At 39.6% G+C, this 68061-nt stretch overlaps 2 protein-coding genes across 2 annotated transcripts in view; one reads left to right on the forward strand and one right to left on the reverse strand.

Annotated features, from left to right (window-relative positions):
* Positions 1-5088: 5088 nt before the first annotated feature.
* TXK (TXK tyrosine kinase) lies at positions 5089-51762 on the forward strand. The gene is made up of 14 exons (XM_060012598.1): positions 5089-5173; positions 6215-6317; positions 7025-7230; positions 9795-9860; positions 14501-14555; positions 23531-23610; positions 24550-24677; positions 29232-29306; positions 32020-32191; positions 42190-42406; positions 44891-44955; positions 47014-47132; positions 48832-48989; positions 51694-51762. Exons 1-14 carry the CDS (start codon positions 5109-5111, stop codon positions 51760-51762), a joined length of 1578 nt encoding a protein of 525 aa, XP_059868581.1. The 5' UTR covers positions 5089-5108.
* Positions 51763-63641: 11879 nt separating this feature from the next.
* The window catches only part of NIPAL1 (NIPA like domain containing 1), a 23129-nt gene continuing 18709 nt past the window's right edge, over positions 63642-68061 (reverse strand). The window contains exons 5-6 of the mRNA XM_060012599.1: positions 67699-67859; positions 63642-67174 (exon numbers count right to left, since the gene is read on the reverse strand). Coding sequence (XP_059868582.1) covers positions 66555-67174; positions 67699-67859 — 781 coding nt within the window. The 3' untranslated portion in view covers positions 63642-66554. The remainder of the gene's footprint in view (positions 67175-67698; positions 67860-68061) is intronic.

The following is a 68061-nucleotide window of genomic DNA, read 5'->3' on the forward strand; positions in this document are numbered from 1 at the left end:
TGCCTTTGGCTATGCAAGTCTGAAATTCATGGGAACTGGGGTAGAGGTGTACATTTGGGTGTCATCAGCAGATAGATGGCTTTTAAGACACAGGAAGGAATGAGATAATCAAGCGAGTGAATAAGGCAGAGTAAAGAAGAAATCAAAAGCTTTGGGGCAGCCTAGCATTAGATCCAGTCTAAGAAGTTAGCAGGGAGGAGAAGAAAGCAGTAAAGGAGAGTGAGAAGAAGGAAGACCAGTAGGACATAGTGTCAAATGCTGCTGAGAGCACAGGTAAGATGAGGCCTTAGAATTGACCATTGTTTATAGCAGTGCATAGGACCCTGGTGACCCTAACAAGAGCGGTTTGGGGAAGTAGTAGGATCAAAAGCTTGACTGGGATGGGTTAAGAGAAAGCGGGAGGGAAAGAATTGGAGGCAGCAAATAAAGACTGCTAATTACTATAAATGGGGAGCAAAGCTGATGGAAGAAATAAGATCAAGGGTAATTTGTTGTTTTGTTTTTAAGGGGTGAAGTAGCCGTATACTTCTATGCTATTGGGAAGGATCCAGTAGAGAGGGGGAAAATGGTGATGTAGAAGAGGGAAGGAGTATTTAAAAATTTTTGAATTTAAATACCTCTACATGGGACTTTGACACAGCATTTTGCCACAGTCCATACCATACTCTGCTTGCTTCTCTCACTTGTATAACCTACACTGGACTTCACATTTCTTGGCCTGGATGGATGCATATCTGTACGGGGCTCTAAGGCAACACTGGAATAAATCGGTAAGGATGCAAATTAGAACCACTCCTGCCAAGGTAGACAGAGCCCCCAAGTGCTAACGTACCCTGTTTGGGGGGCGTGTTTTTGGCAATTGGCTCATGCAGAGGCCACCAGATGAAAACTGACAGTCAGAAGCAGTTGAGATCCAAAAGCCTAATAATACACCATGTAGTGAAGGTTTGCGGAACTCTGTTTTGGTCCCTGGAAATCAAATTTGTGTTTCTTGGTGCAGGCTAAGGAAGAAAGTTATTAAATCAGGGGTGAGTGATCTCACAGCAGTGGGAGCAAAAGTGAATCTTTGCCTGGGCTTGGACTGGAATTGTATCTCCAGAGTAGAAATGAGATGTTTACCCCTGGACACCACCAGTGTGTCTGTAGCCCAAACATTGAATAACGGCAGTATCCAAACCGGAGAAAGGCAAGGAACTAATGCATGACTCTAGGTTTTGAAGGTGAAAGGCAAAGGAACCAGTATATATTGATTACTATGTTGGATATCTTTATTCTTATCCACCCTATTCTACCCTGGAAGGATGACCTGTGGGGATTAAACGTGGAAGCCAGCCTCCATCGTGGCTCAGTGAGCCCGGCCTCTTGGTATTCATTCTTCTCCACCTTGCACTCTATCCTGGAAAAGGAATCTGTAGGGCTGTTCGGCATGCTTCTGAGCTCTCTGGCTTCTGCTTACACTACACCCATGGGGAGCCCTGGAAGGAAGCTGTGGTGAGGTTACCTTGCACTGGCTGTGTCCCTCTACAGCAGATCATTGCTCCTGTAAAATGGTCTCTGCTCTACTTAACTCTCTCACTTTCCTGGGCCTTTTGGACATGGGGATGGTGACAGTTCCACTATTGCTGGACCCAGGCGTCTGCACATTCTTTATCGTTACCTTACCCCCTTCTGCACCTTTGTAATTAGTCTCTTTGTAAATAAACCCTTCTAAAAGTATTCTAATTTAAGTATGTCTTGTTTTATATTATAGGCCTGATTGATACCATAATTGGCATCATAAGTGGCTCTAGGAAACAGAGTCAAAATTGGATCTGGGATTTATTTGGTCATATAGTTAGAGGTCCAGGCATAGCCTTATTGCTGGGAGAAATAACTCAATTTTCCATTACTCCAGTTATCATTGGTGGTAGCCTGGGATGAAGGGCAAAATGTTGGCTATATGGAGCCTCTGAAAGTCCCATTATGAGAATCACAGCACAAACCCTCAGAAACTGGGAGTAATGACTTGACCCTGTGCTGATAACTATTTTTGATTTTTTTTTTTTTTTTTTTTTTTGGCCGCACTGCGTGACACGCGGGATCTTAGTTCCCCAACCAGGGATCAAACCTGTGCCCCCTGCAGTGGAAGTGAGGAGACTTAACCACTGGACCGCCAGGGAAGTCCCCACTATTTTTGATTTGAAAAGTAGCTCCTGGCTTCCTTCTGGTGAAGACTGAATGCTCCAACCATGCCATGAAATGCTTATGCGATCCAAACTGAGTGAGCCTGTCATGAGCTGAGTGTTATCTGACTCACTGAACCAAGAAATTGGGCATGTGTAGGAGTAATCCATAATAACATGGAAATGGTATATGTGAAAGTGGGCCCCCGTAGATCCAGAAGGCTCAAGAAACCTTCATGAGCAGGTGACATTCACATAGTACCTGTTCTTTCTGCTTCTCCTTCACCTCACACCCAAGACCTCAAGAGGAATTTCCCATCAGGCCTGATTTACAGATAGATCTGCATCCCAAACCCACATGAGCAGGAAATGAACAGCCATCATGCTACAGCCCTATTCAGAGGTAGCCTGAAAGATGGTGTTGAAATAACATTCTCCTTGAACTTCAAGAAGTACATCAGTTTATTCACTTCATTAGGGACAGTTAGTCTGAGGCATCGATCTACATTGACTCATATGCAACGGCAAAAAAGTTGCCCTGCTAGTTCAGGAACGTGGAAAGAACAAGATTGGGAGGTTGGTGAAAGATCTGGGGAGGAATGTGTTTGAAACTCTTGGAATGGGGACAAAATGAGAAGATGTAACCAGAGGTCTACAAGATGATACATTTTGTGGAGTCAGCCTTTTCTTAGTTTCATTGGTGCTGGTACAGTGGTTCTCTGAATACTCTTACCATGTGTCCCGTAATTCAGAAGCAGCTGGCTTAATAGTACAGAGGAATGGCCTGCTAAAGGCTCAATTGCTATGACACCTGGGAGACAGCATCTTGCAAAGTTGGAGTGGTGTCCTATCATATACAGTAAATGCCTTAAGCCAACAGCAAATGTGGTGTTGTTTCCGTATAGCCAGGATGTCTGAGTCTGGGAACTAAGGAGTAGAGATTGGAGTGGCCCCTATCACCACCTAATAACCCACTGGATATTGTTATTCTCTTTCCCTGTGACTTTGGGTTTGGTGAGTTTGGAGATTCTAGTGCCCGAGAGAAGAATCCTTTTGTTAGGGAACATTGGAAGTTGAGATTGCCCTCTAACCATTTTGGGATTCCTTGTATCAGCGAACTGATAGGCACAGGAAAGTGTCAGAGTAGCTGGGATGAATATCCTGATTACCAGGAATTGGTTCATTCTTCACAATGAGTACAATGAGGACTTTGAAACTCAGGGAATTCACTAGCTTCATTTCTTAAAATTCATAATAGTCCTGGTCAGTAGAAAACTGTAACAACCCCATTAAGACAATACCAACTAAGGACCCAAATCCCACAGGAACGAACATTTGGGCAATTCCATTAGATAAAGTACCTCCTTTGGCCAAAGTGTCGGCAGAGGCAAGGGGGCACAAGGAATGAATGGTGACAGAAGGTATCTGTGATCAGCTTAGGACTCAGGACAGCTTAAGAGGTGGGAATTGTAGCAGCTATGTCCTATGTTACTCTTCTTTTCTCCTCGTTTCCTTCTCTACCTGACTTAAGAATCCTAATGGTGGTTAATGTACTAGGTTTCCGGTAGGAATATGATCAAATTGACATCACCTGGCGATAATATGTTAGCTCTATTTCATCCCTGGTTCTGGAGGCATAGAGTGGATGCTGAGGGGTAGATTGCTCGTACCGGGTGTTTTCTGCTTGTACCCCTCTTCCGTGTTCCAGGACTTTAGAGAAAATATCTAATTTAATCTCAACAACCCTATAATGATAATAGGTCTTCTTGATTACCCTCTTACTATTGATATATACCTGGCATTGTTCTGCATGCTTTATATGAATTCATTCAATTAATCCTCATAGTAGCCTTACATGCCTAGTGTCCTATTATTCCCATTTTACAGATGAGGAAACTTAAGCACAGAACAGTTAAGTAACTTGCCCAAATCCACAAAGTTGGAGATTAACCTCTGCCCCCTAAGGCTTCTCAAAGCAGGTAGGTATGATTATCTTGTTTTCACAGATAGGAAAATAAAGAGATAGAGAAGTAAAGGGACTTATCCCAGATATAGTCAGCGCCCTCCCCCCTCCCCCCCCCCAGCTAGAATTCATCGTTAGGTCTTTCTAACCTCAAAGGTAATGCTCATGTCTAATGTACTCTGCTGCCTTAACAGTGCTTCATTTTCAGGGGTCAGTATGAGAAAAGTGCAGCTGTGAAATGCAGATTCTATGAACATAAAACAGCTTTTGATAAATTCAAAATTTATGGTTTGAAAAAGGCAAATGGTCTAACTTAAATAAAGATTAAACTTGACAGTAGAAGTGTAAGCATGACCCAGATTTACTAGATAGCTAGTGCTTTCTTTAAATATTCAGTTTATGTTTGGACCTAATCCATAGAAAATTTGAGAGCCAAAAAGGTATAAATGTATTTTGATACATAATATATGAAAATAAAATAAATACGTTAAATTACATTATTATATAATATATTATATTAAATATATTTATATTACTTTATGTAAATATATAAAATATATATTAAAATATTTTTGAAGAAATGCGATGGACCTAATTCAAAATCCCTGCTAACAGATTTCCTAGGAGAACATTGTTTCTGGAATCATATTCTTGTGTATACTTGTCAACTGACATTAGCCCTGATCAAGGTAAAGAGGAATACAGTGGTCATTTATCATTCACAGACTGAGGAAATGCATGAAACCAGACCCAGGAACAAGAGCCTGAGAAGGGAAACCACAGTGGCCGGGGTGCCAGTAACTTCTTTTTGTGTTAGTGACAGTTTTTCATCTTCTACTAGTGAAGAAGGGCACGGTCGAGACTTTGCATATGCTTTGCAATACTTTCTGTCACCCGTACCCTCAGGGATTTCCTCCTTTGGACCAGCACCAGCAGCCTCCTCTATCCAATATCACGGACTCACGGCTTTCTAACAGTTGAGAATGATCTGCTTTTCAGATAATACCGTCCAGTCGATTTTCTGCTGTTGCTGTTCCGTGCAGAAGCGGTAAGTCTTCTTCCGAGGGCAACTTCTCGGAAATTAATTCATTCCTTTTCTCTATTGCCTGTCGAGTCTCCACATCTCTTTGTATCTGCTGTTGCCTCTGCCTGGGAAACCCTACTCCCCATTTTCTTCCTGTTGAATGGCCATTCATTTAAAGCTAGCTGTAGGTCAGGTGTCAGGTCTGTGATGCTTCCTTGATCCTCCTGGATTTAATTGCTCCTTCCATTGTGTTCCCAGAGCACGCGGCTTGGTTCTTTATTTAATACTTATTTCATGTATGCTATTTATATGTCTGTGTTTCACTCTGTAATTTTTACCTTTTAAGGGTAAGAATCCTGTCTTGTTTATTTGAGTATCTCCCCCAAACTATCAGTGCGTTTTACACTTTGGTGCCCAGCAAATGACGTATAAGGATAAAATCCAGCGCATCATGATAATAATAAGAGCCAACATTTAATGGGAGTGTTCTATATGTCAGACTGTGCTAAGAAGTTTGCATATTTTAGCTCAAGTGACTCTCAAAACCACCCATTTTTTTTTACAATCTCCATTATACAGATGAGGAAATTGAGGCTTAGAGAGGTTACATTGCTTACCCAAGGCCACACTATGAAAATGGTAGACCTGGGATCTGAACTCATGTTCTTATCGCTACACCATGTCTACTTATAACAATAGATACCATCGAATCAGGTGATGCATGTAAAATGATAAACACTGTGCCTGACACAGAGTAAGGTCTTCATTATCATGATTATAATTGTACACCCTTAATATGCACCAGACTCTGTATTGGGCACATGAGATGTTTTCTCAATTTTATTTCATAACAACTCTATACGCTCTTAGCACCTCTAGTTTCCAGATTAAAAAAAATGAAGTTCTGAGAGGTAGTACCTTGTTCAAGGAAATGGAGTTTGGAAGTCTTCTAAAAAAAAAAACAATAGGAAGGAGATTTTTCTACTAGTTCGTGATAATCTAGTAGATTCATAGATAACTTGAGTACAAATAATCATTTGTAACATGATTATTTTTCAATGTCAGACAAGTGAGGACACAAATAAGCCTTAGCAAAGATGAAGAACTTTCAGAAAAATACACGCAGCGTCGCAGACCATGGTTCAGTGAATTGCCAAGTAAGAAGCAAGTGAGTATCGTTTTGATGGGGGTGAAGGGGTAGAGGACGGTGGCATTTTTAGGGTCTGGGCCTCATGAGGTACCGTTTGCTGCCATGCCCAGAACCTAGTATCATGGTTGGCACATAATGAGTTCTCAGTAAACATTTAGTGAATCGATGTCCTAGAAGAAAGTGAAAGACAGAAACCAACCAACCAACCAACCAACAAAAACAGTTAAAATAGACTACTCTGCTATATTTTGGCAGAACTTGAAATTGGGAAAAAATGTATCCTGGCTACTGCCATTTTGAGGCCAGGATTAATTTTCAGTTCAGTGGCGGAGAATCAGTTTTCTTGGGAAGTGTGTTAAACCCAAACACAAGCTTACAGCACGCGAAAGGGAAGAGCTGTTTTTCTTTTTCCAAGAGAGAAAAATCCTTGAAGTGAAACTATTAAGGAGGAAATAAAATTTTAAGAATTGTGACATGAGAACAATTCAGTGCAATGCTGGCAAGAGAATTGGTGATCTTGAGAATTTACAAAATGATGAGTGTGTTGCTGGATCTGGAAGTTGTTCTATAGTTAGTCATTTCCTACCTTTATCCCACCTGGGCTTCTGCTTTGGTGCAGCTGGCTGGGAGAAGTGAGGGGGCAGGCAAATAGGCTCTATCCCGATTCTTTTTTAGTACAGATCACTAAAACAATAGCACAACGACTCACTCTTTAGTTTTTACAGTCCAACAGGGGCCGAGTGCAGCCATCAAAACGCAAGCCGCTGCCTCCCCTCCCACCCTCTGAGTTTGCTGAAGAGAAGATCCAAGTCAAAGCACTGTATGATTTCCTGCCCAGAGAGCCCTGTGACTTAGCCTTAAAGAGAGCAGAGGAATACCTGATCTTGGAGAAGTGTAATCCTCACTGGTGGAAGGCAAGAGACCGCTTGGGGTAAGACTGATGGCTTAGTCTTTACCAAATCTCTCATCTCTCATTCTCTGAAGACTTCTGAAGCATGACATAGACTCCGTGTAGTGGCTCATTTAATCCAGGTTTATAACTCTTCCTCGTAAATGAAACAGAAGCTGTTCCCACACCTCCCCATCTGTATGAAAGAGCATTATAGCACCGTGATTTCAGGCAGACTCTCCAAACTAGGTACACGTGGCTTTATATCCTGATGCTGCCTCGTACTGTTGTGTGTCCTTGGGCAAGTCACTTACCCTCTCTGTTTCCCTCCCTCCCTCCCTCCTTCCCTCCTTTCCTTCCTTTCTCTCTTCCTTCTCAGTTATAATTGACATATAACATTATATTAGTTTTAAGTATACAACATAATGATTCAATATTTATATATATTGTCAAATACTCACTACAAGTCTAGTTAACATTCATCACCATACATAGTTACAAGTTTTTTTTCTTGTGACGGGAACTTTTACGAACTTTTATTTATTCTCTTAGCAACTTTCAAGCATGTGATACGGTACTATTAACTGCAGTTACCATTCTATACATTATATCCCCAAGACATATTTATTCTGTAGCGGGAGTTTTATACCTTCTGATCCCCTTCACCCACTTCAGCCCCATCCACCCCTGCTTCTGGCAACCGCCAATCTGTTCTTTCTATCTATGAGCTTGTTTGTTTGTTTCTTCAATTTTTCATTTTTTAAAAGATTTCACAGGTAAGTGAGACCATATAGTATTTGTCTTTGTCTGACTTACTTCACTTAATATAGTGCTCTCCAGGTCCATCTATGTTGCTGTAAAGGAAAAGATGTTCTTCTTTTTATGGCTGAATAATATTCCATTGTAGAGATATATACCACATTTTCTTTATCCACTCATCCGTCAGTGGATACTTAGGTTGTTTCCACGTCTTGGCTATTGTAAATAGCGCTGCAATGAACATGGGGGTGCATATATCTTTTTGAGTTAGTGTTTTCATTTTCTTCAGATAAATACCTAGAAGCAGAATTGCTGGATCATATGGTAGTTCTATTTTTAATGAATTTTTGTTTCTTTAGTTGTAAAATGGGAATGATCGTTCCTACCATACAAGTTCTTATTCTAATTTATGCTTTCTTTGGCAATTTGAATTTTTTTCCTGTTAAGCTCTGAGATAGAAACAGAAACAGTATCTTATTCATTTTCATATTTCTACAATGACTAGTTTTAGAAGTAAACATTGCAATAGTTTCTGAATTAAATTGGAAAGAAAAAAGACCCTGGGATGCAATAAGACTTCTTTGTGTCCGTTGCAATAGATTGCTAATGCCAGACTGGAGTCCTGGGTAGAGAAGAATTCTGAGGAGTAGGTGAGCTTTCTGGGAAAGAATGCTGGCATTGATTTCTGATCCTTGTCAGGATTTGGAGATTGTAAGTGTCTAAGCATCAGAAGTACATACATACCTGTTTATTTATATTTTCCTGATGATTTGGCTGTGTTACCAGTTTTTGATTGAGTCTCAACATGTGATGGAGACTTTTCAGTGGGAAAAGAGGTATGATGTCCCAGTGATCACAGTAAGTTAGTAGGTTCAGGGCTGTGTAATTAGCTACTGCTGCAGGTGGCCTATTGGCATGACTCAGACTTAAAGAGAAACAACAGCAATTTTTAACTTCAAAGTTAGTAACTGAATATAGTTTTTTTTTTTTTTTGGATTCAAACATGATAAATAGTACCCAAATTCTGCTTTGCCACACCTCCAAACCCAGTCTCTTTCCCAAAAGGAAGCACCATTATTCATTTAGTGAGTACTTGTCCAGATCATTCTCAATGCACTCATTGAAACATATGGTATTGTTTGCAGATATAATTTAGCTAAGTCTGACCATACTTTATGCATTGCTCTGCAACTTGCTTGTATTCCTCAATAAAATGTCTTGGAGATCTTTCCATCATTTTAAATTTCAGATTTCATTGGCGAAGGTATAGGAAAAGAGAAACCCCTCCCCTGCTGATGAGTGTATAAATTGGTACATTTCCCTTCAACAGCAATTTACTGTATCTACTGAAAGATGTACATACTCCGTGACCCAGCAGTCTCCCTGCTTGGTATCTGTCTTAGAGAAGTACTTTTACTTGTACACAAGAAGACATGTTCAAGTATTTCTTTCCAGCTTTGCTGTAATAGGGGTGTGGCTAAACTAGAATATCTATTCTGTGGAATACTCTGTGGCAATTAAAAAGAATTAAGTCAATATCTTTGTAATTGGTATGCTTTTAATCTAGTCACTATGATGTCCCAGTGATCACGTAAGTACACCTTTTCCTCTTTGCAAAGATTTTTGTCAGAAAACGTCTTAAACTATTCACATTATAAGTCAGAAACTTAGTATTTATCATGCAGAGGTTTTAGTTGAAATGAAAAAACTTTTCTTTCTTCTTTCAACAATTTAAGTAGTCAAATGAATTTGATTTTCCCCTGCATCCTTGAGGTTTTTAAAAGGATTTTTGCCACAATAATGCCACAAATGTGCCAAGCGTTTTGATTTTTGCTTTGTCTTTGTAGGAATGAAGGCTTAATTCCAAGCAACTATGTGACTGAAAACAAACCAACCAACTTAGAAATATACGAGTAAGTGTCCTCCAAAATATGTCCTACGGTTAATCTATGAAAATTATGTACATTTGGGCAGCTTATAAGTATACATAGCGGTTTTGGTCTGTAAGACCAAAGTAAGGAAAAGAAGGTAACACGGTTGGCAGCTTTAGCCTAAGAGGTCTTTGATCCTTCTAACGGTTGATTCAGAAACTTCTTTTTCTTAAAATCACTTTTGTTTTGTACGGCCAATTAAAAAAATTTTTGACAGTGACAATGTGAAACCAAACACTCATCTTGCACTTATTTTAATACATGTCCTAAATGGAAAAGTTATTATTTAAAAAATGGGGACTTCCCTGGTGGTCCAGTGGTTAAGACTCTGCACTTACACTGCAAGGGGCATGGGTTCGATCCCTGGTCAGGGTACTAAGATCCCTCATGCCATGCAGCGTGATCAAAACATTTAAAAAAATTAAAAATGGCATTAATTGTGCATAAATGAAATTAGACTTAATATATAGACACATTACTATATTTAGCTCATGTTTTGAAATCTTTTAGAAATCAATGAAGTTGAGAAGTAGGCTAATGTAGTTTGGAAGAACATTTGGTATGTTACTAGAGTTCTGCTTAGAAATACATTCTTGCTACCCTTATAGATTTAAAAGACGGAAATCTTAGCAGTCACTCTGCAGATCATTCTGCCCCTCATTCTGCAGATCAGAAACTATGGTTGAGATATTAAATTTATTTATTTTTGGCTGCATTGGGTCTTTGTTGCTGCGTGCGGGCTTTCTCCAGTAGTGGCGAGCGGGGGCTACTCTTCGTTGCAGTGCACGGGCTTCTCACTGTGGTGGCTTCTCTTGTTGTGGAGCACAGGCTCTAGGCACGCAGGCTTCAGTAGTTGTGGCTCGCGGGCTCTAGAGAGCAGGCTCACTAGCTGTGGCGCAGGGGCCCAGTTGCTCCGTGGCATGTGAGACCTTCCTGGACCAGGGCTCGAACCCGTCTTGAACTGTGAAATGAACAGGTAAGGCATTTACAGTTTGGTCCACCTTGCCTAGTATTACAGGTGTACTACATTCATAGATACTTCAGTCCTCCAGTCAATTTATTTGTTCAGTCTTTTTTATTGTGCACTTAGGATGTACCAGATGTTAGCTGTTCCAGGCCTTGGAAACACAATACGGAATACACAGAAGCAGTCCCTGCCTTCATGCAACTTACAGCTTCATGGGAAAATAGACATTAAACAACCCCAAATTCACAAATAAATATATCATTTTAAATTGTGGTATTATGAAGGAACAGTATGGGGCACAGGGAGAGGGAAGGGGATATAATTTAAATGAGCGTCTTGGGTGGGGAAGACCTTTCTGAGGAAGTGACTTGAGGGCTAAAGGGGGCAGGAGGGAGTTAGGGGCCGAGGGGGGAAGGAATGCTGTGTCCACATGGGCTTCTGACATTTCAGGGGCACCTTTATTCAGAGAAATATTTATGGCTACTTTGGTTTGAAATTAAATTATCAACATTACAACGTAAAACCCTGGTTTTCAGTAAGCCTTCAGATTTAACTTGTAAGTCTTGATATACTACGCATAAATCTAAAAAGGTTAAGAACAATCACCTTAATTCATACTCAACATACGAAATGTCTTTAAACAATCCATCCTATTTATAAGCTCAGTTAATTAAATTTCTGGAAACATCTAACTTGCATTGATAAACTGAATAAATTCAGTTTTCTTTTTAAGTATTGTACATCACATGCCTGACGGCAAATTTGCAATTGTAATAGCCCTTTGTAAGTCCTTACATGATCCTGGAAGTGTAATAAGTTAAACAGATATATGTGGTAAATCGAGTTCTCTTATCCATATGAATGTCATTTTAAAAATTGGTTCAATTCCCTCAAACTTCAAATAACAAGTTTAAGATTAATTTTAAATCAAAGACAAAAACCTGATATGCCAGATTCTCTTAAAATTATAGATATTTTAAATAGCAAACATTGATTATCCTGAGCTATGGAAATATGAGTCTGATTTATCTAATTGTCTCTACACTGAGTGCTTAACCTTCTCAGGGTTAGAAAGTCACTCAGTGAAGCAGATTAACCTTCTCAGACCTAATAGGGTTTCTAGGGCTAAAACTCAAGACCACAATACTGTTACTTATTGATCAGAAATCTAAGAATGGCACATGGGAGGCTTACATATATATAAGATGGTTGTACTCAACCACAGTTGGACGTACTGTGAGTCCAATCCTGGTGAGTTTGAGCCAGGATTTTTTTTAATATGTCAGTGGAAGGCCCACCACAATCCTGTGTATTGGGGCTTCTATTGAAATCATTCAATGTTAGTTTTTTTTTTTAATTTTTTAAACATTTATTTACTATTTATTTATTTATTTTTGGCTGCGTTGGGTCTTCGTTGCTGTGCGCGGGCTTTCTCTAGTTGCGGCGAGCCGGGGCTGCTCTTCGTTGCCGTGTGCAGGCCTCTCATTGCGGTGTTTTCTCTTGTTGCGGACCATGGGCTCTAGGTGCGTGGGCTTCAGCAGTTGTGGCTCACAGGCTGTAGAGCACAGGCTCAGTAGTTGTGGCACAGGGGCTTAGTTGCTCCACAGCATGTGGGATCTTCCCAGACCAGCGCTCAAACCCGTGTCCCCTGCATTGGCAGGTGGATTCTTAACCACTGCGCCACCAGGGAAGCCCCTCAATATTAGTTTTATAATCAGTGTTGTCTCAGTAAAGGAGTTACAGCCTTACCTATTTGAAAAAAACAAAACAGAACAAAAACTCTTCTAACTTTTACCAACTGATTTAAAGAGATGAAATTCTGAAATACCATGCTTCCACCTCCTCTAAATTGCATTCATCCTATCTTTTCCTGCCTTACATATATCATTATAATAATGCAGATGGAATTCTGCATTATTTTAAAGGGTCTTAAATTCATCATATACTTCTATCTGGCTCTTTTGTTACTACTTTGAAGTCATTCTAAGTATGACTTCCACGTGGATGGATTTTTAATTTATATTTAGTCAAAATTAATATATTTATTTTATTTATCACTATAATAAATAAGTACAAAGCAACAAAATTAACACCAACACAATAGCAGGTAAAAAACACTATTTAGAAAAAAATCAATTTATGTTAATCTCTCCCCTTTCGAGTACATTATGCAGTCTTGGCTTTTTACAGCTTCAGTTATTTCAGTGAGCTATAATCATCATTCTCCTTTTAGCACCCATATTTCAGAACTTAGCCAGTGGGGGGCCCCATTAAACTGGTTCCCTGTGTCTTTAACTCTGTCTCATTTATTTTGAAAGAATTTCTTCTTTCTACAGCAAGAGGTCTCAGACTCATCTTGAAATTCCTTTCCACAATATGAATAGTCATTAAAAAGTACTGAATGATATGCACAGTTTAACATCACAGTTACTCTTGTTTCCACTAGCAGTAAGTAGTCATATAGTCATATTACTTTGATTAGAATCATCTGTAATCATCCCCTATTCTCTGTGGTTCATCTTTTTAAAAGACTGTTTTCAATTTGAGGGCATTAGTATTTAAAGAACCTGACCATTCTAATTTAGTGGCAACTTTCTACTATTGAAGGTTAGGGGAAGTCCACATGATGAGATAGGTTCCATCCTCCAAGGCAGGTCTGAGTTTCAATCAGCCACCTTTGCGCTCCCCCCACTTGACTTACTGCATGGTTATATATGCCCTCTTCCTTCCACTGTCCACAAAAATATTATTTCTGGTAAAATTAGATTAACTCCTTTTTAAAATCTTGTTTTGAAATGAAAGCTTTTCCATTTTTCTGTCTCTCGCCTTTGTTCTACCGTTTCCTCTCTCTTTCCTGTACCACATTTGCCTACTGATTGTGTTGTTATACCAAACCATATGTTTAAATTACAGTGTTACTTAATTACGATCACTGTGTGTAGCTCTGGTATTTTAAAGTCATTGAATGATGGCTTCATGCAGAGATAACAGCAAGGTCGGAGGCAGAAAAGGGCTTCGTGAGTTTGAGCCAGGAAAGATTCCCAATGTGGCCCAAGCTTAGTAAGCGAGGGGAAAAAGAGGACCACCATGAGGCCCGTGAGGGATTGGGGTAGGGTGATTTGTATATTGGTTGTTTACGCTATCAAACCACTGACTTTACCACAAGGTAACAAACTCAGGAGAGTCAGATAAGTTGGTGTGAGTTTTAAGTTCAGAAAGATAACATAACACATATATAAGCATGTAAACAAGATGTTCCTGAGGGGAAAGAAATGGTTATTTTTTAGTTTGTTTAACCAAAGCTCTGTAAGGTGTTTATTGAAGATGATGACTTCCTAACCACGTACCTTTTATGGAATTTTCAGGAGGTTATATCATTCAAAATTATATACTAAGTGTGCGTCAGAAAGTTGAATGGAGATGTGATAGAATAAGTGAGATCTTGACTTGCAATCAATAAAACTGTATTAAACTAACGGACACATTACCTTACCTTATTGTTTATCTGAGTTAAAAATCACTCCGTTTTCTAAAATCAGTTCTGGAGAAAGTTTTTAAAAATGAAGGAAATGGAGCAGCTTGGGGTTTTTTGGTTTTTTTTTTCTGGAAAGAAATGGAACATAACATTTAAAAATTATTTTTATTACTTTTACAGGTGGTACCATAGAAATATCACCAGAAATCAGACAGAACGTCTTTTGAGACAAGAGGTAATTCAATTTATTTGTGAATAAATTTGTGAATATTTTCAAAATTTCTGGGAGAGGCACATTATAAAGACTTTACCCAACTAAAAAGTTGTATTACTCACTGGTTTTGTTTTTTTAGTTTTAAAATATTGTTACAGCTTCATCTCTACTATACATTTTTTAAGTCGTAAACTAGATATCTTTGTATCAAATCATGTTTTTCATTGATTTTCACCATAATTTCAGAAATGTCTTTCTCCTGAAATGATTCCAACTCTAACATACTAAAACTCCTTCATTCACTCTGAAGTGCATTCTGCCAGAAGGGTCTCTGTTTGGATTGCCTGTGTACCTTTGCATCAATGACAATCCAATATATAGTCTGCCCTCCTGAGCTTAGCTTAGACTCATGAAAAACACAGATATAGAAAAATACACGGGGCTGCACTTTCGTTCTTGGGAACAAAAGGAAGAGTGGAGTAGCCAAAATATCAAACTCAGATCAAAACTGCTCATCTAGGTCAAAACAAAACAAAACTGTGTATAGTTTAAATTTCCAACTGACGGTAAATATCAACTGTGGGTAAATGTACAGTCAGAACTAGAAAGTAAGTGAGAAGTATTTGTGTCATTATGACCTGGTGTCGGATGTTGAGGAAATCTAGAAATATGAGCGAGAATCAGGTCTGTATCTCAAAACTCAGTGCCAGTAATGGCTTAGGACACGGGGATGGTCCAGTTAGTAGCTGGGGGACAGGCTGAGCACGAGGGACACAGACCAGCCTCAGGTGGTGGTGGGGACAGAGGCTGGAGGTCTGGCCTGGCCTCACTGGCCGCGAGGAAATGGAGCATGGCGGCAAATGCAATATCTGCCTGGCATGGTGACATTATACATTAGTGGGTGCAGAATGGACAAAGAAGGTGTGATGACAGGCAGGCAGAAGTGGAGAAGGGAAGTCGAAAAGTAGGTCCACAGTAAGCAAGCTGGTCACAGGTAATATGGCCTGAATCTCTGGGCTGGGCAGGTCCTACGTGAGGTCCTACATCTGAGAGGAAACCAGAATGGGGCAAGTGTCTGACCTCCCTACAAAGGCTAGAATGGGGAATTTGGTAGCAAACCTTCCCATACCCACAACCCAGATATCGTAAATATCAATAGTAACATTGGGTCATAACATTCTTTAACAAAATAAGACATTACAGATACAGTTAAAGCCCACCCCCTCCCTCATCTTTCTGGTCCTCACTCACTCGGCAGAGGCAACCACAGTAGAAGGGTGTGTTCCCATTTTGTCCATGTGTTTAATTTTTTTTTTTTTTGCGGTACGCGGCCTCTCACTGTTGTGGCCTCTCCCGTTGCGGAGCACAGGCTCCGGACGCGCAGGCTCAGAGGCCATGGCTCACGGGCCCAGCCGCTCCGCGGCATGTGGGATCTTCCCGGACCGGGGCACGAACCCATGTCCCCTGCATCAGCAGGCAGACTCTCAACCACTGCGCCACCAGGGAAGCCCTAAATGTTTTAAAGATGTGCTTTTCACATTTAGATCTTTAATCTGTCTGAAGAGTGTGTATGATATTTTATTTTATTTTTTTTTCTTCGGTGCGCGGGCCTCTCACTGTTGTGGCCACTCCCGTTGCGGAGCACAGGCTCCGCACGTGCAGGCTCAGCGGCCATGGCTCACGGGCCCAGCCTCTCCGTGGCATGTGGGATCTTCCCGGACCGGGGCACGAACCCGTGTCCCCTGCATCGGCAGGCGGACTCTCAACCACTGCGCCACCAGGGAAGTCCTGTGTATGATATTTTAAATATATACATATTTTTCCTCTATATCTTAAAATATTTTTTGTAATTTACATATTTTCTAATTTTTATTTTTTAAAATATGCCTGGTTTACATCCTATTTGGTTATGAGGCATTTAAAATATATTGCTTGTTTGGGTTTCCTAATATTTTATTTAGCATTTGTCCTGTCAAGTTCAAAGTTAGCCTGGCTTCTAATTTTCTGTCTTCTTTGTCTGGTTTTAGCATAAAAGTTATACTAGCATCATAAAATGAGTTGGCATGTGGGGTTTTTATCTCTTTTTCCAATCTCTGGAATTGTTATATTAGATAGAAGTTATTTGTTTCTTGAAGGTTAGATATATCTTTTGTAAAATAGTCTGGCAAGCTGCATTTTCAAACAGATAGATATTTGATTACAATTTAATTTCCTTTTCTGTTTGTGTTTTTTTTTTTTTGTTTTTTGTTTTTTTTTGCGGTACGCGGGTCTCTCACCGCTGTGGCCTCTCCTGTTGCGGAGCACAGGCTCCGGACGCGCAGGCCCAGCGGCCATGGCCCACGGGCCCAGCCGCTCTGCGGCACATGGGATCCTCCCGGACTGGGGCACGAACCCGCATCCCCTGCATCGGCAGGCGGACCCTCAACCACTGCGCCACCAGGGAAGCCCCTGTTTGCGTTTTTTGGGGGGATTTAATTTATATTTACCTAAGGAATTGCCTATTTTATATTTATTTTCAAATTTATTGCATAAATTATTTATGGAAGTATCTTATAATTTTATTAATTTCATATTTCAATAGTCAAAAAATTTTTATACTTCAAAAATCAAAAGGAAGGACTTTGAATTTTCTTTCATCCTTGTCTCCAACCCATCAATTTCCCTCCAAACTACTATTATTAGTTTGTTTTGTGTCCTTTCACAGATATTTACTATATATGCAAGCAAGTACAATATATCAATATTTTCTTGTGTTATTTTTATGCAAATGGTAACATAATTATTATACTTTTCTGTACGTTACTTTTTTTCACTTAATAATATATTTTAGGAATCTTTCCACATCAGTATGTAAAGTGTCCTCATTCATTTTACACCTGCATAGTATTTCTTAGCATGAATGTGTCACAATTTATTTTTTTAATTAATTAATTAATTAATTATTTTTTGGCTGCGTTGGGTCTTCGTTGCGGTGCACGGGCTTCTCATTGCAGTGGCTTCTCTTGTTGCGGAGCACGGGCTCTCGGTGTGCGGGCTTCAACAGTTGTGGCTCGCGAGCTCTAGAGCCTACGCTCAGCAGTCGTGGCACTCAGGCTTAGTTACTCCGCGGCATGTGCGATCTTCCCAGACCAGGGCTCGAACCCGTGTCCCCTGCATTGGCAGGTGGATTCTTAACCACTGCGCCACCAGGGAAGTCCCTGTCACAATTTATTTAACCGATCCTTCATCATAGAAATTTAAGTAGTATATACTTCTTTACTATTAAAACAGTCCTGCCGTAGGTAACCAACACGTTTGTCTTCTTTCCATTTATGTGAGAATATTTGTAGGATAAATCACCAAAGGAGGAAATTCTGGGTCAAAGAGAATGCACATTTCCAATTTTGTTAGATATCACAATGCCCTCTATAAGAGTTGTATCAATTTATATATCTGTCTTACATTTAGACATGTAAGAGAGTGCTTATTTTCCCACAGCATCTTCAGCAAGCGTTTTAATTAAACATTTGGAACTTTGCTCTCTGACATCTCATCTCAGTGTGATTTAATTTGCTTTTCTCTTATTCTGGGAATGTTAAGTAGTTTTTTCTATATTAAAGTCTATATATTTGTATTTCCTTTTCTGTAGCTGTCCATATCCTTTGCAAGATTTTCTGTGGGTTTTTTTGATGCTTCCCTCACAATTTGTAGGACCTAGGTAGCTATATTGAGGAAATTAGCTCTTTGTGATATGTGGCAATATTTTCTCCAATTTTTGCTTTGTGTTTTTTTTCTTGCCATGAATAGTATTTGAATTTTTAAGACAAATTTTTGTAAGACTTCAGGGTTTGTGTCAGGTTAGAATTGCCTTGTCCACTCCAAGGTTATAAAAAAAAATTCCCATGTTTCTTGACTACTTTAGTGACTTTATTTTTTATGTATACATGTTTGATCCATTTATAATTTTTCCTGTTATCATGAGGTTTGGATCCAAGTTAATTTTTTTCTTTACCAAGTGTCCTTCTTGTCTGTATTGATTTGAGATGCCACTTTCATCATAAACACAAAAAACTGTGTCTGGACTTACTGCATGGTTTCATTGATCAGCCTGTCTATTCATGTTCTGCCATTATAATGTTTTAACCACTGAAGCTTTCTCTGGTGTGGCTAGCCTCCTTTCTTCTTTTTTAGAAACATTCTGGAGACACATATTTTGTCCATATGAACTTCAGAATTACTTTGCCTCATTTAAAAAACTTTCCTGTTGGTTGCATTAAATTTACAGATTAATTTAGAGAAAATTGTTCATGCATTACAGATCAGTGGGGTTTAGGGACCAATTTGTTCCAGGACCCATATATTAATTACTCATATAGAAAAAATTAAAATTAGATCCCTACATCAAGCAAAAACAGATCTTAGATGGAGTTAAGACCTAATAAGAAAAAGCAAATACTTTTGTATTTTTCAGGAGCATTTTAAGGTTTTCTTCATTTAGCCCTTGCACATGGATTTTTAAGTTTATTTTAAGGTATTTTGTCTTCTTGTTGCTATTATAAATGGGCTTATCTTGTTATTTTTTACTTTTGAAAGCTCTTGATTTCTGTGAATTAGTTTGTAACTGATGACTTAGATGAATTCAAAAAATTTTTCAGGCAGTTCTCTTGGGTTTCAGGTATGTAATCTTATCAGCAACAAACAGTGATTATTTCAACCCTCTTTTATAATTTTAAATCAGTGTTGCTAATTTCTGCCTCATTTAATTGCACTGGCTAGTATCTCAGAACAAAATTAAGTACCAGGGCTGACAGTGAGTATTTCTTTTTTCCTGGTTTTAGTTAGAATGATTTCTACATAAAACATGATGCTGGACTTGGGACTAAAGTAAATAAGGGCTATTGTGTTAAAGAAGTACACATATATTACCATTTTATAAAAAATAAGAAAATCCTGATAATATAAGTTGAAATTGTCAAATGCTTCTTCAACATCTATGGAGTTGTTGGATGAGATTTTTCTCCTCAGATCTATTAAATGATGAATCATATTAATAAAATCCCTAATATTAAATTACTCGTGCATTCTTGTATGTAATCCCTCTTGGTCATGGTGTATTATTCTTTTATTGTGCTACTGGATTCAGTTTGTTAACATTTAGTTAGGATTTTTTTTTTTTTTTTTTGCGGTACGTGGGCCTCTCACTGTTGTGGCCTCTCCCGTTGTGGAGCACAGGCTCCGGATGCGCAGGCCCAGCGGCCATGGCTCACGGGCCCAGCCGCTCTGCGGCATGTGGGATCCTCCCGGACCGGGGCACGAACCTGCGTCCCCTGCATTGGCAGGTGGACTCTCAACCACTGCGCCACCAGGGTAGCCCCTAGTTAGGAGTTTTGCATTGATATAAGTGAGGACTGGTTAGTTGTTTTCCCTTTTATACACAATCTTTGCTGTGTTGTTGGTATGGATGTTAAACCACTTTGTATAATTTAGAAGTTTTTCTTCTTTCATATGCTCTGGAATTATTTAATTGATCTATCATTTCTTTAAGATTTAGTAACATCACAATGTGTAACTATGGTGCTTTTTAATGTCGTAGCTCTTTTAAAACCTTATCCGTGTTTCAATTCAATTGGTCCAGTAAGATTTCTAGCTTTTCTGGAATCAATTTTGATAAATTTTATGTTTTGCTAGCTAATTACCCATTTTATTCAAGTTTTCAAATGTACTTTATAGAGTCAAGAAGATTCTTTAATTTTTTTCTGGATGCTTGTGACTTATTTTTTAATAGATTCACCCCATTATTTATTGATTAGGTTAAGTAGTAGTTTATCTATTTTATTTTTTTTCCCTAGGCAACCAGACTTTGAATTTAATTACTTGCTGTATTATATTTTTGTTTTTATAATTTATTATTTTCTGCTTTTGTCTTTATTTTTTTTTATAATAATGCAATTGATAAGGAAATTTAGTTATTTCTGAGATATACATTTTAAAGTAATAACTAGAATTATGACTTATATCGTTATGTCAGAACATATAAGATTTTTAGAAATTTCATGTAATGTCTGAAACATTTATATTAACATATTTCCATACAAATAACCCAAAGAAAGATTAGTATTAGTTGTTTTTTTTTTTTTTTTTTTGTACTGCAGGTTCTTATCAGTCATCAGTTTTATACACAGCAGTGTATACATGTCAATCCCAATCGCCCAATTCAGCACACCATCACTCCCACCCCACTGTGGTTTTCCCCTCTTGGTGTGTCCATACGTTTGTTCTCTACATCTGTGTCTCAACTTCTTCCCTGCAAACTGGTTCATCTGTACCATTTTTCTAGGTTCCACATACATGCGTTAATATATGATATTTGTTTTTCTCTTTCTGACTTACTTCATTCTATATGACAGTCTCTAGATCTTTTCTTCTACTTTACTTGGGTTTATTTTATAATTCTTAACCTAACTTCTTGAGTTGGATCTGTTTATTTTGTATTCCTTTCATTTATTGATATAAATAATGAGACTGTGAATTTATTTCTGAGTATTGCCTGACCGATATAACAGAGGTCCTGATATGTAGTGTTTCCTTATTAATTTCTAGATTTTTTCATTTGAATTTGAATTTCCTTTCTTAATTGAAATATGGTTGACACACAATATTGTATTAGTTTCAGGTGTACTGCATAGTGATATGATATTTGCATACATTATGAAATGATCACTGTTAAGTCACCATCTGTCCCTTTACAAAGTTATTACAGTATTATTGACCGTATTTCTTATGTTGTATATTACATCCCTGTGGCTTATTTATTTTATAACTGGAGGTTTGTAATGCAGTCCCCTTCACCTATTTCCTGCCCCCTCCCAACCCCCTCCCATCTGGCAACCACCCTTTTGTTCTCTGTATCTGAGTCTGTTTTTCTTTTGTTGGCTTGTTTGCTTTGCTTTTTAGATTCCACATATAGGTGGCATCATATGGTATTTGTCCTTCTCTGTCTGGCTTATTTCACTTAGCATAACACCCTCTAGGTCCACCCATGTCACAAATCGCAAGATCTCATTCTTTTTTTATGGCTAAGTAATATTCCATTGTATATATATGTACCACATCTTCGTTATCCATTCGTCTGTTGATGGACACTTAGGTTGCTTCCATATCTTGGCTATTGCAAATAGTGCTGCTATGAACATTGGGGTGCATATATCCTTTCAAACTAGTGCTTTCGTTTTCTTTAGGTAAATATCCAGAAGTAGAATTGCTGAATCATATGGTAGTTCTATTTTAAATTTTTTGAGGAATCTACATACTATTTTCCATAGTGGTTGCACCAATTTATAATTCCGCCAATAGTACACAAGTGTTCTCTTTTCTCCACATCCTTGCCAACTTGTTATTTGTTGTCTTTTTGATGACAGCCATTCTTACAGGTGTGAGGTGATATCTCATTGTGGTTTTGATTTGCATTTTCCTGATGATTAGTGACGTTGAGCATCTTTTCATGGGTCTGTTGTATATCTTCTGTGGAAAAATGTCTATTCAGGTCCTCTGCCCATTTTTAAATAGAATTGTTTGTTTTTTGATGTTGAGTTGTATGAGTTCTTTGTGTATTTTAGACACTAACCCCTCTTCAGATATATCTTTTGTAAACATCTACTCCCATTCAGTAGGCTGCCTTTTCATTTTGTTGATAGTTTCCTTCACTGTGCAGAAGCTTTGTAGTTTAATGTAGTCCTATTTGTTTATTTTTGCTTTTGTTCCCCTTGCCTGAGGAGACAAATCCAAAAAAATGTTGTTAAGACCGATGTCAGAGAGCATACTGCCTGTGTTTTCTTCTAGGACTTTTATGGTTTCAGGTCTTACATTTAAGTCTTTAATCCATTTTGAGTTTATTCTGGTATATGGTGTGAGAAAGTAACCCAGTTTGATTCTTTTGCATGTAGCTGTCCAGTTTTCCCATTGCAATTTATTGAAAAGGCTGTCTTTTTCCCATTGTATATTCTTGTCTTTTTTTGTCACAGACTATTTGACCATATAAGCGTGGGTTTATTTCTGGGCTCTCTATTCTTTTCTATTGGTTAAAAAATTTGACCAGAAAATGAGGCTTGTTTCTTGGTAAGCGTCTGGAAAGAGAAGGAGAAGATGTATTATGTTCATCTTGAGGAGTCGCATCATGCTGTTTGGATTGTGCAGTTCTCAAGCAACCCACTAGCACTTGATAAGTGTAAGCTTTCACGGGTCTGCCAAGATTCTGAGATATTTTCCTCTTCATGAGTGTAAGCACACTTAATAAGGGGAAAACTTTTTTTACGGTATCAAACTAAACCAAACAGTCAACTTTAAGCTTATTTGAAAGCAATTTTCAGCTTTAGTGGAGTTTCCCAAAGAATGTCCATGGGGCTCCAATTGATAATGTACCATCAAACTTACTATAATATTCTTCCCTCCTGCCATTTCTCCTTCTGCCTCTCCTGTACCCCTAGAGCAAGCAGAATGGCTGTCCTCGCTCTTCTCTCCAGACTCTCCCAAGTCTATTCTCCTTCCAACCATATCATGAGCTCTGGTCTCTCTTTCCATTCCTCATCTTCCCAGATGTATTCCTCTCTGCCTCCTTCACCCCCACTTACCATGTTGTTTCTTTTCCTCTAAAGAACAATCCTGTCAGTCTGTCTCAGAGTTCTTCTTATTCATCAGCTATTTTTATCTATTATCTTGATCAGTAGAAGAAAAATAACTAAATGGTGGGGCACAAGGCTGTCAAATGCAGAATTCTTAGAAAAATCAGGAGCAAAGTTTTAAAATACTCATGCATTGCAAATTCTTGTCCCAATTATATTTTATTTTATAGTTATGACATTTAAGTCTATAAAGGGTTTAAGAGATAACATTGTGTGTACTTGTAAAAACAGTATCATCCTTTTATAGTAAGTCAGTATAGCTTTGGTTTTCATTATTGAGATGTTTGTCTTTCTTCCTAATAAGGAATAAACTTGTACAATGAATGAATTGTTTTGCAGTCTAAAGAAGGTGCATTTATTGTCAGAGATTCAAGACATTTGGGATGCTACACCATTTCTGTGTTTATAAGAGCTGGGAGGTAAGCAGTTGTGATTTTGATCTCTCTCTAGAAATAGCAATCCCTGGGACAGTCATTGTTATGGAGATACCATCACATAGAGAATGTAAGTGAGAGCCTAACATAGAAAATTGCTGGCCTGGAACTTGGGACAACTAATTGGTTCAAATTTTATCCCCTAACGAGCTCTGCATGTGACATTGGATAAGTTACTTAAACTCTCTCATCTCCTTTTCTCAAGCATCAAGTAAGGAGATTTGATTAGTTGTAGAAGACACTGCTGGTGCGATTCTCTCCTCACCTTGGTTTACCCCTGGGTTACCCTGCAGAGAGCTCTCTTGTACTCAGAAAGCTTCCTGTTTCTTTCTGCCTGAGGATGTTCTCTGGCTGCGGGTTCTTGTGGTCCCCAGGGGTGGACTGGAAGTACCTGAGAGTTAGCTTCCTAGGTGACCCTCCAACCATGAGGAGTGGAGGATAAGCCCTTCAGCTCCTTTGCACTTTAGTGGGAAGACTCTGAGGTATGTTCCACAGACTCTCATCTCTTCCTAGAGGGATTAAGCCCCAGCTGCCCATAGGAAACCTGCTCATCAATACGCCCGATACTGGTTTTCCTCCCTCCTTTGTCTCACATCTCTCACAGTGCATTTATTCATTCATTGAACTGATACTTGATTCAATAAATGCTCATAAGTGTCCATTACGAGCTGTACATTTTTGGACACTAGACTTGTCACCTAGACAACTTTCGCTGAAGTTATGTTTGAATCTAAGACCCCAGTACCATAGCTGAGGAATTTTCCTGGGCTGGGGTTGCACCTGTTGAATTTAATCCTATCTGCTCTTCAGTGTGTAGTGTTACTAGGATATGAGTTTTAGAGGTGGAGTCCTGTTGCTTAATGATTGACTTGGTTCCATCGTGGTCTTTTGCTTGTTTATGAACTCACATTTTACTGATTGTAGAAGTATGGAGGCTACCATCAAACATTATCAGATTAAAAGGAAGGACTCAGGACAGTGGTACGTGACTGAAAGACACCTCTTTCAATCAATCCCCGAGTTGATCTGGTATCACCAGCACAACGCAGCTGGTAAGTCAGAAACTTCAGGCTGGGAGAGTCGGGGAGCCAGGCCCCAGAGAGGCAATGTATCTCTGGTCAGACACTTAACAGGACCAAATATCCCTGTAGAAATGTTTAAGAGTCGAAATACAACCTGTCTTCTGTGCAATTCTCCTCCTCATTGATGCGTTTTTGTTTTTTCTAGTCAGGTGGCAAGAGGTAGGTTGATTTTTTTTTACATTTCTGCCAGGTTAGAAAAATGATAGATGACAAGGAAGCAAAAGGCCATTTAGTCATTATGCATCTGTTCTTGAAATTTACATGGAGCTAAATGTAATAAAATTTCAAATGTCCTAAAGGCTCATTCTTCTTTCTCTTTACCCCTCTAAATTTGCTCTTAACTTTAGAAAGTTGCAATAGAAAATTACCCTTAAATGTCTCATTGTCTGTTCTTTCTTGTATGGAAAACAGAAAATGTTTTACACAGGACACAGCCTTACACAGTTACAATTTGACTTGAATATACCAGAGGCATATTTAACCCCCTTTCCCTCCCAGCTGTAATTTGCAATAATGGCTATTTTTGCAAACCTATCATCTATGGAAAGATATAGAATTCCAGAAAGTTCCACCACGATTACAACCGCAGCTCTGGTCTTCAGCCCTCGTCCAACCTGTACTGGACTACTCTGAGCCTATGGGGGGAATCTCCTTACCTCAGTGTTATAGAATTTGGAACCCACTGTAACTTCCATATTCTTTTGACTTCTTGACATGCAGTACTTTTTTTAGATTTTTCTCATGAAAAGTTGTGATGCCCAAACAAATCCCTTTTGGAAAGCGGCCACTTTTCCATTACACTGGTTCTAAATATCAGGAATAAATCCAAGGAAGTTTTTATTCTCTTATGGAGTGAGTCCACCTGGGTATTCCTGATGGTCACTGGGCGTTTGGTTAGAGAGGAAGTGGCAACATGTCTGAGTGGGGCCAGTGAGGACATATTTGTGGCTAGAGATAGAAACCCTTAGAATCAGGAGTTTTCTTCGTCACGCTCTTCTTTCCCCTTCCTTCAAAGAAAAAATTTAAGAAACAGAGTGGTGGTGGTGGTGACGTTAAAAAAAAATACCGAGGCAGATCAGGATGTGCTGACCTGAAAAGATGTTAGTGATAAGTTGCTTAGTAAAGAAAAAAAGGTGCAAAACAGTATATTTATAGTCTTACTTTTGAAAAGTAAATATATAGAAATACGTGCATACATAGAAAAATCCTGTTACAGTTTAGGTAATAATTTTTAGACTAATAAGATCATAACAGGCTACAAGCTGTTAATGTTTACCTCTGGGGAATGAGACTGGGGGTAAGGGAAACTTATTTTCTGCTTTGTAGATTATGCTAGGGTTTTAAAAAATTACAATGTATATAAATTATTCTTATAATGTGAGAAATACCACACAGATAACTTTTAAAATTAAAGCTAGATCAAACAATAAAAGAAAGAAAAACAGGGTTTGAGAACTTCTAACTACGGTGGCTGTTTATTAGGGAGAAAAGAAAGTAGAAAAGAGATAAGACAAAGAGAAAGAAGGATGATAAGAGGAAAGGCATGGGACTCAGAAATAGTTGATATTTACTGAAGACTTACTTTGGACCAGACCCTATTTTATGTATATTTATTTATTTAATCTTCAGAGAAATCCATGAGGTAGATGCTGTTGATGTCTCTATCTTACAGAAGAGGAAACTGAGGCATGAGTTGTGCTCAAGGCACACCGTTAATAAGTATTTGCACTGAGATTTGAATTCACAGAAATCTTTGAAACCATTGGAGCCGTAGAACCTACTGACTCCAGGGTCTGCGTTTAATGACTGTCATCTCCTCCAGAAAGAGGCAACTTAGATCATTGGAGGATCCAGATGAGGCTGTGAATTGAAACCCATGACTATCCCGTCTAGTTTTTGACTTCTGATCAATTTAGCTCATGACAGTCCATCTCTTTACCAGAAGTAAGGACAATGCAAAGAGAGTGACAGACTTTTTTTTTTTCTATCAGAGAGACAAACCATCACTAAACCACTGGTAGTAATTCACAGAATAAAAACATTTGGCAAACAAAAACTTTGAAGTTAGAGGAAGGTGTTAGGGTCTTAAGGAAATTCCTATTATGTTCTTTACTTTGATCATGTGTTATAGAGTCCCAACTTCATGAGGGCTCTAACCCCAACTAGGTCTTCAGAGTCACTGGTAAGCATCCTTTCCTGTTTTCTGTTCAAACTTCTACCATTCTCCTCAAGACCCCCTTTCTAGTATTATCCACTGCCCATGAGTAAATTGCCTAACCATCTACTTCATTAAGAAAATTGAAGTCTAAGGGGTACAAACTATTATGTATAAAATAAGTTACAAGGATATATTGTACAACACAGAGAATATAGCCAATATTTTATAATAACTATGAATGGAGTACAATCTTTAAAAATTACGAAACACTACACTACACCTGTAACTTACATAATATTGTACATCAACTATACTTCAGTTGCATGATTCTCCTGCCTGGTAGACACAGATACCTGCAATCCCACATGCCCTGAACTTCAATGAGGAAATGGAGCTCTTCATCTTATACTACTACTTTCCTTCCAAATTTACTCTTCCTGGTGTATCATCATCAGATAATCGTATCATCATCTTGCCAATTACAGGGGCTGGAAACATGGAAGTCAGAATAGATACATCCATTCTCCTTGCACTTCTGATTAATTATCAAGTGCGATGAATTTCATATCCTATATATGTCTCATGTAGGTCCCTGCCTCTCCCTGTGTACTGCCCTAATCATTATTCACTTAGATAATTACAGTGGCCTCTTCACTGGTCTTGTCGCCTTCAAGGTTGACTTCCCCTCATCCATCCTCTATACTGATGCCAGAAGGATGTATCAAAATGTAAATCTGACTACACCACTCCCTTATTTAGGATCTTTCAATGGCTCCCTCCCACCTGCAGGAAGATGTGATGCTCCTTTGCAAAGCATACAAGGCCTTGACCACAACCAGAATATAACCTACCTCTCATGTATAATTTCTTGCCCCTTCTACCTCTCACTCTTTGCTCAAATAGCTCTTCCTGCATCATACCTCTAAGTATCAATATCATCTTATGCTACTACCTCTGCCTACAATGTGGACTCCTTTTGTCAGATCCATCTCAGGTATCATCTCCTGACAGAAGACTTCTTTGAATCCAACAATGTCCGAGGTGCTCTTCCTCTGTGTCCCAGAGCACCTTGCGTATCTTCATCACAGAACTTACTCCTTTTACACTGAAATTGCCTCTCTCTGCCTGTCTTCCCTCACTGAGATGGAGCCCCTGTGTGTAGAGTCCTCATTTTCTTCATCTTTGATCCTCTGGAATCTTTGGGATCTACTTAGAGAAGTGTCTTACACACATTGGGCACTTAATAATGCTGCTTTCTGTTCTTATGTTGGCCAAGTTTGTTCCTGTCTTCCAGCCTTTGCACATGCTGTTCCATCTGCCTGGAATGCTGTTCCTTCTGATCCTTGTAGGATGGCTACTCATCCATGAATGTCAGCATAGCTGTCATCTTGTCAGAAAGGCCTTCTGTGGGCACTCATTCTAAAGAAGCTGTATTTCATCCACTCTACTTCATCTGCTTCATCGACTCATCATCTGCTGCTTCTTGTGTGTGCATGTACTTCTTTATTTTCTCTGTTCCCACTTGAATGTAAGCTTCATGAGAGTAGGGACCATCGCTGTCTTACTCACTGCTGTCTCCCACCATGTAGATAATGCTTGGCACAAAGCAGTCTTTCAAGAAATGTGAGTTGAAGAAATAAATAATAAATGTTTGTTGAACAAAAACTGAAATTGACTCTATGGAATACTACATGTGGACCCAATCAAAAGAAGTCTCATTACTCTACCATGCTATTAAAAAATAATAATAAACTACTCTCAAGAGGAGGATGGGGAAATGGGTACACTTAGACACTGTTGGTGGTTGAATGAATTAGTACAAACTTTCTAGACACTCTTTGATCATGAAGTCACATTTTAAGAAATTTATGCCTGAGGCAATAATTTGAGAGGTACATACAGATATATGTTCAAAAATATACAGCATATTTTACAATAGTGAAATCTTGGAAATAATATTAAGGTCTATTTATAGTCATTGACACATGTCAATTACATTTTGAGTGTAAAAATCTTGGAGCAAAACATTTACATTGCTGTGAAACATATCAGATGTTTCAAACACGCATAAGGAAATTTTTGCGAAAATGTTCACCAAAGTGATAACAGTGTATCTCTGGATACTAAGATTTTGTAAGGGACCTTTATTTCATCTTTGTGTTTTCTTGGATTCTTTAGTTTCTGTTCAATGAGCATATATTATTTTGCGAAAGGTGTTTTTCTAATGGGAAAAATAAGCAAACAGACTAACTGTAGAATGCTTTTTTGCCTGATCTATTTAAGGAATAGCACTATATTCTAGTATATTTGGCTTTTTCTTTTGTGCTAGTAACTAGGACTGAAATGCTGACTTTTTTTCTCCCCAGGGCTCATGTCCCGTCTCCGCCACCCAGTTGGGCTGATGGGCAGTTGCTTGCCGGCCACAGCTGGTTTTAGCTATGGTAAAGTATGCACATGTGCTCAAGTAAAAATCAAATCCAGTGAAGAGCCTATCCCAAGTTCCCTCTGTGTTCTTTAAATTCTCAGCTCTTTTGAGGTAGAGCCTGTCTAGCTACATTTCTCCTCAAAGTTTAAATCTCCCTTCTGAGATGTTTAAATATATGCAGCTCCTAAGGGCATTTAAACTTTGGGGGAAAATGTTTCACTTTTACTTCAAATTTCATTATACATTATTTGGAACCCTTTTGATAAATTCCAGTTCTTTTTATTTGAACGTTTGGGTTGTTGCTCTCTGGTTATGTGGGTGGCTGGGAAATGACTTCTCCCCAAGAGAACCTGCTAAAATGAGTTGCTAAAATTGTCCTTGTCACCTTTTTCGAATAGAACTTGGACCAAGTTTGATTTGAACTATTTTCTAGTGAATGTGATAGTTGCAAATCTGTGAGAATAAATAAGAGCCAAAGAATCCCGCTTTCTAATTTGTTGATACTTTATTTCCTTAAATTTATCTCATTAGGGGGACTCAGAATATACTGAAAAAAAAAGATAACACAATTATTGTGTAGCAGATAAGCAGGACTCAGGGTCGCTGTGAATTGGGCTGGAAAGGTGATTTCAGGGTGTTATGGGTGCCTAGATTATTCCTCTGCCCCATAAATACTATATGTTTAAAAAATTCTATCATTAGCCATTTATCTAAGTTAAACATGGTCGTTTTTTTTTTGTTTTTTTTTGTGGTACGCGGGCCTCTCACTGTTGTGGTCCCTCCCGCTGCGGAGCACAGGCTCCGGACGCGCAGGCTCAGCGGCCATGGCTCACGGGCCCAGCCGCTCCATGGCATGTGGGATCTTCCCGGACCGGGGCACGAACCCATGTCCCCTGCATCGGCAGGTGGACTCTCAACCACTGCGCCACCAGGGAAGCCCAAACATGGTCGTTTTTAATTAAAAAATAAACTTTTCAATTTTTCAATATCCAGAAGAGTGCACAGTTCGTAAGTCTAGAGCCTGAGTAATGTTGTCTGGTTTTGACTACCTTATATAAATGAAATTGGACACCGGGCATCCACGTCTGGCTTCTTTCTTCCATCCTTCCACATGTGAATTCACCCACCATGCTGGGTGTGGTTGGTCCACCTGCATTGCGGTGAACTGCTACGTTGCATGACTACACCGCAATGGATTTGCCCATCCTTCTTCAGATAGCCTTTTGGGTTCTAACCAGTTTTTGGCTTTTCTAAATAATATTATTAGGAACATTCTTGTATGCCTTTTGATAACGTTTAACACACACATATGCCCCGACAATGATGGATATATACTTAAAAGTAGCATTGCTGGGTCGTAGAGTATGAACATACTCAGATTTAGTCAGTTTTCTAAAGAATTTATACCAGATTATACTTTAATGAAGAGTGTATGGACGTCTCAGCTGTTCCACATCTTTGCCCTTGCCAGTATTTGGTATTCTTGTGGTTTTTGTTTGGTTTGGTTTCTGTTTTCATTTTAGCCAATCTGGTGCATGTGTAGTGGTATCTCATTTTGGTTTAAATATGCATTTCCCTGATGACTAATTATGTTGATCAACTTCTCATAGGTTCAGTGACCATTTGGACATTCTCTTTTGTGAGAGAATATACTATTCAAGTTATTTTTAACCCTTAAAGAATAGGATTATCTGCCTTTTCCTAATCGATTTATTCTTACTTTGAATAGGAATTCTTTGTTGGTTATATGTTTTAAGAAATATTTTCTCCCCGTCTGTGACTTACTTTTTCATTTTCTTAATGGGGTGTATTTGATAAATAGGATTTTTATGAAATTTAATCTATCAGTATTCTCCTTTATAGTTATATTCTGTTGAATAAGTCTATGTCAGTCCCAAGGTCATGAATATATTCTCCCATGTTATTTTAAAAACACACCTACTATTGGGAAGGGGAGTCCCTTGCAAAGCCTGGTGGTACAAGGGGTCACTGGCCATTACAATTCTTTTAAATGCATTATTTTAAAGTTCCAGCAGATGGTGGTGTTGCTGTATAAAAGTGGTTACTAAAAAGTTAAGATTTAATTCTCAGTTTTCCAAAGGGTTATTTTAAAAACAGTTCTTTTTTTCTTGATTTACTTCTGTAGAGTGAGAAATATTCAGTAATGCAAGCATCATTTCAAACGTACACTTAGATATGGGTTAGAATCTTAATATTGAAAATATTTATCAGGTGAATTGATTAGACTTTTCGCAAAGGAGAAAGGGCAGGAAAGCCCTTTAGGGGTGGAAGTGGGCAAAGAAACAATAATAGAAACTGAGATGGGGGACCCCAAATTTTATCTAATCTCACAAGTTTACTCACCAGGATAAAAACAGACTGGGGACATAAATATTTAGGCTCCAGGTCTGGTTTCGGCAGGTTTAGTTTAGAAAGGCACAGAACTGTTTCATCCTGGGTCTCTCTGGAAAGAGAAAGCATGTTTTGATATCCATAATTCCTCTCCAAGTAAGTGAGGTTTGTATTTTTATACTTGAATTCTGGAATTATACTTTTAAGCCACAATAAGAGTATTAAAAATGGTTACAGGTCCTTTCCACTCATTTATAAATTTTTTAAACCTCTCTGAAAAAGAAGAGAATAGGTCAAGAAAATTCCTAAATCTTTTCTAGCTCTAAAAATTTAACATGTTTTTCCTTATTTGTAATGTGCATGTTTTACTTTTCCAGAAAAGTGGGAGATAGATCCATCTGAGTTGGCTTTTGTAAAGGAGATTGGAAGCGGCCAGTTTGGGGTGGTCTATTTAGGCCAATGGCGAGCACATGTCCAGGTAGCTATCAAGGCCATCAATGAAGGCTCCATGTCTGAAGAGGATTTCATTGAAGAGGCTAAAGTGATGATGTAAGTACATACAATACCCAGATAAGTATCGTGCAACATCCTGGTGTCATGGAAAGAACACAGATTTTGGAGTCAGTCACATCTGGATTTGTGTCACAACTCTGCCCAAACTAGTTGTGGGACCTGGGCAAATTATTTGACCTCTGTGTGACCTGGGTGAGTTATTTCACTTTTCTAAGCCTCAATTTCCTCACCTGTAAAATGGGGATAACAATACCTCACTCACTGGATCAGTGTGTGAATTGAATGAGATAATGTATGAAAATGACAAGTAGATGTGTTCTTTTCAGCTCAATAATAGGTGCTTAATGACTACATTTTTTTTTCCTTTTCCCAGAAGCAAAAATCTTGATTTTGTCTAAATAGTAATATAAGGATATACTATTTGCTTTCAGAGAATTCAAGAATCATGAGGTCTAACAGAAGTGGCTCTTTGCAGATCATTGGACGCTGCTCTTAGCTTCTGGAATTTCCCAGATTCAGCCTTTTGCCTCAGTCGAACCTGTGGCTATGGTTTATGTCAGTAACCTGGGCTGGACCAGGATAGGCCAATAATTTGGCACAATTCAAATCAATATTCTTTAAGTACTTGTTGAACATTTACTTAGAGGAAGAGCAATGTGGTAAAAAAGGAAGACCGCAGGTGGCATTACCTAGATTCTGTTTTATTATCCAAAGCGATTTAGTTCTCTTCCAAATTTGCAGACCCCAGTTGACAAAAACAAAAGCAAACCCCCCAAAACCAGTGGTGATTAACTTGATCCATTATTTGAAGGCAGAGCAATGTGTCTCTTGGGGCTCTCAACCCATACTCCAAGTACTATCAAAATATTCTTTCCATCCACTTAGAATAAAATGAATTCTGAGAGAAGTTAATGATAAACACAACTTACCAGTGGTATCAGTTTCTCAAAGATGTTTTTGTGCCCCTTGGTTACCCTACTGGCCTTTGCTCCCTGATACTGCCTGCATAAGACCATGGTTTTCCTATATCTAAAGGATAGACAAAAATTATATTCCTGTGTATTGGATTAAATAGGTACAAGAAGAAAAGAACGAAGGGGAGACATATGATTCAGGGAAAGTTGAAGTCGTATTAGAATCCCTATCAAAAAGAAAGAATCAGAATTTAAATCCCCCTTCTGAGATGTTTAAATATATGCATCTAGGGACTTCCCTGGCAGTCCAGTGGTTAAGATTCCACACGCCCAAGGCAGGGAGCACAGGTTTGATCCCTGGTCGGGGAACTAAGATCCCGCATGCCGCGGCCAAAAATTAAAATAAATAAATAAACAAACAAATAAATAAATATATGCATCTCGTAAAGGCAATTTAAACTTTTGGGGAAAAGGTATCACTTTTACTTCAAATATCATAATACATTGTTAGGATCCCTTTTGATAAAGTACAGTTCTTTTTATTTGAATGTTTGGGTTGTTGCTCTCTGGTTACTTGAGTGTCTGAGTGGAGTGTGGAGAAGAGAAATAGTTCCTGGCAGTTTATGGAGGCAGGAATGAGGCTACATGCTTATTTTTAAGTCATTTCAGATGGACATAATGTGTTCTTGGGTTTGAACACAGTTGATTTTTTCTCCTGATTTTTTTTTTTTTTTTTTTCAGTACGCAGGCCTCTCACTGTTGTGGCGTCTCCCATTGCGGAGCACAGGCTCCAGACGCACAGGCTCAGCGGCCATGGCTCACGGGCCCAGCCGCCCTGCGGCATGTGGGATCTTCCCGGACCGGGGCACGAACCCGTGTCCCCTGCATTGGCAGGCGGACTCTCAACCACTGAGCCACCAGGGAAGCCCTTTTCCTGATTTTTTGATAGCGAGGCAGGAAAAGTCCCATTCTAATGTCCTTTTGCAAATACATTCATCTTTAAAAAGTTAAATAGCTGACATACATTGTGCTCTATCTGCCAAGAATATACAGCTTGGCATATTACCTTCCTTTTTGTAAGCATACAGCTTAAATGTCACCTCTACCAGGAGATCTCCCCTGTCTACCCTGTTTAATTGGCAGTCCCACCCCCAAATGCTTTCTGTTGTATCACCTTGTATTAGTTCCATCAAAGCACTTGTCACTACTCCCAAGCTTCACGTGTATTTGTTTTGTTTCTCCCCCAGTAGAATGTAAGCTCCATGATAATGGGACCTTATTTATCTCTCTTCTACAACCGGGTGAGTGCTTAAAATAATAGCTAGCATGTAGTTGGTGTTCAACAAATATTTGTGGATTATTGAATGAGTTAATGAGTCCTCGCATTTCTATGAGGTAGGTTCTATTAAGACCCCAATTTTAGAGATTGGTCCAAGATAGTGGAGTAGAAGGACGTGTGCTTACTCCCTCTTGCGAGAGCCTCGGAATCACTGCTGACTGCTGAACAGTCGTCTACAGGAAGACACTGGAACTCACCGAAAAAGATACCACACATCCAAAGGCAAAGGAGAAACCACAATAAGACAGTAGGAGGGCGCAATCACAATAAAATCAAATCCCATAACTGCTGGGTGAGTGTCTCACAAATTGGAGAGCACTTATACCACAGAAGTTCACCCACTGGAGAGAAGGTTCTGAGCCCCACGTCAGGCTTCCAACCTGGGGGTCCGGCAACAGGAGGAGGAATTCCTAGAGAATCAGATTTTGAAGGAATTTGATTGCAGGACTTTGACAGGACTCGAGGAAACAGAGACTCCGCTCTTGGAGGGCACACACAAAGTAGTGTGTGCATCGGAACCCAGGGGAAGGAGCAGTGACCCCATAGGAGACTGAACCAGACCTACCTGCTAGTGTTGGAGGGTCTCCTGCAGAGGTGGGGGATGGCTGTGTCTCACCATGAGGACAAGGACACTGGCAGCAGAAGTTCTGGGAAGTACTTCTTGGCGTGAGCCTTCCCAGAGTCCGCCATTAGCCCCACAAAAGAGCTGGGTAGGCTCCAGTGTTGGGTTGCCTCAGGCCAGACAACCAACAAGGAGGGAACCCAGCCCCACCCATCAGCAGACAAGCAGATTAAAGTTTTACTGAGCTCTGCCCACCAGAGCAACACCCAGCTCTACCCACCACTAGTGCCTCCCATCAGGAAACTTGCACAAGCCTCTTAGATAGCCTCATCCACCAGAGGGCAGACAGCAGAAGCAAGAAAAACTACAATCCTGCAGGCTGTGGAACAAAAACCACATTTACAGAAAGATAGACAAGATGAAAAGGCAGAGGGCTATGTGCCAGATGAAGGAACAAGATAAATCCCCAGAAAAACAACTAAATGAAGTAGAGATAGGAAACCTTCTAGAAAAAGGATTCAGAATAATGATAGTGAAGATGATCAAGGACCTCGGAAAAAGAATGGAGGCAAAGATTGAGAAGATCCAAGAAATGTTTAACAGAGACCTAGAAGAATTAAAGAACAAACACCTAGAAGAATTAAAGAACAAACAAACAGAGATGACCAATACAATAACTGAAATGAAAAATACACTAGAAGGAATCAATAGCAGAATAACTGAGGCAGAAGAACGGATAAGTGACCTGGAAGACAGAATGGTGGAATTCACTGCCACAGAACAGAATAAAGAAAAAAGAATGAAAAGAAATGAAGACAGCCTAAGAGACCTCTGGGACAACATTAAACACTACAACATTCTCATTATAGGGGTTCCAGAAGGAGAAGAGAGAGAGAAAGGACCCGAGAAAATATTTGAAGAGATTATAGTCAACAACTTTCCTAACATGGGAAAGGAAATAGCCACCCAAGTCCAGGAAGTGCAGAGAGTCCCAGGCAGGATAAACCCAAGGAGAAACAGACTGAGACACATAGTAATCAAATTGGCAAAAATTAAGAAAGCAAGAAAAATTATTGAAAGCAACAAGGGAAAAATGACGACATACAAGGGAACTCCCATAAGGTTAACAGCTGATTTCTCAGCAGAAACTCTACAAGCCAGACGGAGTGGCATGATATATTTAAAGTGATGAAAGAGAAGAACCTACAACCAAGATTACTCTACCTGGCAAGGATCTCATTCAGATTCGACGGAGAAATCAAAAGCTTTACAGACAAGCAAAAGCTAAGAGAATTCAGCACCACCAAACCAGGTCTACAACAAATGCTAAAGGAACTTCTCTAAGTGGGAAACACAAGAGAAGAAAAGAACCTACAAAAACAAACTCAAAACAATTAAGAATATTGTTATAGGAACATACATATTGATAATTACCTTAAACGTGAATGGATTAAATGCACCAACCAAAAGACAGGCTTGCTGAATGGATACAAAAACAAGACCCATCTATATGCTGTCTACAAGAGACCCACTTCAGACCTAGGGACACATACAGACTGAAAGTGAGGGGATGGAAAAAGCTATTCCATGAAAATGGAAATCAAAAGAAAGCTGGAGTAGCAATCCTCGTATTAGATAAAATAGACTTTAAAATAAAGAATGTTACAAGAGACAAGGAAGGACACTACATAATGATCAAGGGATCAATCCAAGAAGAAGATATAACAATTATAAATATATATGCACCCAACATAGGAGTGCCTCAATACATAAGGCAACTGCTAACAGTTATAAAAGAGGAAATCAACAGTAACACAATAATATTGGGGGACTTTAACACCTCACTTTCACCAATGGACAGATCATCCAAACAGAAAATTAATAAGGAAACACAAGCTTTAAATGACACTATAGACCAGATAGATTTCATTGATATTTATAGGACATTCCATCCAAAAACAGCAGATTACACTTTCTTCTCAAGTGCACATGGAACATTCTCCAGGATAGATCACATCTTGGGTCACAGATCAAGCCTCAGTAAATTTAAGAAAATTGAAATCATATCAAGCATCTTTTCTGACCACAATGCTATGAGATTAGAAATCAGTTATGGGGAAAAAAACGTAAAAAAACACAAACACGTGGAGGCTAAACAATTCTTTACTAAATAACCAAGAAATTACTGAAGAAATCAAAGAGGGAATAAAAAATACTTAGAGACAAATGACAATGAAAACACAATGATCCAAAATGTATGGGATGCAGCAAAAGCAGTTCTAAGAGGGAAGTTTATAGCAATACAAGCCTATCTCAGAAAGAAGAAAAATCTCAAAACAATGTAAACTTACACCTAAAGGAACTAGAGGAAGAAGAACAAACAAAACCCAAAGTTAGTAGAAGGAAAGAAGTCATAAAGATCAGAGCAGAAATAAATGAAATAGAAAAAAAGAAAACAATAGCAAAGATCAATAAAGCTAAAAGCTGGTTCTTTGAGAAGATAAATAGATTGATAAACCATTAGCCAGACTCATCAAGAGAAAGATAGAGGAGTCAAATCAGTAAAATTAGAAATGTAAAAGGAGAAGTTACAACAGACACCGCAGAAATATAAAGCATCCTAAGAGACTACTACAAGCAACTCTATGCCAATAAAATGGACAACCTTGAAGAAATGGACAAATTCTTAGAAAGGTTTAAACTTCCACGACTGAACCAGGAAGAAATAGAAAATATGAACAGACCAATCACAAGTAATGAAATTGAAGCTGTGATTGAAAATCTTCCAAGAAACAAAAGTCCAGGATCAGATGGCTTCACAGGTGAATTCTATAAAACGTTTAGAGAAGAGCTAACACCCATCCTTCTAAACTCTTCCAAAAAATTACACAGGAAGGAATACTCCCAAACTCATTCTATGAGGCCACCATCACCCTGATACCAAAACCAGACAAAGATACTCCCAAAAAAGAAAATTACAGACCAATATCACTGTTGAATATAGATGCAAAAATCCTCAACAAAATACTAGCAAACCAAATCCAGCAACACATTAAAAGGATCATACACCATGATCAAGTGGTATTTATTCCAGGGATGCAAGGATTCTTCAATATACGCAAATCAATCCATGTGATACACCATATTAACAAATTGAAAAAGAAAAACCATATGATCATCTCAATACATGCAGAAAAAGCTTTTGACAAAATTCAACACCAATTTATGATAAAAAGTCTCCAGAAAGTGGGCATAGAGGAAACGTACCTCAACATAATAAAGGCCATATATGACAAACCCACAGAAAACATCATTCTCAATGGTGAAAAGCTGAAAGCATTTCCTCTAAAATCAGGAACAAGACAAGGATGTCCACTCTTGCCACTATTATTCAACACAGTTTTGGAAGTCCTAGCCATGGCAATCAGAGAAGAAAAAGAAATAAAGGGAATACAAATTGGAAAAGAAGAAGTGAAACTGTCACTGTTTGCAGATGACATGATACTATACATAGAGAATCCTAAAGATGCCACCAGAAAACTACTAGAGCTAATCAATGAATTTGGTAAAGTTGCAGGATACAAAATTAATGCACAGAAATCTCTTGCATTCCTATACACTAATGATGAAAAATCTGAAAGAAATTAAGGAAACACTCCCATTTACCACTGCAATAAAAAGAAGAAAATACCAAGGAATAAACCTACCTAGGGAGACAGAAGACCTGTATGCAGAAAACTATGAGACACGGATGAAAGAAATTAAAGATGTTACCAACAGATGGAGAGATATACCATGATCTCGGATTGGAAGAATCAGTATTGTGAAAATGACTATACTATCCATAGCAACCCACAGATTCAATGCAATCCCTATCAAATTACCCATGGCATTTTTTACAGAACTAGAACAAAAAATCTTAAAATTTTTATGGAGACACAAAAGACGCCGAATAGCCAAAGCAGTCTTGAGGGAAAAAAACGGAGCTGGAGGAATCAGACTCCCTGGCTTCAGATTATACTACAAAGCTACAGTAATCAAGACAATATGGTACTGGCACAAAAACAGAAACATAGATCAATGGAATAGGATAGAAAGCCCAGAGATAAACCCACGCACCTAGGGTCAACTAATCTATGACATAGGAGAAAAGGATATACAATGGAGAAAAGACAGTCCTTTCAATAAGTGGTGCTGGGAAACTGGACAGCTCCATGTAAAAGAATGAAATTAGAACACTCCCTAACACCATACAGAAAAATAAACTCAAAATGGATAGAGACCTAAGTGTAGGACCAGACACTATAAAACTCTTCGAGGAAAACATAGGAAGAACACTCTTTGACATAAATCACAGCAAGATCTTTTTTGATCCACCTCCTAGAGTAATGGAAATAAAAACAAAAATAAACAAATGGACCTCATGAAACTTTAAAGCTTTTGCACAGCAAAGGAAACTACAAGCAAGACGAAAAGACAACCCTTAAAATGGGAGAAAATATTTGCAAATGAATCAACGGACAAAGGATTAATCTCCCAAATATATAAACAGCTCATGCAGCTCAATATTAAAAAAACAAACAAACCAATCCAAAAATGGGCAGAAGACCTAAATAGACATTTCTCCAAAGAAGGCATACAGATGGCCAAGAAGCACATGAAAAGCTGCTCAACATTACTAATTATTAGAGAAATGCAAATCAAAACTACAATGAGGTAATAACCTCACAGCAGTTAGAATGGGCATCGTCAGAAAATCTACAAACAACAAATGCTAGAGAGGGTGTGGAGAAAAGGGAACCCTCTTGCCCTGTTGGTGGGAATGTAAATTGATACAGGCACTATGGAGAACAGTATGGAGGTTGCTTAAAAACTAAAAATAGAATTACCACATGACCCAGCAATCCCACTACTTGGCATATACCCAGAGAAAACCGTAATTCAAAAAGACACATACACCCTAATGTTCATTGCAGCACTATTTACAATAGCCAGGTCATGGAAGCAACCTAAATGCCCTTTGACAGACGAATGGTAAAGAAGATGTGGTACATATATACAATGGAATATTACTCAGCCATAAAACGGAATGAAATTGGGTCATTTGTAGAGATGTGGATGAATCTAGAGACTGTCATAGAGAGTGAAGTAAGTGAGGAAGAGAAAAACAAATATTGTTTTTTAACAAAATATTTTTTAAAAAATATTGTATATTAACACATATATGTGGAACCTAGAAAAATGGTACAGATGACCAGTTTGCAGGGCAGAAGTAGAGATACAGATGTAGAGGACAAACGTATGGACACCAAGTGGGGAAAGTGGCAGGTGGGGGTGGTGGTGGTGGTGTGATGAATTGGGAGACTGGGATTAACATGTATACACTAATATGTATAAAATGGATGACTAATAAGAACCTGCTGTATAAAAAAATTAATTAAAAAAAAGAAAAAAAACGACCCCAATTTTATACATGATAAAAAGGAAATTTTGAAAACTTATGTAATTTGCCCACAGTTCCTCAACAAAACGTTGGTAGTGTCTAATTGTAATCAAAACTGTGAACTGTCTGGGTACAAAGTCCATAGTCTTAGCTAACATAGTAATCAACAAATATTTATTGAGCAACTACTATATGCCAGATCTTATAGTAGGGGCCATAATTGTTAACCAAAATTGTCATCCCGTGTAGTTTTTCCAGTGCACTAGCAGAGTAACTTCAAATCTCTACTGTGTTCCTAATTACCATATTTTAGAATATAGCCTAAATTGGGGGCCTGTACTCATGGTGTTTCCAGAGTACCTGCTAAAAGATTATTTAGGAAGATGAAAGAAAACCAGTCTTTTTTTCAGCCCATAAATTTCTACTAAAATTAAAAATTTTATCTTTATATTTTTACCATGGTTTATACTTTTTATAATACATTCACATACATTATCTCATTTAATATTCATTGGAAGAAAGAAGGACAGGTTTTATTATCCTTATTTTACATGTGAAAAAACTGAGGCTTAGAAATTTTAAATAAGTTGCTCCTGGTCATGCATCAATAGGAGATAAAACAACTTGAATTCAGCTCTTTTGTTTGGGAGCATGACATTTTCTTTAAATTATTATAACACTGCATTGCTTTTAAAGGATCCTTTATTTTAGTTGATCAACTGTGGGTTTGTATCTCTGGATGTAGCTTATAAGTAGCAGTGCATATAGGAAAATATGTGAATTAATTACATTTATAATAGTAAAAATATATAAGTAATTCTAATTTCTCTAAAACCTGAATACTATAGTCGAGAAGAAACAATAAACTTTTGAAGTATAAATGACTAAAAAGATTATTTTAGGGGGCTTCCTTGGTGGCTCAGTGGTTAAGAATCTGCCTGCCAATGCAGGGGACACAGGTTCGAGCCCTGGCCGGGAAGATCCCACATGCTGTGGAGCATCTAAGCCCATGCGCCACAACTACTGAGCCTGTGCTCTAGAGCCCGCGAGCCACAACTACTGAAGCCAGGGCGCCTAGAGCCCCTGCTCTGCAACAGGAGAAGCCACCGCAATGAGGAGCCCACGCAGCACAACGAAGAGTAGCCCCTGCTCACCACAACTAGAGAAAGCCCGCGCGCAGCAACGAAGACCCAACACAGCCAAAAATAAATTTAAAAAAAAAAAAAAAGATTATTTTAGTGTGTGTACTTTAACAGGCAGTATTTGAGGACTTGTGTGTGTGTGTAATTACTAAATACAGAGAAGGGTTTCACGTTGGTAAATGTTTTTCAGTCTTCAACTTAATCTAAAAATTTCCTTTAAATGCCTTTATTCTTTAGAATTTAATGCGCATCAATCACTCTTTCCTCCCTCCTGTCTGTCCAGAATTTTTTGTCTAAGCAGCTGCAGTTGGGGAGGTTGAAACTCAGGGAACAGGAACTGGGCAAGGAGCAGCAGTACTGAGGAAGCAAAAGGCTTACAAAATGGAAAAGAGAAAAGCAGAACATGGGCATGTACTATTCTGTATGTACAGTGACTTAGGAAGTACTGCGTAAACTCTCAACCCCACTTTCTCAGCACATAAAGTAGAAAGGAAACTGTTCTACTTTCTCTGTGGTTGGGTTAATTTTAATCATAGTTTGATGATGAACATTACATGGAGCTGGTAAATATCACCAGTTGATTTCAAACACTTCAGAATGCAAAAACGATTCAGGTCTGTGTTTTTTTCACCAGGAAGTTATCTCATTCAAGGCTCGTTCAGCTTTATGGAGTGTGTATACAGCAGAAGCCCCTTTATATTGTGACGGAGTTTATGGAAAATGGTTGCCTGCTTAACTATCTCAGAGAGAGGAAAGGAAAACTTAGGAAGGAGATGCTATTGAGTGCATGTCAAGATATCTGTGAAGGAATGGAGTATCTGGAGAGAAACTGCTTTATCCACAGGGATTTAGTAAGTACGGTGCAAATTTGCTGATTATGTATATATTATACTTGTATTCAGAAGGACATGATCAGTTAGGACTTTCAATACTTTGAATAATGCATTCTTTGACTTAATTTTTAAACATTTTCCTATTTGTGTAACCTGTTGCTACATGTAGCTTTATTTTTAATTGCTCATTGATGCTGGAGCCAAGTAAGGTGTTACTCTAAATACGCCTTGAAGTAATTAATCACCACACTAATCAACTAAGTAAAACTAATTTACTTTTCTTTCCTCTTCCCCCCCCCTTCTTCCTTCCTCCTATCTTTCCTTCTTTCAACCAATAATCAAATATGTATTGAGTGCCTATATATGCCACGCACTCTGCCAGGTGCTGGATACAATGCTGAAGAACCCCAGTGGGTCTCACCCAGGGGTGAAACTGCCTCAGGTGGAGGTAGTTAGGTTCTTGCAGTATCACAGCAGCACTACTGGCATTATTGGGAAGGAGTCAAAATGCTAAACCATTCTGTTGCATAGTGCTCAGAACAGCTCTCCAAACAAAGAAGATTGAAGTTTGACTTGCCCCAAAAGCAGATAGCTCTGCTTTCCTGCCTTGCTACCTCCCCTTGAAAAACATTTTCTATCTGCTCCATATTTATTCATGATGTTCATACTATTCCTTCTATGTCCTTCCATGCCTCATTTCTAAGTTCCCAAATTAAATCCAATGAGAATTTGAGAATTTCTGAGAGGTCCCTGATACTGTCATCTAGAGGTAATCCTGAACTTCCATCAGCCATCACGAGTGACCGTATTATTTATCATTCAGGCTGGAATATTTTGGGGAGAGAAAGGAGGCATAATTTCATTGGCCCTAGAACACCACTGCTTGCCCTACACATGACTTAGAACTGTCAGAGCATTTATTATTTACTACTTCCTGTAATAGTTGTTTACACAAATATTAGACTCTAAACTGCTTGACATCAAGGCGTAGACTTCTGAGCTGCAGTTCAGCATTATGAGAATACAAGTTGCCAAGCAATGGCTCTCAAACTTAGCTGTGCATTAGAATCACCTGGGAGGTTTAAAAACATCACAGTACCCAGCCCATACCCCTGACCAATGAAATCAGAATCTCTGCGGGTAGAATCTAGTCATCAGCATTTTTGGAAAATTTCCCTGGTGAGTCCACTGTGCAGTCAAGATTGAGAGCCCTGCTCAAGAGCTAGTTGAAATCTCGCTTTTGTTTCTTACTAGCCATGTGACCTTGAGTAAGCTAGTTAACTAGTAAAGTGGTGTTAATTATAGCACCTCCCACATATGGACTTGTTGGGAGGATTACATGAATTAATATGCGTAAGCATTTAGAACAGTGTCCGGCACATAGAAAAGCTCAGCAATGCTCGACCATTGTTTTGCGTGCCTCGTGGCACATTCCCCAGGGTCCAGCCCATAGTAGCCATTGAGCACATTTTTGAATGTATGGATCTGGTATCAGTTCCACCTAACTCACTTTCCTGGTCTCTGCAGTTTGTCCTTCCTGATAAGGATTAGAATTCAAAATTCAGTCAGGTGACAGTTCTGGTCATTCTATTTGCTCCAGGTGGCTTCCTGCAGACCCCCCTAGTCTTGGTTCCTTCCTTGATTGCTTTCCTTTGAGTTCTGTTTTCTCCACCTACATGCCACTTAAAATATATTAGCCACCTATGAGTCTTTTCTCGGTCGAGGGTTTGCCTTGTGGTTTAGCTTTGAGATCATTTGCTGGCGCTTGTCAACATCTTCCAAACTGGCTCCTTCTGGCTCTCCATTTCAAGTTTTTTGCTTTTGTTTTTGAACTAACTGAACCACAAATTAGCTCAAAAGAGAAAAATTCTATCAAACCACTGGCCCACATGAGGCTAAATAACCAAGTCAATGATTCTCCTGACTAAGCTGACTGAAAATGGATTGTTTTGGCATCAAATAGATTGTTTCTGAATTATATAGTACTATATTTAGCTCACTGTGGTAATTTAATAAATATGAAAATATTGTAAAGAGTTATGTTCAATGACATGTAAGTTTTAAGATACAGTTTCTTTGTTTTTATTAGCAATTATATATAACGACTCTGCCAAAGATATATAGTGACGATCTGTTATTTTTCATGCATATTGGACTTTCCTCTTTTTATTTATGAAGAGAAAGTTTTAAATACACACTATTTTTTATACCAAGATGCACTTATCAAGGATACTTCTTGAGAAAGATTACACATTTTAAAAAGGAAAAATGTTAAAATTTCTTTTCATTTTTTGTCATTTCTTTGAAAAGTCATTAAAATCCATCACACGAGGGCAGATACATTAAATCATATGTAGCATCGATAGGTATCACCATGAAATAACATGGCTGTTCACACAGAGAGGTAGTGCTGGGGCCCAAAGAAACTAAGGAAAAGGAGAGTAGAAACTCTGGAAAGAGAAACTTTGTATTCACACGTAGGTTCTTTTCTTCTCCCTATAGGCTGCGAGGAATTGTTTGGTCAGTTCTACAAGTATAGTAAAAATTTCGGACTTTGGAATGACAAGGTATGTGATATTCTTTTTTGTTTGTTTACTCACAGGAGGGAATCTTACATTAGTCTACAGACAAATCGAAGATGTTTTTGGCTTTGTTTTTTTTTTTCTCTGAGGGCAGTGTTGATGTGATTGTATGGCCTGCTGACCCACTTTGAACTTTAAGACATGCACCAGTGTTAGCTGTGAGGGAAACGGAGGCTGTGGGCTATTCTTCTGATCTTCTTTCAGGCGGTTATTAATAAAACTATGTCATGTCTTAAAATTCAAAAGAATTTCTCAGTCTACTTGTCATATATATAAGGTTAAGAAAAAAGCTTTCCTTATATATGTATGTTTCTGAAATAGAGAAAGAATACATTTATTTTCTCAGCTCTGATTTTTCTGTCCTCATCATGCATTTCTCTTATCAAGTGTAGTAGCTGACTCTAAGCCTACAGCACAAGAGTGTGAATCATCTGACCTGATTTTCAGCAACTCAGTGCAGTTTACATTTTTTATCTCCTTTCCTTCAGGTTGCTAGAAATTTCATCCCAGTGATTTCAGGGTTTCTCCTTGACACTCTTCAGGGTCACAGTCCGAATTCTGTGTGTCTCATGGGGCCACATACTGGAGATGGCCTGTCTGGTCCCTGTTGTTATCCATTGACATTGGCTTCCTTACAGCCACCATCCTCCTCTTTTGTCTTTGGCTGGCCATCCACACAGGTGGCCGCTGACTCATCTTGAATTTCTGCCTGTAAGATTCCTTCATTTCTGACATTCGCCATGTCTAGAGCTCTCCACGTGGCTAAGGCCCCGTCTGCCTTGGCACACCCATAGCCATTTGTCCTCTGGAATCTTTCTGTGTTTCCCAGGGCTTGGCCTGGGAAAGAGGACACAGGTTCTGTTTTGCTCTTGAATCCCACCAACCGACTGTAGGGCAGTGGGGTCTTCTTTCGCTGCAGTGTGACTAGGGCAGCCCTCATAGGGTGCAGGGTACAGGACCCTACCTCAGCCACCCCCTAGTGTCTAATACTCATTCCCTTTCCTTTTGAATCTCTCCCACACCCCCAGCACAAGGGATATTTTTGTAGCAGAATGGATGGTGGTGGTAGTGAGATATCATTCATATTCATGAGCCATTCTCCCAGATATTTTGTTCATAACTCAGTCCTTCTCCTTCTCTGGAAAGTCTAGACTTTTGAAACTCAAAAGCTATAAAAAAAATGGCTCTTTTCCTTTCGTTTTCTGTTATTCATTCTTTCCTCTAGTAGAATGACCTCTGGCTCAATAAAGGACTTAAAGGTGCAGTGAGGTAAGGTATGTGCGAAACAAGTGGGTGTGTGGGGAAGCATTAATAAATATATTAATTTTATATTTAATATATATAGTATATATAGTATAATATATATATATATAGTATTTCAAAAATACTATATTGCATACTCAAGGAGCTACACAGCACACGTTAGCTATCCTCTCTTTTCTCCAGATTCCCACACTTGGATGTTACTGTGTATGATTTTCAAAAAAGAGAGAGGGTTTAATTTTATTGTTGTTGTTATTTTTTTTAAAGGAGATGATAGTTGTTCCTGATTTATTTCCATTTGAATAAAGGCATTAGAGATTTTACACACCAAATGTATTACGTTCAAATACTTTTATTTTTCCCCTTCTCTGTTCTGCAAAAATTATATGTATATAGAAAGAAAATAAGGCATCAAACTTCGAGTTTATTCTTTCACATCTATTTATCTTTTTAAAAAAATAACCTTGGTTGTTAGCGCATTCAGCATGCTTCTTTGCAGAATTAAGAATTTATCATAACTAATCAGTGGAGCATGTTTCAGACTGAAGAATTGCTGTGGTTTTCTGAGATCCAAATACAATAAATGCAATTGAGGCTTGGTTTAAGGAGGAAACTCTATAAGGGCTACTTTCTCACTTTGATAGCGAGAAGAGAAGGTATACTGAACCTTTCTGTGGAAAATACTTTGTATTTTAGAAATCAGAGTTAACTAAAAGGATTTGAAGTAAACTGAACTTAGAGGTAATTAACACAATGTGCTCTGAAATCTGATGGCCCTAGGTACGTTTTGGATGATGAATATATCAGTTCTTCTGGAGCCAAGTTCCCAGTCAAGTGGTCCCCTCCTGAAGTTTTCCATTTCAATAAGTATAGCAGCAAATCTGATGTCTGGTCATTTGGTGAGTGAATTCGATGTTCATTTGTTGGAGCTTGATTTAATAAAATAGAGATTGCTCTTTTTAAAAAAAAATATTAATTTTTTTATTGGAGTATATTTGCTTTACCGTATTGTGTTAGTTTATACTGTACAGCAAAGTGAATCAGCTATATGTATACATATGTCCCCTCTTTTTTGGATTTCCTTCTCATTTAGGTCACCAGAGAGCACTGAGTTCCCTGTGCTATAGAGTAGGTTCTCATAAAATAGGGATCGCTGTTTTAACTTTGATTTCTTAATATGACGTAGCTAAAGGTCTTCTTATAACTGTGTTTCTGTCTTAGGTGTTCTAAACACACCAGTTGTCTTTGGCAACTGGTGTCATACACCTTCTTACATGAAGTTTGCCTCTTGGATCTTTTCCCTTCCCACTGAGCACTTGCTGTAAAACCATAACAGAGTCTACTGATCTAGAAAACAAACTCAGCCAACTTTCCCACACCACAGAGACTTGCAAGAAAAACTGATCTTACACCATCGTTAAATCTTGAGTGTGTAATTAATAAACTTCATTGTCTGACTTTGAGTGATGCCGTCTCACTTACATTATCACCTTCCTATTTTGTGAAATTAGACATAGGCTTCCTTGGGATCTATCCATTGCTGTTTATATTGGGTAATGTTCTTCATTGAAAAAGAGATACTGTGGACCTCTGTCCCATGGAGTTTGTTCTTTGAGTTGACTTTCAAAAAATGGCAACAAATGTATAATAATCTATCTATTCTCTTTCACCTGTACCTTTCTGGATGGCTTCTTGGCTTTGGAGAGACATCTGCACCCTCAAAAGGTGTGAATATTATTACCCACAATAAGGTTAAGCTTGTATTGATCTCATTAGCGCTCCACTGACATGTGGTAGTCTCGGCAGGTGACATTATAAGCTCTACGGGAGAGCAGTTAAGTTGTGAGACCAGTGGATAGCAACACAAGGATCTCACCTGGTGGTTGTAGAACATTTAGAGCTCCTTGAGTTTTCCCTGACCACTTGTCTTTCTTCCTCACTGTACAGTGAGCTTCTTGAGCACATAGACCGGTTTCAGTCTTAAGAATCCTCTGGCTCTAGCACAGGCCTGGCCTCTGATCAATACCTGATACATATTTGTAGAATAAGTGAATAATTAAATGAACTCAAATTGGGAGGCTTGAAGGAGTTTCATCACTCAATCAATGATTTTTGAACACCTACTTATAAACAGAGCCCCTGCCAGATTTTCTGGGACTCTACCCAGCAGTCTTTCAGTGGGAAGATGGGAACGCATGCCATCTACTGGCTGGTAAACTCTTGGCTTTAGCAGGCAGCAGGGGATCACACAATTCTGTCATTTTCTGTGGAATGGCAAAGTTTCATTGATTTCAGGGTGTGGAGACATGAGCAGTACTTTGAAATGAAGATGCTGCAGGCATTTTTCTTCCAATAAGGAGGCAGTCATGACCAATGGAAAAGGAAAGGCATTGTTTTCACTTGGAATATATTCAGTTCATAGGCCTCTTCAAAAAGTAAGATGCACAGGGTCTGCTTCCTAGATAGAACTGCTGTCATTCTGGATGATTGTAACTCAGTGACTGCAGGAGGCAAATAATGGGTTGTAATTTGAAACAGCTGTTTCAGTTCCAAGTAACCATTTCTCTAACCTCTTATTTTCATGCATTTTATTTGCAGGAGTTTTGATGTGGGAAGTTTTTACAGAAGGAAAAATGCCTTTTGAAAATAAGTCAAATTTGCAAGTTGTGGAAGCGATTTCTAAAGGCTTCAGGCTGTACCGACCTCACCTGGCACCGATTTCCATATATGAAGTCATGTACAGCTGCTGGCATGAGGTGAGTGTCCCTTACTTTCCTGCAAAGGTTGGCAGTTCCAGCATCTGAGAGTAGATCTGTTTATCACCCACATTACTCCAGCACTTCGTCATGGCAGGAAAAGGTGTCTATTTCTCGGTAATGACCCCTGAGAGCCAGAAGTACTTCCACTACAAAATCATTAATCCATTTTGTTTTTAACAATGGCCTTTCATATGAGGAATTCAGTGCATTGTCCAAGTCTTACCTTGCTGAAGTTGGTTCCTGCAGAAACTCTCGATGTTACTAAAGCCTCAGTGATGAGACGTTTTACTCCTTTTAAGAACTGCTTGGGTGGAAACTAAGGGTAGAATCAGGCTTGTTCAATTTCCACGTTGAAAGAGAAGGATGGTGTTTTTATTTACTTCACTCTAATTTGTCTTGCTTTTCCAAGGCTAAAAGTAATGGGTTTCATCTCTCCTACGGCACTCAAGACTCCTGATAGAGAGATTAAACGAGAATAGGAATGAAGGCAGAAAGTGTGCCAGGAACTTCTACTGGGAAAATTATCTCCTGGGAGGCCAGTTTCTCTTTTACTTGAAATGCCAAGCTTGAAAATAAAGCCAGAGGGTTTATATCCCACCTCTGTCTTTTCTGGGCGCTGACTCAACACACCACTCCGCTTCATCAGACTCCTCTGTGATTTTGATAGTTCTCTCTTTCTAGCTGACTCTTTCAGCCCAGAAAAAACTACAGCTGGATGAGGATTTCCTCCTGGCTGAAAAAGAAATCACTTGACTCCCAATTCACAAACACTAAAAAAATTCAATATTTCAAGAGCGTCGTGGTTGTTTCCATTCCAGAGAAGTATTAATTTTATAAAGATCCCCAGTGTATGAAAATACTTTGCATATGATTAACTGTTCTGCAAGGAATCTTGAAAGACATAAAAAATATTAAGTGAGCTGTTAGTAGCAAACAGATGTCTTAAGAGCATCTTTGCAATAACAATGTAAATAGCTTAGGAATATATATTGTATATTAAGCAATATACTTGTACATGCACATACAATATAACACTTTTTGAGATTTTACATATCTGTGGAGAGGAGACAGAGAAAGGAGTAAGTGAGATGCTGACAAGAGGACGAAGTAAACGAGGCGCTTATGCACCTCTAGATTCAAATGTGATTATGTTAGCAGTGATAACACTTGTTTCATAGGCTTTACTACCTGCACAACCTCAGCACCAGCAAAAAGCGCCACTATTTATTCTTGAAGTCTCAAGGAGGGCTTTATGTGTGCTCACATATCCTTCTGCTCTGTCCTTTAATTTTTATTTATTTTATTTTTTAAAAATTTATTTTATTGAAGTATAGTTGATGTACAATGTTGTGTTAATTTCTGCTGTACAGCAAAGTGATTCCGTTATACATATATATACATTCTTTTTCGTGTTCTTTTCCATTATGGCTTATCACAGGATATTGAATATAATTCCCTGTACTATACAGTAGGACCTTGTTGTTTATCCATTCCGTATATAATAGTTTGCATCTGCCAAACTCCCACTCCATCCCTCTGCCGCCCCCTTCCCCGTTGGCAACCACAAGTCTGTTCTCTATGCCTGTGAGTCTGTTTCTGTTTCATAAATAAGCTCATTTGTGTCATATTTTAGATCCCACATATAAGTGATATCATATGGTATTTGTCTTTCTTTTTCTGACTTACTTCACTTAGTATGATAATCTCTAGTTCCATCCATGGAACTAGACATTATTTCATTCTGAAATAACTAGACATTATTTCATCTTTGTTATGGCTGAGTAGTATTCCATTGTATATATGGACCACATCCTCTTTATCCATTCGTCTGTCGATGGACATTTAGGTTGTTTCTTGCTCTCTCCTTTTATTGATGCCTTCTGTTTACAAGCCACAAAGGGTGGTGTCTCCCCACTAACCCTGCTGCCAGGGACCTCTGTGAGCATGTGGCTACCACGAGTAGTTCTATTTCCTATGGATTTCAGAGATGCCGTGGAGCTTCCTCTTGGAGCCAAAGTCACACCGCATCCCACTGTGAAGTAGGAAAAAGGCTCCAATCCTGGGTTTCATGGTTGGAGATTTTGTTGACTGAGCCTTAAGACAGCACAGTCTGTGCTCTAAGACCTGCAAAGTCCCTCATGAAAACGTGCCTTTTGCTTTTTGACTAAAATCCATCTTTCTACAGGGGGTCAGGGGTAGTGAATAATTGGGGCTGAGCCTGGGGGCTTGGGGCTCTAGAGGCCCCTCTCTCCCAGCTCTTCCTTTACCCTGTGTATCAAGTCATCCAAATCGATCTCTAGGGCAGTACTGTCCAATGGAACTTTCTGAGATGATGGAAATGTGCTACGTCTGCACTATCCAATATGGTAGCCACACCTGGCTATTGAAGAATTGAGAAGTGGCTAGTGTGACTGAGAACTGAATTTTAAAATGTATCTTCTTTTAAGTAATTTAAATTTAAATAGCCACATGTGGCTAGTGTTTGCAGCTGTAGCTATTCTACTTTTGGAGCGCCCTCTACCGTTACATTTTCACACTCATGCCTCGCTCATCTGCCATTCATGTCCTGCCTACCAGCCAAGATATCTTTCTCTTCCATTTGTGGTGAACCAGCCTGGATCCGGGTCCTGCCAGCAAGTTCTAGAGCTGGTGTCTGAGTGAGTCTTAAGCTGAGCTGACCACCTCTACTTCCCTTTTCCAGAAACCTAAAGGCCGCCCGACGTTTGCTGAGCTGCTGCAGGTTCTCACAGAGATTGCAGAAACCTGGTGACCTGGAGAGAATGCCAACCCAGAGCATCATGGGGCAAGACTGTCACAAAAGGAAACCCTGGGTGGGGTCACTGATGGTGAATATCTTCCTTTAGAGTCACTGACTCCTGGAAACAGTTCAAAGATCACAGGCTTTTCCAACTTTTTAAAGCTTAAGAATATTCTGACAATAATGTTTCTATGTGTGTTTGAGAGTGACTTCTAAACTCTGATTTTTCTGTAATATTCTTCATGTCCCATATGTGAAGAAGGGAAAAATGTTCCATAGTGGTCATTATGGTGGCTGCTCTGAGAGCAGCAGAGCCCCTGAGCACACCTGAAAACCTGATTCTTCACTGAGGAAAAGACTGAAGAGGAGGAACGTTCTTTATTTTGGTGGCCCATGCATGGAAGATGAAAATAAATTCTGCCCGCTCCTGGAATAAAGGAGCCACCCATGCAGAGTCTCATGCTTTTGAACTGTACAGATCTTTATGAAAAACGCACCTCTACAAACCGCATGAATGTGGGCATTCTGGAAACTGTCTTTCATAATCTTCCCTATGTTATTTAACAAATTATTTTTGCACAGATCTGATTATTTTGGAGACAGTTTCCTGTGTTCCAGTATTGAATACTGTTATAGGAGAAAGTTCTTCTTTGAACAGGTCCTGGTGATGATTCTATTTCTAGTGAGATCCATTGTCCAGGACAATTCAGAACCTGAATCTCAATTCTGAGATTTCACACTCTGTACATGTGAACTTGGATGATTGAAGAAGCCTCATTTTGTCATAGGAAGTACCTCCAGTACCTTTTCTAGAAGAGGACTTTCTTTTTGCACAAGAACAAGAGGAGGGCTTCCCTGGTGGCGCAGTGGTTAAGAATCCACCTGCCAAGGGCTTCCCTGGTGGTGCAGTGGTTGAGAGTCCGCCTGCCGATGCAGGGGACATGGGTTCGTGCCCCGGTCCGGGAGGATCCCGCATGCTGCGGAGCGGCTGGGCCCGTGGGCCATGGCCGCTGGGCCTGCGCGTCCGGAGCCTGTGCTTCGCAGCGGGAGAGGCCACAGCAGTGAGAGGCCTGCGTACTGCAAAAAAAAAAAAAAAAAAAAAAAGAATCCACCTGCCAATGCAGGGGACACAGACGGGTTCGAGCCCTGGTCCGAGAAGATCCCACATGCCACAGAGCAACTAAGCCTGTGTACCACAACTACTGAGCCTGCGCTCTGGAGCCTGTGAGCCACAACTACTGAAGTCTGCGTGCCACAACTACTGAAGCCCGCACACCTAGAGCCCGTGCTCCGCAACAAGAGAAGCCACCACAATGAGAAGCCCGTGCACCGCAACGAAGAGTAGCCCCCGCGCACTGCAACTAGAGAAAGCCCGCGCACAGCAACGAAGACCCAACACAGCCAAAAATAGATAAAATTTTAAAAAAATTAAAAAAAGAACAAGAGGAGGCAAAAACAAGATATTCAAATATTACACCAAGTTCCATTATTTCTGAAGTCCAGGGTATTGGATTCAAGATGAAAGAACCAGGAATCACAATTAAATCTTAATTTTTCATGTACCATTTGTAGGAATGATTGGAAATTGATCTTTGTCATCCTGAGTGCTTTGGAAGTACATAGGGAAAAGGATGCTGCAGAAAGCTGGAGTCATTACCATTAGGTTTAACAATGGGAGCCTATTATTTGTGGATTGTCCCACCCTGCATCATGGTTCTGGGGGAACGTGTTTTATGATTCTCATGAGATTCTAAGATGCTGGCTGTCAGTAGCTGTGACCTTTAAATCATATTTCCCCACTCCAGGAATGACATCTTTGACTATCAGTGGTACTCAATCGGTGTGCATTGAAACAGTGAGCATCAGACACAAGAATTGTCAATCTTGATCATGCAAGTGGTGGTCTCAGAAACTCATAAGACACAGTAGCATTTGATCCAGCACTTAGTTTGCTTAGCTTTTTAGAAGGATTCAGGACAGGAAGGAGCATGCACAGCCCTTCAGTCTCAGTGGAAGCCAACAATTCTCCATGTGCATCGATGCTTGGGCCCCTCCTCTCTTGCCTAGAGACTTGTATACAGTTGCTGGTGCTGTTTCTGAAACTATCATCTCCCTTCTCCTAATGATTCCTACTATGGGGAGGTGAGACAGAGGGCTCCTACTACTGATACCTTAGTTCAAGTGAGATATGTGAAAGCCTAGCTCCAGAAGACCTGAGACTGTTTAACAGCAAAAGCCAAGGGAGGCAAGGTTAATATTATGACATAGGAAATAAAGAAGTATCAATATATGCAGGAAGATGTCTTTCTCAGGCTTTGCTAAGCTTAGAAGTCCCCACTCCCCCCTCCAAAAAAAAAAAAAAAAAAACCCAAACCCAAACACTGAAAACATAGAGCATCTGCCATCCCTATAGATGCAATACAGGGAGACAGTACAGAGTAGACTTATGCCTGGGGATCATGTGGCAGCAGCCAGCACTTCTAAGAGCATATATTGGTGTTGGCAAGCAAATTCTATTCATTTTAACAAGTCAGGAAAGTTTGAGACACCAAATTAGGAAAGGAACAACTGGATTGTCACATAGGTAACTGAGACTCCAGATAATGTGTGAATTCGGAATGTCTATGGACAGAGATTCAGCATTTTCTGTCTAGCAAAAGAAAAAAATTCTTTAAGAAGTAGTCACATGGACTTCCCTGGTGGCGCAGTGGTTGAGAGTCCGCCTGCCGATGCAGGGGACACAGGTTCGTGCCCCAGTCCGGGAAGATCCCACATGCCGCAGAGCGGCTGGGCCCGTGAGCCATGGCCACTGAGCCTGCGCGTCCGGAGCCTGTGCTCCGCAACGGGAGAGGCCACAACGGTGAGAGGCACGCGTACCGCAAAAAAAAAAAAAAAAAGAAGTAGTCACATGACTTCCCCTGGAAGAGAACTATGTTTTGCAATGAATCTCAATATTAGTTATTGATATGGGCTCTCTGTGGGTAGCTTAACTAGTTTGGGGTGAGATAGTGCAATACTTAATCAGCTCTGCGTTAGAAATGAACAGGAAGTTTAAGGGTTGGTTGTGGGTGAGAGTCCTAAAAGGAGAAGACAGGAGGTCAGAGGAGAGAGGAGAAGCTCAGAAAAATGGAAGGAATTTGGAGGCCAAGCAGAAGATGTGATCAGTGTGAATAATAGGTTGGCAAGAATAGCCAAAGGAATTCTTTTCTTTAGTAAACTTTTTATTGAAGTACAATACACTGTCCCACTATTGTATTGGTAACAGGTCTGACTGTCAATCAAACTCATAAGACGCAGTAGCATTTGATCCAGCACTTAGTTTGCTTAGCTTTTTAGAAGGATTCAGGACAGGAAGGAGCATGCACAGCCCTTCAGTCTCAGTGGAAGCCAACAATTCTCCATGTGCATCGATGCTTGGGCCCCTCCTCTCTTGCCTAGAGACTTGTATACAGTTGCTGGTGATGAGGCCATGGGGTGTGGGGTTCATCTTCATACAAAGAAGCTTCTTCCTGGGTTTATCACCCGTCACGTAGGCCTACAGTTGATGGGTCTCCCAGCCCATGTGCTGTTTCACAGATCAGAGATTTCACAGTGCGTAAAATACACGTCTGGCCTTGGTACCCAACATTCCAAATCTGTCTTAACTTGGGGACATATCTAGGGTACTGATGCTGGGAGAAGACAGACCTAAAATCCTCCCAGGAAGGTCTAGGTCTGGGAGAAAAAGAGCACAGGCCTGCTGTTAACCCTTTGCTCACATATACATAAACAAAAGTACACACATCATATGTATATGGCTTAATTTTCACAGTGAATATGTCTGTGTAACTCGCACTCATATCAAGAAATGGTTACATTCTAGAATTTCAGAATCCATTCTCATTTCTATTTAAGTCATTAAACTAATAGTAATCAGTATCCTCATTTCTAACACCATGAATTAGTATGAGGTATTCTTGAACTTTCTATAAATGGAATCCTATGGTATCGACTCTATGCGCCTGGCTTCTTTTACTTAGTACGTTTGTTTGATCTGTCCGTGTTGCATATAGTTGTATTCATTCGTTCTCATTTGCATATAGTCTTCTACTGTTTATGTCACAAATTATTTATCTATTTTACTCTTGATGGATATTTGGGTTTCCAATTTTTGGCTATTAAGATGAATGCTGCTATGAACATTGTTCTACATGTCTTTTGGTGAAAATATGTATGTATTTCTGTTAAGTATATGCCTAGGGGTGGAATTCAGAGCTAAAACATATGTTTATGTTCTTTTTTTGTAAATAGTGCCAAAGCCCAAATGCCTTCTTACCAGTTGGTTGCTGTTCTTTTAATAACTCACCCTATTCCCTTGCCTGTATTGTCCTCTGGTCTTTCCTTGTATCTGCCCCAAATTGTGTTCCCTTGGAAGCACCTTCCAAACCCAGCAGCACTTAGAGTGAGGGTGGAGGGTTATATTCTTTTGGGGCTTCCAAAGGACTGGGTATGTGGTTTGGGCCAGGGGCCGACTTCCCAACTCCCTTTAGAAAATCTTCCTCCAGTTCAGGGCTTCTCAGTCTCCGTGCTATTGACATTTCGGGCTGGATAATTCTTTGCTGTGGAAGGATGTGCTGTGTATTGTAGGATATTTAGCAGCATCCCTGGCCTCTACTCACTAGATGCCAATAACACACCCCACTCCCCCTAGTGGTGACAACCAAAAATGTCTCTAGAACATTGCCGAATGTTCCCGGGCGGGTAAAGTCACCCTTGCTCGGGAACCACTGATCTAGTTACAAAAGGATCTTGACCTGAGATTAAAGAGATCCATGAACTTGAAAGGAAAAAAAAAAAAAATCACATCTTTGTTTTTATTAGCCTTTAACTAAAATTTAGCATTTCCTGTCATTCTAAATGTAGGCAAACAAAACAAAACAAAACCCCAAAACAACCAACCCCCCACACCTCCAAAACCCCAGTACATTATATTAGCAATGTCTGTGACTTTGTCTTAATGCAAAGAACTGTTATTTTCATATCATGTGGGAGTTGTTTCAGCTTTCTTGAGAAAGAATTTGCATTCATCACTACTTCAAAGTCTCAGCTTTTAGGACTGCCACTAGATCTTGTCATTTAACTCAGTAAACAAGACATGTTACTAAGGCACACATGTTTTTAAAATATTTTGATAACTTTCAGTATAATTGGTTACCTTATTAGTTGTGTGTATTTTTATTTTATTCATTTAAAAACATTATGCTGAGAAGGGGTATAAAGGTTTCACTGGACTTCCAAAGTGATTCGTACCATTAAAAAAATTAAGAACCCCTGGTTTTTTTTTAACATCTTTATTGGAGTATAATTGCTTTACAATGGTGTGTTAGTTTCTGCTTTATAACAAAGTAAATCAGTTATACATATGTTCCCATATCTTTTCCCTCTTGCGTCTCCCTCCCTCCCACCCTCCCTATCCCACCCCTCTAGGTGGTCACAAAGCACCGAGCTGATCTCCCTGTGCTATGCGGCTGCTTCCCACTAGCTATCTGTTTTACATTTGGTAGTGTATATATGTCCATGCCACTCTCTCACTTTGTCCCAGCTTACCCTTCCCCCTCCCCATATCCTCAAGTCCATCCTCTAGTAGGTCTGTGTCTTTATTCCCGTCTTACCCCTAGGTACTTAATGACTTTTTTGTTTTGTTTTCTTAGATTTCATATATATGTGAAGAACCCCTGTTTTGTTTTTTTGTTTGTGTTTTTGTTTTTCTGCGGTACGCGGGCCTTTCACTGTTGTGGCCTCTCCCGTTGTGGAGCACAGGCTCCGGACGCGCAGGCTCAGCGGCCATGGCTCACGGGCCCAGCCGCTCTGCGGCATGTGGGATCTTCCCGGACCGGGGCACGAACCCATGTCCCCTGCATCAGCAGGCGGACTCTCAACCACTGCGCCACCAGGGAAGCCCTGTGAGGCTTTCTTGAATCACCCTATTTAAAATGATTACCCCACCATGGACTTTCCCTGTCTCCCTTTTCTGTATAATTTTTCTCTATAGCTCTTAACACTATATAACAATATAATACATTTATTCTTATTTATTCTGTGTATTTTCTGTCTCCCTACCCTTGAAACTCTAACATGTGTGATTCAGGCATTTTTGTCTGTTGTTCACTGCTGTATCCCCAGGTCCTCGAACAGGGCCTGACACAGAGTTAAGCTAAATAAAGACGCATGGAATAACCCAATGAAATAAAAGCAGCGGAATTATCCAGAGGCTTCGTCTTCCAGAGGTGGGGGACCAGTCTTATAAGCAGCTCTCCTCTTGGGATTCTGGGCCAATCCATTGCTTTTCCACACAATGGTGGATCACTTTTCCTTCTGGTTGTAGTGTATAACCTCAGGTGGTCATCCATTCTTCTTTTTGGTAGAAATCTTATTTTTTTCAGAACAATTTGACTTACATGTACATTTTCTATATCTCCCTTTCCCTATTTACGTAGAGAAAAATACATTATGTTAGGGATTGATATCAGATTAATAGAAAAAAAAAGATACCTGAATAAATCTACAGAGAAATATAAATCCATATAGACACATCAATATTTAATAGAGGACGTGGATAATCCTTATGTCTGCAGCAAGGATGGAAATTTCCTCACACGACTGCCAGGTATACAAGCAACCTGCAGATACTTTATTTTGTCTGTAATTTTCCTATTTTCCTCGGGTGCCCCTACTTGCTGGGAAAACTCAAGTTAGCTCAATCTTGTAACTTTAGTCCAGGGCAAAACCAAAAATATTCTCTGTGGGTGAAGTGGGTTGTCTCTCAGATTTTGCCTTTCCCTCTGTTTCTGCCAAGGTAGCATCTGGGCATAGAAGAGAGAGGGGTGGCTTTATCCGGGGGTGACATTCAAAATATTTACCAACTGAGTTGGTACAGGTACAGACCAATCAGAATGGATGCTGGTGCCAATAATGCGTCCAGCCCCCCCCCCGCCCCTGATGCAGATGGCGACTGTCCGCCCTGGCAAGGTGACCTCGAGGTGGTGACGTGAATGGGAGGGCTGCTTGGATTGGAGCAGTGTCCCCTGGCACCTCTGGGCTCAGTAACATTCCTTATCAGCCTGGTTGCTCTGCTGGCATTTGCAGACCATGTTGGTGGCTGGTATAGGTTGGCCTCTCCTGAATTGGTCAGGAGAAGGTATTGGGTACGTGAAGGTATTTCGAAGATAGTATACCTGTTCCATACGTCCTTGTAGGAGTTGGGGGTTTACCTTCCAAAAGTCAGGTATAACCCTTGATTCTTCCTTTTATGAAAGGTTGAAATACTCAAATGTCTAGGCTGTCTTGTGGCAAACATACCCACATGAGAAAGTTCCACATGACGAGATGCAGCCACAAGCACCTGATGAGAGCTTCCCTTCCTGCAGGAAAAAACAAGTCTCACCCAAAGGAAGTTGCTTCTTCCTGCTTGGAACATGGCTTTGAGACCTGAAGGTATAATGTCTATCTGGGACTCTGAGGAAATAAGCATGAAGACGAAGGCCCATGGATGGAGTTGCCAGATAAAATATAGGCAGCCCAGTTATATTTGAATTTCAGATAATCAACAATCTTTTTTTTTTTGGCCGCCGCGCGGCCCAACCAGGGATCATACCTGTGCCCTCAGCAGTGAAAGCACCGGGTCCTAACCACTGGACTGCCAGGGAAGTCCCAACAAACAGTTTTTTAGTGAAAGTGTTGTAGCCTTTTCTCCTGTTGTGGTCACCCCCAGAAATGGACGAACCCCTGTCACAAGTTTGATTCCAATGTTGTGACTGTTGACATCATACACATACCGAGAGAGTAGGAAAGATTTCCGACTCACATAATGAGGGTTTCTGGGGACATCAGGGGACAGGTTCCCCAGCAGACCCAAAAATGACTTGAGAGAGCAGGGAGGGGCAGCCACCTTGGGGTTTTGTGGTGAGGAGGGCTGGAGCTGAGGGGAAGGGGCTGAGCTTGCGTTGTTTGACCTTCTAGCTGGTACCGAAGGAGGGAGCAGCCGTTCTTATCAGCTCGCTCAGGCGTGGGCAGAAGAGAAGGAGACATTGATAGGGCTTGAAAACTGTCATTCATTAGTCAAACATCAAAAATGGAGTCAGACTCTTTATTACAGTAAGTGTGTTCCAAAGATTGTATGGACATACTTAGACTGAATTGATGCGTTGTGTGTCTGAAATTCAAATTCAGCTGGGTGGTGTTTGTTGTTGTTAAATCTGGGAGCCTTATTTATAGAGCAGAAAAGATACAAAGGGCATGAGTCTCTCCTGTCGTTGTGGAGCCGTTGCGCCAACCCTGAACTGCCCACTTCCAGACTTCTTGTTTATGAGACAAATGAATCCCCATTTCTTTACAGCAGTATAGACGTTAGACGTTGAATTACCTGAAGCCAAACCTGTTCCTAAATGATACATCTCTACTGACTCTTCTGTTGCCAGTTATCTAGAGCTCTTCCGTTGAAAGCTACTATACGCTTCTACGCAGGTACAGATTATGTACCTCACTTCAAAGATTGTTGAAATCTGTCTAAGAAATTGAAAATAACCACAACCACAGAATGTGCATATATTATATTTCAGCACTTTTAAAAAAACAACTTTGCAATTGGGATGTAACTTGTATAGGTGGGGTCTTAGATTAAATCTGTTCTCAACCCTGGCTGCATGTGAAAAACCATCTGGAGCGCTTCTAACAAATAGTGTTGCTGTACCCCACCCTCAAATGATCTCTTTAACTGGTCCAGGGTGGGGCGCAGGCACAGGAATGTACAAAAGCCTTCTCAGGTGGAAGTAATGTGCAGTTAGGGCCAAACATCATTGCACGAGATAAAATACTTTATGTATGTATAGATGTGTTTCCTCTGGGTCAAGGCTTCTTGTGAAGTTTTTTAAAAGGTTGAACTAAGGGAGAAAGACGTCTCATTGATGCCTGATGACTAACAGCTATTCAACAGGAAAGCATTGGATGCTTTAGCCAGCCTGCCTTAAGACACCAGCATGGCCAGGGAATCAAAGCCAAGGAGAGCAGAGGGAATACAATGGCTTTTTACAAGGAGCCAGAAATCCAGAGGCAGGAAGTCTGCAGCTTCTCCCCACTTGATAGCAGTCCTACCAGGTCTCTGGAGAAGATATTAAAGGAGCCAATAGAGGATTCTACTCTGTATATCTCGTGGGGGCACGAGGGGAGAGGTGGGTAGCGGCACACACTACATGCAGAATTCCATGAAACCTCAGGAAAGAGCCAAAAGTTCAAATATTTTAGGAAGGGGGTTTGTTGTTTTGTGAAATCTGCTGGTTGATTGGGGAAAATGAAAGTCAGGTGAATTGACTTCTGACTCTGAAAGTAAGCCTCGTTTTCTTGTCTGCTTGGGAACCAAACTGGGCGTGTTTCTGTTCAGCTGCATGTTTTAGATCTCAGCCTTTATGTCTCATTGACGATCCTGAAGTCGTGGACTTTCAGAGACACTACACACACACATGTGTTTGGTAGAAGTGTTCAGTCTTCAGTCTGTTGGACTGTAAGTTATCCTGATGTTGTAAAGGTACATCATGTGCTCGTGTCGTGGGGACCTGCTTCATCCAGCCCCAGCTACTCCACACTGTGCAGCAAAACAGGTAATATAACACTTGATCTTGTTTGACCAGTTCCTCCACGCTTTTTATTTTTCCTCTGGCTGCGGGCTAATCTCCCATCAGCAGGCACGTCCCCATAAGAAGTGGAACTGCTGCGTGTAACCTGAATTGCACTGAATTCCTTCAGTCTGCCTGATTCTAAACCAGATTGGTTCTCACAGTGAAACCACATTGTGATGCCACTGATGTTGATCCTCTTTTTTGCCCATGTGGACTCAATCCAGCAGCCTCCCTTTGCTGAGTGTCTGTCTGTCTCAGTACTTGCTGAAAGGCTGAATCACTGCCTTCCTTAAGTTTACACCCTGCGCTCCTATGATCCCTACTCTCAAAGCCTTGCCCTTTTTTCTGTGCATGCAAGATTACTCAGAAGGAATCCGCTCCACCACCCTTTGGTAATTATAAGTTTCTATGTCTGAGTCTAGTTCTTTTTTGTAAATAAGTTCATTTGTATTATTATTATTTTTTTTAGATTTCTTGTATAAGTGATATCATATGATGTCTGTCTTTCTCTGACAGTATGATAATCTCTGGGTCCATCCATGTTGCTGCAAATGGCGTTATTTCATTCTTTTTTATGGCTGAGTAATATTCCATTGTGTATAGATATACCACATCTTCTTTTTTATTTATTTATTTATTTTTGGCTGTGTTGGGTCTTCATTTCTGTGCGAGGGCTTTCTCTAGTTGTGGCAAGCGGGGGCCACTCTTCATCATGGTGTGCGGGCTTCTCACTGTCGTGGCCTCTCTTGTTGTGGAGCACAGGCTCCAGACGCACAGGCTCAGTAGTTGTGGCTCACGGGCCTAGTTGCTCCGCGGCATGTGGGATCTTCCCAGACCAGGGCTCGAACCCGTGTCCCCTGCATTAGCAGGCAGATTCTCAACCACTGTGCCACCAGGGAAGCCCATATACCACATCTTCTTTATCCATTCATCTGCTGATGGACATTTAGGTTGCTTCTATGTCTTGGCTATTGTAAATAGTGCCACAGGCTTTGGGGCCAGATTGAGTTGCATGCTGGCAGTCAGGAGTTACTGGCTGGATCACAGAAGGCAGGGGGTGGGAAGGGATTCTGGGAACATGGTGCTCAGAACATGGCTCTTATCTCCACTACCAACCCCCTCCATGTGCTTCCCCCCAGTCAAGTAGTTGCTGGGGCCTACATGTGGCTGGGTGCGAGTGCAGAAAACTGGTGTGAGGCCTTGCCTCCTGAGGGCTGGACAAGCTTGAGGCTGGTAGGGCTTGGCCTGAAGAGATTCTGCCCCCTCTGTCCCCAGCCACAGGGGAAGTTCTACATATAAAAATGAAAGTGGCTTCTAACTCAAAGGCTTTCTCCCATACTAATGGCATTAATGGAGATTCAGTTTTCCCTCAGGAAGAAAGGTTTTTTTGTGATTTGTGACCAAAGTAGGAAAAGGTATCTCAGGTAGTCGGCTCTCTCAAAAAACTTTTTTTGTTTGTGTTTCTCAAGCAAAGCTTTCATTGGGAAACATATGTTGTTCATTGTTATAGACAAAAGTTAAGACTCTTTGTAACCTAAGCTTACCTCTTGGAGGCTTCCTATACACCGCAGCTAGGGTACTGAAATGTTTGGTGTACAGTAACACAGCCTGCTGGGGGAAGCTGTCATTCATTCTAACTCTGCTGAGATGTGCTCCACCAAGGCCTCCTTAGAGGTGCCTACATTCCGTGGAGTGGGTAGTCTGGGAGGTTTGAGGGACTTGGATTTGGGTCCTCATTCTGATCCTAAGTCACTGTGCGATTTAGGGAATTGCAAATTATTTCTGTTCATTTACAAAACAGACACAGGTAAGAAAGAGGCCTTCTGTACCCTAGACAATTCATTTCCATAGAAACAACTGAGGGAGTTATTCTCAAACATGAATTCAAGTCAGAACAGGGAAAACTGATAAAGTCATGGTGATGTGCTCAATACTGAAGTTCTAATGGGGCTAGAAGGAAATTTGCTGAGGGTTTGCAAATGTAAATTTTCATGTAATGCAATGCTACCAAATATTGTTATAATGCTTTTTTCTCCTCCTCCTCCTTTTTCTTTTAAATTTCTGAACTGAGGGGAGATTTCATTACACTGACTGTTCAATAAAATTATCAAAAGGTAAGATAGTGTCTCCTACCTTTTGTTCAGGAGATGGTTTTGTGGAGAGCCTTTTTCTAAAACAGATTTTAATTTCAAGGAAAATGACAAAGCATTAAACAAGTGCAGATTTTTTTTTAAACCGCAGAATTTTCTTTTTAATTTCAAGGGGTATTTTTGCCTTTACGTAAGCTTAACTTCAAGAAACTCAAAACTGAACTCCAACAAGCATAATTAAACCACATTATTTGATTGCAAATGAAAAACATACAGAAACATTAGTTTAAAAGTTGTAAACTTTCTAAAATGAACAGTATTTATAAACATTTGAAAATAGAAAATTTCATGATCATAGTTTTTTGAAACATTTGAAAATATTTCATATATATTCATATAAAGTACTTTTCCACAAAGTTTTGTTGGAATGTGAAGATCGCATTTAGTTTGGTTTTATTAGGAAAAATAAAATATTTTTGTCAGAATCATTTTGCATTGTTGAGATAGTATACTAATGGAATTCATTTTCACTCGGATTATTAAAAATGAACTAAGGTAACACAAATTGAAAAAAGAAAAAGAATATATGAAAACTAGCAACTAATGGTCCTTACCTATATAGTACTGAGACTATGAGAATTAAAATGTTGATTCAAAGAGAACTAAATTGTATTAAATGCCTCAATATCAGGCATGATGCGGGTGCTTTCCACATATATGTATTTGATTTCGTACTCTTAAAACAAAAATGTTAATTTAATTGCATGTTGCCAAATCGAGGGTTTTATGAACATTCTGAAATCTGAACTAGAAATAAAATCATTAACCACTGACCTAAGAATAAAATTGTAAGTTGAAAAATAAAATGAAACTATTATGTTTATAGAATTAGGAAAAGCTTTCTATTTGGCTGTGTGAGGACAGCTTTGTGATCCTTAATGACGTGTACAGATATTCACATAATAAATCTTAAGGTATCTATGTGAGATAAAGTATACATATTAAAATATATACATATGAGACTACCAGTTAAGACTAACACAGTTAGTCTCAATACAGGGATCCAGCATTTTATTCCTCCTTAGACAACATCTTCCTATTTGGGAAAAAGTACTCTGGGTTTCGGATTTGCAACATTTTAGTTTTTCAATGCATATGCCCACCAGAGATTTTTAGAGTTTTTCAAATGTTTCATTGTTTCTCAACAGATTTCAGCTCATTAGCTCTTTCTCAGACTTTCTCCTGGGTGTATGTGTCAACACTAGTTCATTTTCCAACCCAGTGTACACATGGGTTCTTGTGTTACAAGAACCTTTAACCTGGGCACAATATACCAAGGGCAAAGCTTTGTCAACAGGTGACGTTGAAGAAATATCTGACACTAAGATACAGTCGAGTGGAGGACTACCCCAACCTCAGGTTGGGTGCTATTAAATTCCTCACCAAGAAGGTGTCCTGGAGAAATCAACAGAGTTTTCAACAGAAAAAGAGAAACTTAAAAGAATTTCTACAACTTTCAGACACTGCTTTTTGAGAGAATACTTTTTGTACAAACTTGTGTTCATAGCTTATATATCTGATATACAATTAAGGTGAAACAGCAATCAACACAGTAAACATATATTTGACCTAAGGTATCAACCCGTGAATCTTCCACAGATTATCAATTTTCAAAAGTTTAGAATGCACTGAATTGCACTCAACACTAAACTATGCTGAAGAGACTATGCCAGCACTTTAGGGCTTTGCAGTCATCTCAGGTCATCACCGTGAAAATCAATCACAGTTCAACCGAACTGGGGAAATGCTAAAGTCACTTTAATAGAATTCTGAAGAAAAGAATCTACTATTATTACCCAGAATAGACTTGAGGTAGATTACAAACAAACAAAACTAATAACATTTGACATTAGAAGAGAATAATCCAGTCAACCTGAAGAGTTTTTGTTTGTTTTTAATGTCATAATTTTTTGGTTAGGATTTTTTTTGAGAGAAATAAGTTAGTCTAGAAATAAGATAGCTAATTTCTTTTCCATTAAATCAATGAGAAAAGATTAATGGATTAATCTATCCATAAACGGTAGAGACCACCAAAAATGTTACTCCTGCCATGCACCTGGAGTGAGATAGGAAAATTTTATGTAGGCTTTAATAGGAAAAGGTATTTTCCTGTAGTATTCCCTGAGTTTTCTAAGAAGTTAACTTGCCTTCCTATTCTCCTCAAACTCCTCAATAAGTTACAATTTATAAGCCCTTCATGGGCATGTGTGTGTTACACACTCTAGCCCACCAAGCAGCAGATTTCCAACATGTCTATTTTTTTCTTTAACACTCTACCCGTTAGCTACCTAGTTTAGAAAGAAGGAAGTTGTAGAAGGTGGGAGGCATCAGTGATCTCGCTTCTCAGTTTTAATAATTTGAAACTATGACTCATTAGAGAATGGTGACTGATATTCTGCTTATCAGCACACAGTTGTGTTTACCTGTGAATTACTGAGAGACTAAGAATAGCGGCCAAAGAAATGAAGAGCCACCAGGCAGAACCAAACATATTGTGACCAGAAGAAAGAGATTATTATTCTGAGAGTTATCTAACTCTTTGACTTCGTTCATGCTTAGGGGATATTTCAAGTTTGCAGAAATGAAAAACAGCAGAAGCCTTCTGGAGGAGGATCAAAACTTTGATTTTCAAATTTTTTTTTTTTTTTTTTTTTTTTGCGGTACGCGGGACTCTCACTGTTGCAGCTTCTTCCGTTGCGGCTCCGGACGCGCAGGCTCAGCGGCCATGGCTCACGGGCCCAGCCGCTCCGCGGCATGTGGGATCTTCCCGGACCGGGGCACGAACCGTGTCCCCTGCATTGGCAGGCGGACTCTCAACCACTGCGCCACCAGGGAAGCCCTGATTTTCAAATTTGATGGCCAAAAATAAAGGCATTTTTATTTGGCCTCATGTCTAAATTATTAGTTAGAACTTTAAAAATGCCAGCTTTCCTAATAGTTGTTCCAAGAATCAGGTATTCCTTCTCCTCTCCAAGTGTCTCTTAGCGGTTAAAGTTCAGGGTTTCTAGGGACTTTGATCATCAGTCCTGCTAAACAAGGTAATGTCATCGTCAAATCCTGGGGCTGAACATTCTACATTCTCTAGTAAGACGTATTTGTCTTCATTGCCATTCAGAGAGAGGACTTCTTTCTGAGTAGTGGATGTCAGATCACTCCAGGTAATGTCAGTGTTTTTAAAAGCATGCAGAAGGAAGATGCCATTGATAATGGTGAAGAACCCACTCAAAGTCCCGATGATATCTCCAGCATTCATGCCATACCATTCTTGGAATAAGATGGCGGAGCAAGTTACTACCATGGAAGTGAAGAACACATAATAAATGGGAGTCACAAGAGATGTGTTAAAGGTGTCCAGTGCCTTGTTGAGATAGTTAATCTGTGTTGTCACTGAAAGCACGAGTACAGCCAGCAAAACAAAGACCAGGGGATGCTTATAAATGGGCTTCCATTCCAGTAGTTCCTTAATGGCAATTCCCAGGCCCTTGACAGAAGAAACTGAAAATGCTCCAATCAATGAACAGATTGAAATGTAGACCAATATATTGGTCTGTCCTTTCTTGGGAGCTACAATCAGAATCAGCACCAAGGAGATCACAGTTATGATCACAGCAAAGGAGATAAATCCTGTTAGGAGGAGAAAAGAATTAGACTTCAGAAAATGCTAATAGGATCAAATCTTTTTGAAATCTTGTTAGTCATGAGTTTAGGAGCCTAGGTGTTTTAGAAAGAGACATGAGACTAAATTAAAAAACAGGAACAACATTTTACTGCATGTCTCAATATTTCACAGTGGACTTTCACAGACATATCATTTGAACCTCACAGACAACACTATGAGGTACAGCGGGTATTGTCTGATTGACTTTATTTTCAGAGGGAGAAAGATGTGAAAGTTTGGGTTGGAGTATAAGTCTTTTCCCTTTTCTATCCCCATCTCTTCCTTTCATTTTGTGGAGGGGAAGCATGGACACAAAAATAAGTTGTGCCACATTTTCAGAAGACTGGTATCACTCGGTCAAACTGTACTGCATCTCAACCCACAACTAGGCTTCTAGGAAGCCTATTACAATATTATTACCAATTCATTTGATGAGAAGAGAAAGTGGAGCAGAATTTGAGTAAGTGTTTCTTTTGGTTGAATCACAGACCTGGGTCTCTCAATTTCATTTCCATTTCATGCAGAGAAGCAACTTCCTCTTCTTGTGGGGCATGGATAACCATCACAGTTGACCCCAATATACTTAATGTGCAGCCTATTTTCCCATGAATGTTCAAGTGCTCATTTAAAAAATAGGAAGACAACAGTGCACTGTTGGAAGAAGAAAAAAAAAATCACTCTTGTTCAGTTACCTTTGGATTCCATGGCAGCTCAGACGTCGCACTGCAGTGCGCACCAATCTGTATCCCAATCAACTGATTGGAATGTGCTACGTGACACTGAAAACCCTGGTTGGCTGGCTTCCTTCCTTCCTTCCTTCCTTCCTTCCCTCCCTCCCTCCCTCCCTCCCTTC

This window comes from Delphinus delphis, chromosome 5 (genome assembly GCF_949987515.2).
Source record: "Delphinus delphis chromosome 5, mDelDel1.2, whole genome shotgun sequence".
Taxonomy (NCBI): Eukaryota; Metazoa; Chordata; class Mammalia; order Artiodactyla; family Delphinidae; genus Delphinus; species Delphinus delphis.

Excerpts from the sequence above, each read along its gene's own strand:
- TXK (XM_060012598.1), top strand. The coding sequence starts at position 5,109 with ATGATCTGCTTTTCAGATAATACCGTCCAGTCGATTTTCTGCTGTTGC. Across the intron at positions 6,318-7,024 it reads AATTGCCAAGTAAGAAGCAA|TCCAACAGGGGCCGAGTGCA; the intron begins GTGAGTATCGTT and ends TAGTTTTTACAG. Across the intron at positions 9,861-14,500 it reads ACCAACTTAGAAATATACGA|GTGGTACCATAGAAATATCA; the intron begins GTAAGTGTCCTC and ends TTACTTTTACAG.